This window comes from Coregonus clupeaformis, unplaced genomic scaffold (genome assembly GCF_020615455.1).
Source record: "Coregonus clupeaformis isolate EN_2021a unplaced genomic scaffold, ASM2061545v1 scaf0137, whole genome shotgun sequence".
In the NCBI taxonomy this organism is placed as follows: Eukaryota; Metazoa; Chordata; class Actinopteri; order Salmoniformes; family Salmonidae; genus Coregonus; species Coregonus clupeaformis.
Window position 1 is genome coordinate 100,124 of NW_025533592.1, and position 66,525 is coordinate 166,648.

At 45.7% G+C, this 66,525-nt stretch overlaps 2 protein-coding genes across 2 annotated transcripts; both read right to left on the reverse strand.

Moving 5' to 3' along the window:
* Positions 1–1,463: 1,463 nt before the first annotated feature.
* Positions 1,464–5,240, reverse strand: LOC121539395 (Krueppel-like factor 11). The gene is made up of 4 exons (XM_041847870.1): positions 5,073–5,240; positions 3,898–4,158; positions 2,453–3,389; positions 1,464–2,250 (listed from the first exon to the last, which is right to left on the reverse strand). Exons 1-4 carry the CDS (start codon positions 5,112–5,114, stop codon positions 1,952–1,954), a joined length of 1,539 nt encoding a protein of 512 aa, XP_041703804.1. The 5' UTR covers positions 5,115–5,240; the 3' UTR covers positions 1,464–1,951.
* A 23,014-nt stretch (positions 5,241–28,254) lies between these two features.
* Positions 28,255–57,753, reverse strand: LOC121539396 (grainyhead-like protein 1 homolog). The gene is made up of 15 exons (XM_041847871.1): positions 57,609–57,753; positions 54,865–55,051; positions 51,773–51,852; positions 51,205–51,574; positions 50,481–50,563; positions 49,700–49,898; positions 49,311–49,422; positions 47,088–47,182; positions 37,470–37,716; positions 37,117–37,244; positions 33,911–33,939; positions 33,381–33,466; positions 30,240–30,325; positions 29,411–29,475; positions 28,255–29,227 (listed from the first exon to the last, which is right to left on the reverse strand). Exons 1-15 carry the CDS (start codon positions 57,626–57,628, stop codon positions 29,113–29,115), a joined length of 1,902 nt encoding a protein of 633 aa, XP_041703805.1. The 5' UTR covers positions 57,629–57,753; the 3' UTR covers positions 28,255–29,112.
* Between the last annotated feature and the right edge of the window lie 8,772 nt (positions 57,754–66,525).

The following is a 66,525-nucleotide window of genomic DNA, read 5'->3' on the forward strand; positions in this document are numbered from 1 at the left end:
CATTCCTCATTGCACTGTGTTGTAGCCTAGGTAGAATTGTTATTGTCTAAAAACGTAGGCCTAATCAATAGTGGAGCTTTGCAGAGCGCAGCCTGGAGGCACGCACAGATCGGCAATTTTTTCTTGCCCTTTGACAGATAAATATATTTATAGCCCCAATATTTAGTTAATGAGGATCCTAATATCTAGATATTATTTAGGTTATTCGGCTACACAACTCTAGCCTCTCTCTTTCCAGCTATTCCCGTGCGCAGTAGGCTATAGGCTATGGACGCAAGCCTCTCCGCTATTCCTCTTCTCGTGAAATCACAGGAAAAGCTATAGGCTACAAAAGTTATAGGATATTTAGATCAGCATCATCTAACCATAAAAATATATTATACAATGTTGCTTTTGTCCACAAGGTGTCATTTGTGAAGTCAGAATGCTGCTTATGTCCACAAGGTGTCACTGTTAGAGAAAGTATGAGATAGTATAAACCCATTCAACCCAGAGGCAGTATTGTGTAAATCGATCCGTAAGGCAAAGGGGCGGGTATTCAGGGACCCAGTCTATTGGGCGCACCTCCCTACAGTTCAGTTTTCTCACAATCTGGAGGACGGTTGTTACCGGGTATGGAACTGCAGTGGTGGTAAGAGGGATCCACTAGTTACCACAGCCACAAAGTCCAAATTCGCTCTAAAAACTTAATGAAGACTAAAATAAGCTTTTTGTTGTTCATTTAAGGTTAGGGTTAGGCATAGGGTTATCAGTGTGGTTAAGATTAGGGTTAGAATCACATTTTAAGAAGATAAATTGTGAAAATAGGCTGGATTTAGCCATAATTATGACTGTGGCTATAGAAGCTATGTTATTGCCAGACAAAATAGTTACTTGACAGACATGTGTGTTTATGTAATACTGAATTTCCAACCTACAAGCATGACTACTGGTTACACCTTCATTAGGCTTATATAATCATCTGTATTATTAAATCAATCCAGACTGATAGTTATCAATTGATACACGAGTAATAATGTAATGCTACTTCATAATGATACTTGAGAGGTTTCTTACCAGTATTACAGGGCATAAACCAATCGGCCAGGCTCTTATAAGTACAGAGGCAAGGATATGAGTGCCTATATGTCCCACTGCCTCATAGCATAGTTTGGATTAAAGCTGCTGAATGGGACAAAAAGTCCCTTGGCCTGCACATTCCACTAAACCAACAGGATGTGGTCCAGTCCATAGCAGTGGTCAGCCAGCATATTGAACTGGAAGTGTTTCAGCTGACCGTCACAGACACAAACCCACTGACTCACATAGGATGTGGCAAGACACCATTCTATTCCTCTACCATATAACTGGGAGTGACTGGAAAGGAGTGCTGACTAACTAGAGTTCTGTTCTGATTTTAAAAGGACCATCTTTCTCTTTTCAAAGGTCAAAGGGCAATGGGAGACTTGATAAAAACACACCAGTTAATATTTTTTTCTTTATTACAAATGTGTATTAAATAATATGAAAAGTCAAAGCGGTAGTAATTATCACAGTATAATAGACTACTATCCACAAAGATTGTTTTACACAATTAAGTAATTTTCCCAAATTAACAAATGTAGTTCGGAATACGATACGACACAATACATTCACATAGATATTATGTACAAATATACATACAAAGAAGACAGTTGAAATGTATAAGACAAACTTCATTACAAAGGCTTTGGCAAAAGAGTGCATACATCTATACACACAATTGTGTAAAATATCTGAAAAGTAAACAAAACAATTCCTTTTGCAAAACAAAAATGTACAAATGAGCAGTAGAGGAAAAAGAGTCCAGTGCATGTCTTCAGACATTTTCCATGAGTAAAATGGCAGCCTTGTGTGCTTGGCTGCCCCCCCTATCCCTGTCATGGTTTGGGGGTTTGGGGTAAGAAGTCACTAGTGGGTAGTGTTGGGCAGTCTAGTTTAAGGCAGGTACCAGCATACTGAGGGAAAGTGAGGCAGGGTTTGATGGCAGCGGCTTGGGAGCGGACATTTTGTTGGGGCAGCGCACCTCGGCCTGCCAGGAGGGTGTCTTCTTGGTGGTCATGTGACGGCGGGCATGTTTGGTCAGGTGGTCGCTGCGCATAAAGCGCCGGTCGCACACGGGGCACACAAACTTCTTCTCGCCCGTGTGGGTCCGCCGGTGGCGCGAGAGCTCGTCAGAGCGCGCAAACTTCTTGTCGCAGCCCTCCCAACTGCAACTGAAGGGCTTCTCACCTGAGAGAGAGTAAGTGAGCAGGTCATTATAATTTAGTCACCAACAAACCCCAACATGTTTTGAGTCAGATAAATGACCTTATACTCTTCACTTAAAATCGTGACACACAATCAAGATCCTAATATTTAATCCCCATAAATGTCAAGTTCTTTCTCTCTTACTCCCACTCATCCATGAGAAGCACTGTGAACTCTCTCTTACCTGTGTGTGTTCGGAGGTGTGCCTTGAGGTGGGAGCTCTTGAAGTAAGTCTTCCTGCAGCCGGGGAAGTTGCACACATAGTTCCTCCGGCGGGAGAAGTCCATCTTGGTGGCGCCGCAGGGTCCGGCGGGCACGTAGACCGGGGCGGGGGCCAGAGGTAGCAGCTTGGTGTGGCCCAGGGTCATGACAGTCTGTGGGGAGCAGTGGGGGGCCTGAGAGACGTGGGACTGGGGGAGAACCAGCATCACCGTGCCCTGGGGCATAGCCTGGCCCATGAGGAAGGGCTGCTGGAGGGCCCCTCGAGGGCCAGACTGGGGCAGGATGGACGTGGGGGTCCTGGAGGCCTGCATCGGGCCCTGGATGAATGCCGAGATCATCCCCGATTGGCTGCTCACCGGGAACATCTGGCAGATGATTGGAGGGCTGGAGGTGGGGGGTGGGGAGAGGCATGTGGGCGGGCTGTTTTGTGATTGGGCGTTAGCGGGAGGAAGGGAGGGGCTCTTCTTACAGTGGATAACCTTTACCTCTTCCTTCTCAGTCATGACTGGCTGTTCCCTACAGGAAGAGAGGAGGGCGAGGTTGGGTGTGAAGGGGGCAGATGGAGGTTTGCTCTTCTGTTCAGTCTTTACTGTGTGCTGTTGATGGACCACCAGCTCTGAGACCCTCTGTTGCTCTGTGGGCGGTGCTGGAATTTGCTCGCAGGGGTGTGTGTCTGCGGTGTGGCGGATGACGCTGGTTACCATGGCTCGGCAGGGTGCCGGTGGTGGGGTCTTTCCGGTGGTTGGGGACTCGGCAATGGAGGCCATGGGCGATCGTGGGACCCCACAGACCCTTACAGAGAGGCTGGAGCTGGGCCGGCTCAGAGGAGAGGTGCTGGTGTGGATGGCAGTGCTGGTGGAGGTTTCAGCAAAGCTGGGGCTGTGAGGGGGTGTCATACACTGGAAACCAAAGAAAAAAAGACAGAATTAGTGTGTGTGCGCCATACTATGAAGTAGAACAAAGAACCACTATGGTGTTCTAATACAGAAGTCCTAGGTTGGGTGTGTTCTGTTTCAAAATGGAGGTTTAATGCAGCTGTTAGGAGAGATAAGTGGCCACAGTAGGCACGCATACACACTACACTAATGGGTACTTCGAGCTGGGTGGCTGTAAAACAGTGATTTTTACAACCAGCAGCTGAGAGAGATGAGCACTGGGTGAAGTTCAAACCGCCTATCAGGCCTATCTCCTCATCTCTTTCCTGCAACCTGTGCAGAAACCTCCCTAACCCCTCCAACACCTATAAACCATGCAAAGTTTTTAGCAAACACACCAACCTGAGATAAAGACACTGTCTCCACGCTGGTTTACACAGTAAGTCAAAGCTGGGACTCACAGATGTTTATGTGTGATGGTTGTTTTGGGATGTGTGGTGGTTATGGTTGCCCATAGAGGATGCACTCTTACCAGGGAGGAGAGCGAGACAAAGTCCTTGGGGGGCTCCGGTGGGTCCGGAGGCAAGAGGGAGTCGCAGGAGTCCGAGGCAGGTGTAAGGGGTCTGGGTTTGCAGGGGTTGGGGCGGTGTTGGCCCCAAGAGCTCATGCAGACCAGAGCCTCTGCAGCCTCTAGGTCTGTGTACTCCAGGCTGCAGCCTGGGGACGACTGCTCACTGTCGTGCCTCTGCCTCTTCAGATAGGAGCCGCAATAGTCCATCACTATCCCATTCGCCTGGAGGAAAGAAGGAAAGAAAGTTGGGTCTGATTATGATATTATATAATAGAAGACTGGTGAGTCACCATAGGGACGAATCACCACAACAACTGGGAAATGAGACCCAATCAAGACCATACAGCTAGATTTTTTTTATTTGCATACCAAGGGAAGCATCCAAATGACCTTAATGGTCAAGTGCCGGTTGCTGCAAGGTTTGAGGTTTGTCACAGTGTGGCCGTTAGCGAGAGCTGAGGGAGCAGGCTTTTGAGATTACACCCCATCTGCCCTAAGGCTACGTGCCAAGTCACCTCCCATTGCCAAATAAAGACCAACTAGTGATGTATCCCTACCTCTAGCCACGTGAGACCTAGACCCCCATGCACAGGGGATGTTACCCAGTGTGAACGCTGCATCAGGAAGTGCTTTGTCTACAATGACACTATCAGTGATCCTATGGCCACTCCCAAGATCAAATAATGTGACCAGTTTCACATAGTGAAAGCGTAGCCCACCTAGGCAAAACAATACCACTCTACTGGGCTACCTGGTTATCATAGGGTGACGTTGGGTAACATTAACACAGGTCAATAGAAAAATTGTATATTTTTTTTGTCAAATGGTCACTGTTGAATTAAAGATATTGGACCAACAGTCAATCATTGCGAAGTCATTGGATAATATAATTGGATGGTATAAATGTAAATAACTGTTTCAATTAATCAATAATTTTGAACTGACATGACTCAATTACCAACTGAATAATATTGTAACCTTAAAAGTCAAAAGTGAAACTAATAAACTGGAGTGACAAACAAATACAGTAGCCTAATTACACATTATTCGAATGCTGAACGTTATTCATATGAAATAACACGCATGTTAACTTAAAATAATAATACATTCAATAAAAACAAACGTTATCTTCTTACCCCATATGAGACTTCAATTTCTGAACATTTTCGTGACGGCATTGTTTAGGTATATTTGAATTCAGTTTAGTGTCAACCGGATATGGAACAAAAGAAGCGGTGCCACTCCGCCCGATCAGTAGAGACTGACTGTTCAATTCTTTTTCACTACGTCCTCTCTCAGCTGTGTAAAACATGAGGAGAAAAAAAGGAAAACAAAATTCACTACACACTGGCGGGTGGCAACATGCCACCAATGAAAAACAAATGTGTGTGAGACCTTAGCCAATAGCAGGCGAGACGCCGCGTGATCAGTGCATGGTCGCCGGACGATTGGAGGAAATAGGGTGCGTGGCTGTTGGTGGGCGTGCAAGGGGGTCATCGGTGTCAGAAAGAACCCGATGAACTGCAAGTCTGAAAACTAGGTGAAAGGTCTTATGCCGCGTTCAAAACAACTGGGAGCTCGGGAAAAAACTAGCTCCGACTAGGAATAATCAATTTGAACGGTCATCCTTCTCGGAATTCCAACTCGGGAACCTTTCTAGAGCTCCAACTTTCCGACCTGAAGATCACTGACGTCATGATTTCACCTCGTATTTTTCCGATTCCCAGATGTTTTGAACGCGGCATTAGTGCGGAATGAGGCGAATCCTGAGTGTCTCCAATGTGTTTTTGACCTTTATTATTATTTTTTTTTACAGAATATCTAAAGCTTTGGCCCATGAATGTTCGAGTTCTTTGTCAGTTAGAGTAGCTTGTCAGCTATTAAAATCACTAAGTCCTGCTTCTGAAATGCAGTAAAACGTCATGCTCTATTTTACCACCTTAATGATGTGCGTTCCAAGCTACACCATTGTCACATCTTATCTAACCTAACATAGCAGGCGTAAAAATAAACATTGTATCAGACCCTAGTAATATTCATATTATATCTGTTACAAAACATCTCTACTTATTGCTACTTCTAGTAGATATATTACTATGTAGCTAATACATGTTTAGCATGTGTTGGATTTATTTTGACACTTCTGTTTTCAAATACTGCATGAGACCATTGTGAACTTCAGAGGCCTCAGGTTGCCTAAAGCATAAAAATATATAACAAACATACAACTATTATCCAAAATCATATTGAAAATTCAACACGCCACAGTATTATAAACATTGTTGGGTCATATTTGAGTTAAATATTGTTTTTAGACCCACCCCTCTCAACCCCATATGGGCTAAATGGTCTTGAACTCCATGACTTCTTCCATCTGAGATTGTAAAAAACATCTTTCAAGGAATTCTAGGGTGGAGCTTGTGATCAACCTCTCTGTTTTTGTCTATAGAGCCCAACATTTTGCCCCCGCCCCATCATTATGGTAGTGAAAAACAGAGTACCGGTATGTAGGATATATCATGTCAAAATCACAGGGTGTTGTATAGGCCTAATACATAATTTAATACATCATGAATTTATAATAAAGATAATGCATCATATAGCTTCAGAGTAGGCTAAGCTCTGGACTCAACATTTCATTGCAGCAAGAGCATTACTGTGTTTTAACCATGGGCAACAATTTAATGTTATATCTAAATTGTATTAAATATCCAAATATCAGTTTGTTGTTGCAGTTATTGTACATGTCTCTACGTCACAGGCAGCCGGTGGCATCTTAATTGGGGAGGACGGGCCTAATGGCTGGAATAAATGGAATGGTATCGAAACACATCAAACACTTGGATTCCATGTGTTTGATACCATTTCATTCACTCCATTCTAACCATTAGTATGAGCCGTCCTCCCCTCAGCAGCCTCCTGTGCCTCTACATGTATGGTTTCTCAGAATTGCATGTCATGAATTCAAATGAGTGCTGACCTACATCTCCGAAATGTTGCATCATCAAAACTGTTTACATGATGGAAGAAACTACAGTGTATGTCAAAACTCTGCAACTGCAGGAGCCTATTTAATTAGATTGCAATCACAGATATCTCACACACTTAACAAATTCACAAAGACTCAGTTGAAATGTTTTCTACATTCCCCGTTCGCTGAACCTCTGAAAAGATTCAAATGAAACCGGTCATCTTCATTCTCTCTGTAGTTCAATCAACCAGTTTTCCCACCCAAACGGTCCCTTCTTCAGCTTGCCCTGTGGCCAATGGGAATGTGGCAGCTGTGCCCGCCCAGCGCCCTGGTGTGTCAGGAGCGACCGGGGAGGACGTGCCCCACTTTCAGTCACATAAGCATGACCTCAGGCAGCAGGGCTGATAGGGCTTGGTTGTACAATGCAGCCCAGTGCCAGCAGCACAGCATAAAGCAGTAATCAGTGAGAAGGGGCAGAGGGAGGAGCAGGGCTAGAGAGGCTACAGCAGCAACAGAAACTGTTTGTGATATAAGTGGGGTAGAACCGCATGAACTCGGCCAACAAGGAAACTGGAGGAAAGGTTAATGCTGGTCATATCTAGGCTCACAACTCCTCCTCTCAGGAACTTCCATGAGGGGACACAGAAAGGGAGAATTGAGGGGAGTCGCCCTGTGAGAGTTAGATATACCGCCCCAGAGGCTATCACTCACTCCCACCTCCAAGACCTGATATGCGGACACTTCGGACAGGGAAGCGGATTCAAGTGCAGGAATAATCATTCTCACAGGAGTGTACCTCTCAGATATCAGCCTGGTCTCATAGACTAGACATAACATTGTAAATGTAAATCTGGGACACTCAAATTCGTATGATATGTTATGTTTCGCATGGTTACGTAAGACAGAAGGTTACTTAAGGTAAAAACAAAAGGAGGGTGGTTGGTCGGGGTGGATGGGTCGGCGTGTATTGTGAATGTCTAGCAACCCAATGGTTGCGTGTTCGAATCTAATCACGGACAAGTTGAGCATTTTAGCTAATTAGCAACTTTTCAACTACTTACTACTTTTTCGCTACTTTGCGAATACATAGAATGTTAGCTAACCCTTCCTCTAAGCTTAACCTTAACCCTTTCAGCTAACCCTTCCTCTAACCCTAACCTCAACCCATTAACCTAACTCCTAACCTTAACCCAAACCCCTAACCCTAACGTTAGCCAGCTAGCGAATGTTAGCATTAGCCACCTAGCCACCTAGCTAACGTTAGCCACAACAAATTGGAATTTGTAACAAATACGTTTAGCAAATTCATAACATATTGTACGTTTTGCTAATTTGTAACATATCATACGAATTGTAATTTGTAACATATCATACGAAATGGATGATGGACATCCACAAATTAATACATACCATACGAAACATAACATATCATACTAAATGGAGTGTCCCGGATTTACATACAGAATAATTAGAAATGCTCTGGGACCAGGTTGCTGCCATGCGTTATTGCAAACGTGTGCTGACTATACACCAAATAGTGTATTAACCATAACAAACATGTTTGGATTTGTCAGGACACGGTTTGATATAATCAGCTGGTGTAATGGCACAATGGACAGGAATTTTGTTTTGGTAGTAACATGAGGATAATGATCAAATGCCTCAACTGAACAAACAGACAAGGGGCTTCAAAATGATTGATCGGGGTATCAACATTGTGCATGACAGCATTATAACAAACTACTATTGGGTAAAGTTGATCCCAAAGGCACAAATTAAATGGATTACATTGAGTTCTAATTTTAACCAATACCCTAAAGTTGGTTAATAATTAATAGTTTTTTGATGGTATGACCATCTGTAGATAATCTATATGGGACTTTCCAAATAAAGTGTGACCATAAATGCAAAGTCCTTATTATGACTGATTACTATGTACTATAAAAAGGAAATAATTGTTAATAGTAAATTAAATGTGTGTTCCTCTAACATTATGTCCTGTTCAGATGTTATCAACATCTAGTTAAAAGGTGAGAACTCTGAGTACGGCTCTGGGTTCCAGAACTTCAGCATGGTCTCCAGGAAACATACAGCAGCATCTACATCAGTGGAGGGGAGGATGGCTCATTATAATGGCTGGAATGGAGCATGTGGAATGGCATCTAACTATGTGTTTAATGTATTTGATATCGTTCCACCAATTCCGCTCCAGCCATTACCACGAGCCCATCCTTCCCAATGAAGGTTCCACCAACCTCCTGTGGTCTACATACACGCCTGTCTTCACCTGCACTGGTGTAGTTCTGCTCTGTCAATACAGACAGGCAGCCACGAGGAATGCTGAACCCATGCCCTAGTGTGTGTGTGTTTGTGTGTCTGAGGAACGCTGAACCCATCCCCTAGTGGAAGCTTCACTGGTCATGGGACCATGAGGTCCCGAGGAGGGCCTGCCTAAAATACCTCAGAGAGATGACATGTCGCTCTGACAGTCAGCCATGCCAGTCATCGTCGCCACAGGGGGGTTGGCATCTGGGTGAAAGGACAACTGCAAAGGGAGACCGTCTACCGTGTCACAGAGTGGCACATGTCCCCATGGTCCCCTGACCTGTCACTGTGCCTGTTGGCATGCAGCAGTCAACCTGCCCTGTGGGGCACAGCCACTGTGCCAAGCCATGCCATGCCTGGCATAGGTAGGGGATTAGTTGTACTACTTCCTTTTACGTTGTTGACAAGTTGTTAGCCTATGCTCTATTTTGATGTCAATCAGTGTGTTAGCCTATCTGTTTTGGAAAAAGGTTTTGGTTTGTGAATGTCGTTTTTCCATGGTGCTCACGGAAGGTCCTGTGTAGCTCAGTTGGTAGAGCATGGCGCTTGCAACGCCAGGGTTGTGAGTTTGTTTTCCATGGGGGGCCAGTATGAAAAATTTATGCACTCACTAACTGTAAGTCGCTCTGGATAAGAGCGTCTGCTAAATGACAAAAAAAAAGAAAAAGAAGAAAAGAACAGGTTGTCTCTTTGCATTTGTGTATCGTTGTTGTTAAGTGTTGCCCTTATCAACACTGACTGATTTGACCCCAAGCTTATTTGTCCCTCTATATTGATTATACATTGTACATTAATTGATTAATAAAATATCAAGATTAATCAAAATTCATAAAAATAAGCACAACTGACAGCAAATTGTTAAGCAAATGAATGCTAATAAGCAGTTCTCATCAGATTTAAATGTGAAATGCTGGTTAAGCAAAAATCTCAAATTTCAGGTGAATCATATTCCATACTAGGCTATCTGTTCAAGTCGGCCATTTTCCTTTTGTGGGAGTACTGTCTATCAATCACCTGACAACAGGCCACGCCCCCCACAGACATAGCAGTGCAATTCCCAACAGCACTGTCACGCCCTGGCTCTGGGGACTCTAATATGTTGAGCCAGGGTGTGTATAGTCTATGTGTGTTCTAGGTTTCACTTTCTGGTTTTGTATATCTATGTTGGCCAGGGTGGCTCCCAATCAGAGACGGCTGTAGCTCGTTGTCTCTGATTGGGAGTCATACTTAGGTAGCCGTTAGGCATTCATTTGGGGTAGTTTCTTGTTCGTATTTGGTTTGTGTATGACCATTGACTGTCACGTCATCGTTTTGTTGTTTTGATCGTGTGATCATTAATATAATAAATATGTTCTCATTCAACGCTGCGCCTTGGTCCTCCTCTCTCACCGACGATCGTGACAGAAGAAACCACCAAGATTTGACCAAGCAGCGTGTCCAGGAGCCATCGCCAGGGAGATCTCTAGCAGATCTCCTTCGCCTCCTCGACTGGGTCAAGCCGGGTGAGGAAGAGAAGGGCTTGACATTGTGGCAGAAGGGCGAAAGGCTGGCGAAGGACATGGAGACCTGGTCCACGGGTAGGAGAGACGCCCAGAAAATTTTTAGGGGGGGGCTAACGCCGTGGACGACGGGCCAGCAGGAGACCGCGGCAGAGCGGCCCAGCGGGTTGGCAGAGGAGGCCGCCAGGTTACGGGGGCCACTGGTCGAAGAGGGGGTGGAAGGTGTAGAGGCACGGCGAGAGGTACTGGGGTGTGTTACCAGTCCGGTCCGGCCCATTCCAGATCCCTGCGTGGGACCAGTGGTGTGTGTCCCCAGTACGGTCCGGCCTGTTCCTGCTCCCCGCACCAAGTCAGTGGTGCGCTCGTCAGCCCGGCTCGGCCCGTTCCTGCTCCCCGCACCAAGTCAGTGGTGCGCTCCGTCAGCCCGGCTCGGCCCGTTCCTGCTCCCCGCACCAAGTCAGTGGTGCGCCTCAGTCAGCCCGGCTCGGCCCGTTCCTGCTCCCCGCACCAAGTCAGTGGTGCGCTCGTCAGCCCGGCTCGGCCCGCTCCTGCTCCCCGCACCAAGTCAGGGGGTGCGCCCGACAGCCCGGCACGGCCCGTGCCTGTTCCACCGGTGGCTGGTCGGCACCGGTCAGATGCTTCACGCGGAGCTAGAGCAATCCGCTCCACCAGTGTGCAGTCCAGCTCCGGCCAGCGGGGCCAGACCGGACCAGGGGTACTTTGGGGGGTTGGAGAGGGAGCGGGGATCAGGCCCGGAGCCGGATCCGCCGCCTAAGCGGAGTGCCCACCCGGTCCCTACCCTGTGGTGTTTGGTGGGCGCGGTCGGAGTCTGCGCCTTTAGGGGGGGTACTGTCACGCCCTGGCTCTGGGGACTCTAATATGTTGAGCCAGGGTGTGTATAGTCTATGTGTGTTCTAGGTTTCACTTTCTGGTTTTGTATATCTATGTTGGCCAGGGTGGCTCCCAATCAGAGACGGCTGTAGCTCGTTGTCTCTGATTGGGAGTCATACTTAGGTAGCCGTTAGGCATTCATTTGGGGTGGTTTCTTGTTCGTATTTGGTTTGTGTATGACCATTGACTGTCACGTCATCGTTTTGTTGTTTTGATCGTGTGATCATTAATATAATAAATATGTTCTCATTCAACGCTGCGCCTTGGTCCTCCTCTCTCACCGACGATCGTGACAAGCACTCACTCAGGATTGGTGCGTATTGATTGTTACTATGACACATGCACACATTAGCTGCTAAATTTGTCGGCTGTTGTCTAGGTAACTGTGGGCGCGAGGCAGGTTTGAACTTGGCGGTTCCCTAGTGGAGCTCCATTGAGACGGTCTGGGCATGTGTGGTTTGTCTGATGATTACCTCTGAAATGGGAGAGAATTGGAGGTATTTGTGTTTGGACAAGGTATTGGTCTGTCAGTGCCTGTTTTATTGTTTGTGGTCTTTGAAGATAGGGGATTCTGGCACCAGGATCAATACAACAAGTTTCAAAAAAGTAACTGTCCATCAGTTGAAGGTTGAAGAGATGTTGATATCTACAGAGCATTCGGAATGTATTCAGACCCCTTGACTTTTTCCACAAATATTGTTTAACAAAGTAAAAGAGCACTCGCAAGTGCCACCGGCCACATCATGATGACGCAAAATGAATTACATGATGATGTGGCTGGTGACACTTCACTTCTTGAAAGTCCCAAATCTTCAAAACGTGACTGCTGAACTGCAAAACATGTTGGAACTGTATCAACAATGGACTAATGAAAAGTACAAAAATACAAAAATATAGTTTCTTCAGTGGAGTTTCCCTCAAGGAAACATACCAACAGTGAGTGGCAAACAGGTTTGGAATGTATCTCAAACGAGGTTCGTTGGGAGATTGTGTAAAGTGTGTTGTGTAGGTCAAATGACCAGCAACGAAATAATCATCATACATATGTGGGAAACATTTCATGGTACTCAAGGGGAGGGTGAGTTGGCCTTATAAGTGTGGTGAGGTACTCACTCATGCAATCTATCAAGACCATGCTGAATCATAAGGACTTGTTGAAATGCGGGGGTCTCATCTATATCTTGAAGTATGGGTACAATAGTCTGCAGGGGGGCTGTTGACATACAGTATTTATATGCTACACAAATATATGCTACATTATAAACTGGGTGGTTCAAGCCCTGAATGCTGATTGGCTGACAGCCGGGGTATATCAGACTGCATACCACAGGTATGACAAAACATGTATTTTTACTGCTCTAATTACGTTGCTAACCAGTTTATGATAGCAATAAGGCTCCTCAAGGGTTTGTGGTATATGGCCAATATACCACGGCTAAGGGCTGTATACAGGCACTCCGCGTTGCGTCGTGCTGAAGAACAGCCTTTAGCTGTGGTATATTGGCCATATACCACACCCCCTCGGGCCTTATTGCTTAATTGTATACTGTATACACTCGAGACGAATAAAGAGAGCACCTTGGGTCTCTAGCAATAATACCATTCTTTCCAGATTACTTTATTAGTCACCCAGAAGTATTTCAACCAGTGTTGTTAATCATGACTTGTGATCGAGAATATCCTCCTACTATAAAGCTCTTTTGAGAGCTCTGAACAAATGCCTAAGAACCCTCCAATCATTAATGAAAACCTGTCACAAATTAGGATAGACTGAACATTTTATAACTGATACAGGATGTTTACTTCAATGGACTCCATATAAATATCCCTATCAATCTTGCACAAACACGCAGACTAAAACAGAACCATCACTGATGAAAATAGAGGTGTTGACCTGCATTTGAGGTCTCACTGTCTTGACCAAACAAAGAAACATTAGACAGTCATGCTTTCATTTGGTATTCCCACAGTGGAGCAGCCCAGGGTTACAAACCCCTGGTAGCAAAACAAACAAATGTTCTCGAAAAGACATTGCTCAACTTCATTGGCCCTTTGAGATACAGTGGGGGAAAAAAGTATTTAGTCAGCCACCAATTGTGCATGTTCTCCCACTTAAAAAGATGAGAGAGGCCTGTAATTTTTATCATAGGTACACGTCAACTATGACAGACAAATTGAGAAAATAAAATCCTGAAAATCACATTGTAGGATTTTTAATGAATTTATTTGCAAATTATGGTGGAAAATAAGTATTTGGTCACCTACAAACAAGCAAGATTTCTGGCTCTCACAGACCTGTAACTTCTTCTTTAAGAGGCTCCTCTGTCCTCCACTCGTTACCTGTATTAATGGCACCTGTTTGAACTTGTTATCAGTATAAAAGACACCTGTCCACAACCTCAAACAGTCACACTCCAAACTCCACTATGGCCAAGACCAAAGAGCTGTCAAAGGACACCAGAAACAAAATTGTAGACCTGCACCAGGCTGGGAAGACTGAATCTGCAATAGGTAAGCAGCTTGGTTTGAAGAAATCAACTGTGGGAGCAATTATTAGGAAATGGAAGACCTACAAGACCACTGATAATCTCCCTCGATCTGGGGCTCCACGCAAGATCTCACCCCGTGGGGTCAAAATTATCACAAGAACGGTGAGCAAAAATTCCAGAACCACACGGGGGGACCTAGTGAATGACCTGCAGAGAGCTGGGACCAAAGTAACAAAGCCTACCATCAGTAACACACTACGCCGCCAGGGACTCAAATCCTGCAGTGCCAGACGTGTCCCCCTGCTTAAGCCAGTACATGTCCAGGCCCATCTGAAGTTTGCTAGAGTGCATTTGGATGATCCAGAAGAGGATTGGGTGAATGTCATATGGTCAGATGAAACCAAAATAGAACTTTTTGGTAAAAACTCAACTCGTCGTGTTTGGAGGACAAAGAATGCTGAGTTGCATCCAAAGAACACCATACCTACTGTGAAGCATGGGGGTTGAAACATCATGCTTTGGGGCTGTTTTTCTGCAAAGGGACCAGGACGACTGATCCTTGTAAAGGAAAGAATGAATGGGGCCATGTATCCTGAGATTTTGAGTGAAAACCTCCTTCCATCAGCAAGGGCATTGAAGATGAAACGTGGCTGGGTCTCTCAGCATGACAATGATCCCAAACACACCGCCCGGGCAACGAAGGAGTGGCTTCGTAAGAAGCATTTCAAGGTCCTGGAGTGGCCTAGCCAGTCTCCAGATCTCAACCCCATAGAAAATCTTTGGAGGGAGTTGAAAGTCCGTGTTGCCCAGCGACAGCCCCAAAACATCACTGCTCTAGAGGAGATCTGCATGGAGGAATGGGCCAAAATACCAGCAACAGTGTGTGAAAACCTTGTGAAGACTTACAGAAAACGTTTGACCTGTGTCATTGCCAACAAAGGGTATATAACAAAGTATTGAGAAACTTTTGTTATTGACCAAATACTTATTTTCCACCATAATTTGCAAATAAATTCATTAAAAATCCTACAATGTGATTTTCTGGATTTTTTTTCTCATTTTGTCTGTCATAGTTGACGTGTACCTATGATGAAAATTACAGGCCTCTCTCATCTTTTTAAGTGGGAGAACTTGCACAATTTGTGGCTGACTAAATACTTTTTCCCCCCACTGTATGTTCCAAAGAGCTGAAATTAAAACACAAACTCAAGATATTAATAAAATTGACGACAGGACTACACAGGATGGAAGCATTAATAACCCACATACTGTATACGGTATTGTTCAAACTGAACCTGAATGTGTGTTTTGAGCAAATAATGACTTGCCATGGAAACAATGGCTCAAAACAAACCTGCGAGTGGCCATAGGTGAGACAAAAGAGTCTCTGGGGTAAAACGCAAGACATTCTGAGAAAATGCAGCCTGAGTTGTTAAGCAACCATGTCACCATGTCTTCCCCACCCCCCAGTCTACAGCAGCAGGCACAGTCAGTCTCTGGCAATACTTCCCTCAAGCTATTCAAGTCTGTTTTTCCCCTCCCTAAGGGCAGTCTGTGGACCCCAGCCAAGAAGGACTCTACGTTGCCTCTCTTCTCGGGTGTTCCTCCTCCACCCAGACCTGTGCCAGACAAGAGAAAAGGAGGACGAGTTGAAGAGAGAGGGAGAGAGAAGAGAGCAGATGGCTTAGCGCTCTTGTCTAGCTCTCGCGGCTCGCCTGGGTGTTTAAAGTATAACTAAATCTGTCCGCCTCGCCTCACGCCTCTTATCTTCATACCCAGAAATCTCAGTTAGTGGCTCAGTCATGGTTGTATAGCTCCGCCCTGACCACCCACTCAGCCCCAGAATTAGATTTCGCAGTGTCCTGCTTTGGTTATAGCAGGCTAGGCCCATTCACATCCACAGCCATATAAGGCTCTCTGTCTTGTTGTCTAGGATCTAATGAGCCACTTCATAGGGCCAGGTGCAGTTTGTGATTATACCATAGGCGACATGGAAGTACAGTATCCAGTCTGCGAGGATTCTACATCGCGTTGAGCTGGAAAAAGCCCCTCTCCTTACTTCTAATACACGTATCAGTTTAGGTTAATTACAACTGTCACATTTGCAGTACTATAGATATTATTCCGTACAGGGGTTCCCCTTAAATGAGCAGGCCAATGTCAGTTGGTATTGTTGAGTGGGCGTCCTCTAATTACCAGGGAGCCATAACCCTCAAAGATAAACCCTCAAAAGAAAAAACTAAAATTAGTTTATCTTTTGAGGGTTATGGCTCCCTGTTAATTAGAGGACGCCCACTCAACAATACCAACCGACATTGGCCTGCTCATTTAAGGGGAACCCATGTAAAGTACTTAAGTAAAAATACTTTAAAGTACTACTTAAGTTGTTTTTTGGGGTATCTGTATTTTACTTTACTATTTATATTTTGGACAACTTTTACTCCACTACATTTCCAAAGGAAATAATGTACTTTTTACTCCATACATTTTCCCTGACACCCAAAAGTACTTGTTACATTTTGAAATGCTTAGCAGGACAGGGAACTGGTCCAATTCACACACTTATCAAGAGAAAATCCCTGGTCATCCCTACTGCATCTGATTTGGCAGACTCACTGCATTATGTAAATTATGTCTGAGTGTGCCCCTGGCTATCTGTAAATAAAAAACACAAGAAAATTGTGCCGTCTGTTCTGCTTAATATAAGGAATTTGAAATTATTATATATTTTTACTTTTGATACTTATGTGTATTTTAGCCATTACATTTACTTTTGATACTTAAGTATATTTAAAACCAAATACTTTTAGACTTTCACTTTTACTTGAGTCATTTTCTATTAATGCATCTTTACTTTTACTCAAGTATGAAAACTGGGTACTTTTTCCACCACTGCCCATGTACAGAATAATATCTACAGTACTGCTAATGTGACAGGGATAGTTGCCTTTGTGTGCCTATTTCTCTGCTGCACTCACCTGTTTCTCTGGCCTAACATGTCTGAAAATAGTACCCAAATATGAGCCAGTCTGGTTGGTCTGGACGCACTGTACCAAAGAATGCCTTACCGCTGTATCTTTGGTGGGGACAGGCAGAGGGAGAGGCTAGGATGGCGAGGCCATTTGAGGCCATCGGTGTGTTTTCGGAGCGATGTGGCGACTGGCGAGCGAGGCTGTGTGTTACTGTTTTCACGCCGGTTTCCTGTCAGTGGGGCTTTGGGGTTGGTGCCCAGACATATGGGCCTGTGGAAGACTGGGGCTCCAGCCGCGGCTGTGTTTGCACTGGGGATGAGGGGGAATGTTAATGAAGCCAAGTCCCAACACCGAGGCGAGGCTGCATCCCAAATAGCACCATATTCCCTGACCCTATATAGTGCAGTACTTTAGACCAGGGCCCATAGGGCTCTGGTCAAACGTAGTGCACAATGTAGGGAATAGGGTGCCATTTGGGATGTGAGACACCACCACACAGACCACCAGTACAGCTCCTGGAGGGTTATTTTTTTGGACAGTTGGACATTCCAATATTCCAAACATCTGAGGAAAGATATGATGTAATTAAAAAAACAAAGACGTGTTCAAATATTAAACCTTCCCTTTACATGTACTGTAAACACTATGTTATAACAATTTCATATAAATCAAGAAACATGATAAAACATATTAGAAATAATAGTAACATTCTGTTTGATATACACTATATGGCCAAAAGTATGTGGACAACTGCTCATCGAACATCTCATTCCAAAAGCAGGGGAGTTGGAGTTGATACCCCCTTTGCTGCTCTAAAAGACTCCACTCTTCTGGGAAGGCTTTCCACTAGATGTTGGAACATTGCTGCGGGCACTTGCTTCCATTCAGCCACAAGAGCATTAGTGAGGTCGGGCACTGATGTTGGGCGATTAGGCCTGGCTCGCAGTCGGCATTCCAATTCATCTCAAAGGTGTTTGATGGGGTTGAGGTCAGGGCTCTATGAAGGCCAGTCAAGTTCTTCCACACTGTTCTTCCACATCGATCTCGACAAACCATTTCTGTATGGACCTCACTTTGTGCACGGGAGCATAGTCATGCTGAAACAGGAAAGTGCCTTCCCCAAACTGTTGCCACAAAGTTGGAAGCACAGAATCGTCTAGAATGTCATTGTATGCTGTAGCGTTTAGATTTCCCTTCACTGGAACTAAGGGGCCTAGCCCGAACCATGAAAAACAGCCCCAAACCATTATTCCTCCTCCACCAAACTATGCATTGGGGCAGGTAGAGTTCTCCTGGCATCCGCCAAACCCAGATTTGTCCGTCGGACTGCCAGATGGTGAAGCGTGATTCATCACCCCAGAGAATGCATTTCCACTGCTCCAAAGTCCAATGGCGGCGAGCTTTACACCACTCTAGCCGACGCTTGGCATTGCGCATGGTGATCTTAGGCTTGTGTGCGGCTGCTCGGCCATGGAAACCCATTTCATGAAGCTCCGACAAACAGTTATTGTGCTGACTTTGCTTCCAGAGGCAATTTGGAACTTGGTAGTGAGTGTTGCAACCGAGGACAGACGATTTTTACGCACTACTTGCTACAGCACTCGGTGGTCCCGTTCTGTGAGCTTTTGTGGCCTACCACTTCACGGCTGAGCCGTTGTTGTTCCTAGATGTTTCCACTTCACAATAACAGCACTTACAGTAGACCAGGGCAGCTCTAGCAGGGCAGAAATGTGACAAACTGATTTGTTGGAAAGGTGGCATCCTATGACAGTGCCACGTTGAAAGTCACTGAGCTCTTCAGTAAGGCCATTCTACTGCCAATGTTTGTCTATGGCGATTGCATGTCTGTGTGTTCGATTTTATACACCTGTCAGCGACGGGTGTGGCTGAAATAGCCGAATGCACTAATTTGAAGGGGTGTCCACATACTTTTGTATATATAGTGTGTGATATACAGTTGAAGTCGGAAGTTTACATATACCTTAGCCAAATACATTTAAACTCAGTTTTTCACAATTCCTGACATTTAATCCTAGTAAAAATTATCTGTTTTAGGTCAGTTAGGATCACCACTTTATTTTAAGAACGTGAAACGTCAGAATAATAGTAGAGAGAATGATTTATTTCAGCTTTTATTTCTTTCATCACATTCCCAGTGGGTCAGAAGTTTACATACACTCAATTAGTATTTGGTAGCATTGCCTTTAAATTGTTTAACTTGGGTCAAATGTTTCGGGTAGCCTTCCACTAGCTTCCCACAATAAGTTGGGTGAATTTTGGCCCATTCCTCCTGACAGAGCTGGTGTAACTGAGTCAGGTTTGTAGGCCTCCTTGCTCGCACACACTTTTTCAGTTCTGCCCACACATTTTCTATAGGATTGAGCTCAGGGCTTTGTGATGGCCACTCCAATACCTTGACTTTGTTGTCCTTAAGCCATTTTGTCACAACTTTGGAAGTATGCTTGGGGTCATTGTCCATTTGGAAGACCCATTTGCGATGAAGCTTTAACTTCCTGACTGATGTCTTGAGATGTTGCTTCAATATATCCACATAATTTTCCATCCTCATGATGCCATCTTTTTTGTGAAGTGCACCAGTCCCTCCTGCAGCAAAGCACCCCCATAGCATGATGCTGCCACCCCGTGCTTCACGGTTGGGATGGTGTTCTTCAGCTTGCAAGCATATCCCTTTTTCCTCCAAACATAACCATGGTCATTATGGCCAAACAGTTCTATTTTTGTTTCATCAGACCAGAGGACATTTCTCCAAAAAGTACGATCTTTGTCCCCATGTGCTGATGCAAACCGTAGTCTGGCTTTTTTATGGCGGTTTTGGAGCAGTGGCTTCTTCCTTGTTGAGTGGCCTTTCAGGTTATGTCGACATAGGACTCGTTTTACTGTGGATATAGATACTTTTGTACCTGTTTCCTCCAGCATCTTCACAAGGTCCTTTGCTATTGTTCTGGGATTGATTTGCACTTTTCGCACCAAAGTAAGTTCATCTCTAGGAGACAGAACGCATCTCCATCCTGAGCGGTATGACGGCTGCGTGGTCCCATGGTGTTTATACTTGCGTACTATTGTTTGTACAGATGAACGTGGTACCTTCAGGCGTTTGGAAATTGCTCCCAAGGATGAACCAGACTTGTGGAGGTGTACAATTATTTTTCTGAGGTCTTGGCTGATTTCTTTTGATTTTCCCATGATGTCAAGCAAAGAGGCACTGAGTTTGAAGGTAGGCCTTGAAATACATCCACAGGTACACCTCCAATTAACTCAAATGATGTCAATTAGCCTATCAGAAGCTTCTAAAGCCATGACATAATTTTCTGGACATTTCCAAGCTGTTTAAATGCACAGTCAACTTAGTGTATGTAAACTTCTGACCCACTGGAATTGTGATACAGTGAATTATAAGTGAAATAATCTGTCTGTAAACAATTGTTGGAAAAATTACTTGTGTCATGCACAAGGTAGATGTCCTAACCGACTTGCCAAAACTATAGCTTGTTAACAAGAAATTTGTGGAGTGGTTGAAAAACGAGTTTGAATGACTCCAACCTAAGTGTATGTAAACTTCCGACTTCAACTGTGTATATATATATATATATATATATATACACATATATACATATATATACACACACACACTGCTCAAAGAAATAAAGGGAACACTTAAACAACACAATGTAACTCCAAGTCAATCACACTTCTGTGAAATCAAACTATCCACTTAGGAAGCAACACTGATTGACAATAAATGTCACATGCTGTTGTGCAAATGGAATAGACAACAGGTGGAAATTATAGGCAATTAGCAAGACACCCCCAATAAAGGACTGGTTTTGCAAGTGGTGACCACAGACCACTTCTCAGTTCCTATGCTTCCTGGCTGATGTTTTGGTCACTTTTGAATGCTGGCGGTGCTTTCACTTTAGTGGTAGCATGAGACGGAGTCTACAACCCACACAAGTGGCTCAGGTAGTGCAGCTCATCCAGGATGGCACATCAATGCGAGCTGTGGCAAGAAGGTTTGCTGTGTCTGTCAGCGTAGTGTCCAGAGCATGGAGGCGCTACCAGGAGACAGGCCAGTACATCAGGAGACGTGGAGGAGGCCGTAGGAGGGCAACAACCCAGCAGCAGGACTGCTACCTCCGCCTTTGTGCAAGGAGGAGCAGGAGGAGCACTGCCAGAGCCCTGCAAAATGACCTCCAGCAGGCCACAAATGTGCATGTGTCTGCTCAAACGGTCAGAAACAGACTCCATGAGGGTGGTATGAGGGCCCGACGTCCACAGGTGGGGGTTGGGCTTACAGCCCAACATTGTGCAGGACATTTGGCATTTGCCAGAGAACACAAAGATTGGCAAATTCGCCACTGGCGCCCTGTGCTCTTCACAGATGAAAGCAGGTTCACACTGAGCACGTGACAGACGTGACAGAGTCTGGAGACGCCGTGGAGAACGTTCTGCTGCCTGCAACATCCTCCAGCATGACCGGTTTGGCGGTGGGTCAGTCATGGTGTGGGGTGGCATTTCTTTGGGGGGCCGCACAGCCCTCCATGTGCTCACCAGAGGTAGCCTGACTGCCATTAGGTACCGAGATGAGATCCTCAGACCCCTTGTGAGACCATATGCTGGTGCGGTTGGCCCTGGGTTCCTCCTAATGCAAGACAATGCTAGACCTCATGTGGCTGGAGTGTGTCAGCAGTTCCTGCAAGAGGAAGGCATTGATGCTATGGACTGGCCCGCCCGTTCCCCAGACCTGAATCCAATTGAGCACATCTGGGACATCATGTCTCGCTCCATCCACCAACGCCACGTTGCACCACAGACTGTCCAGGAGTTGGCGGATGCTTTAATCCAGGTCTGGGAGGAGATCCCTCAGGAGACCATCCGACACCTCATCAGGAGCATGCCCAGGCGTTGTAGGGAGGTCATACAGGCACGTGGAGGCCACACACACTACTGAGCCTCATTTTGACTTGTTTTAAGGACATTACATCAAAGTTGGATCAGCCTGTAGTGTGGTTTTGCACTTTCATTTTGAGGGTGACTCCAAATCCAGACCTCCATGGGTTGATACATTTGATTTCCATTGATAATTCTTGTGTGATTTTGTTGTCAGCACATTCAACTATGTAAAGAAAAAAGTATTTAATAAGATTATTTCATTCATTCAGAACTAGGATGTGTTATTTTAGTGTTCCCTTTATTTTTTTGAGCAGTGTATATATATATATACAGTGGGGGAAAAAAGTATTTAGTCAGCCACCAATTGTGCAAGTTCTCCCACTTAAAAAGATGAGAGAGGCCTGTAATTTTCATCATAGGTACACGTCAACTATGACAGACAAATTGAGAAATTTTTTCCCAGAAAATCACATTGTAGGATTTTGAATGAATTTATTTGCAAATTATGGTGGAAAATAAGTATTTGGTCACCTACAAACAAGCAAGATTTCTGGCTCTCACAGACCTGTAACTTCTTCTTTAAGAGGCTCCTCTGTCCTCCACTCGTTACCTGTATTAATGGCACCTGTTTGAACTTGTTATCAGTATAAAAGACACCTGTCCACAACCTCAAACAGTCACACTCCAAACTCCACTATGGCCAAGACCAAAGAGCTGTCAAAGGACACCAGAAACAAAATTGTAGACCTGCACCAGGCTGGGAAGACTGAATCTGCAATAGGTAAGCAGCTTAGTTTGAAGAAATCAACTGTGGGAGCAATTATTAGGAAATGGAAGACATACAATACCACTGATAATCTCCCTCGATCTGGGGCTCCACGCAAGATCTCACCCCGTGGGGTCAAAATGATCACAAGAACGGTGAGCAAAAATCCCAGAACCACACGGGGGGACCTAGTGAATGACCTGCAGAGAGCTGGGACCAAAGTAACAAAGCCTACCATCAGTAACACACTACGCCGCCAGGGACTCAAATCCTGCAGTGCCAGACGTGTCCCCCTGCTTAAGCCAGTACATGTCCAGGCCCGTCTGAAGTTTGCTAGAGTGCATTTGGATGATCCAGAAGAGGATTGGGAGAATGTCATATGGTCAGATGAAACCAAAATATAACTTTTTGGTAAAAACTCAACTCGTCGTGTTTGGAGGACAAAGAATGCTGAGTTGCATCCAAAGAACACCATACCTACTGTGAAGCATGGGGTGGAAACATCATGCTTTGGGGCTGTTTTTTTCTGCAAAGGGACCAGGACGACTGATCCATGTAAAGGAAAGAATGAATGGGGCCATGTATCGTGAGATTTTGAGTGAAAACCTCCTTCCATCAGCAAGGGCATTGAAGATGAAACGTGGCTGGGTCTTTCAGCATGACAATGATCCCAAACACACCGCCCGGGCAACGAAGGAGTGGCTTTGTAAGAAGTATTTCAAGGTCCTGGAGTGGCCTAGCCAGTCTCCAGATCTCAACCCCATAGAAAATCTTTGGAGGGAGTTGAAAGTCCGTGTTGCCCAGCGACAGCCCCAAAACATCACTGCTCTAGAGGAGATCTGCATGGAGGAATGAGCCAAAATACCAGCAACAGTGTGTGAAAACCTTGTGAAGACTTACAGAAAACGTTTGACCTGTGTCATTGCCAACAAAGGGTATATAACAATGTATTGAGAAACTTATGTTATTGACCAAATACTTATTCTCCACCATAATTTGCAAATAAATTCATAAAAAATCCTACAATGTGATTTTCTGGATATTCTTTTCTAATTTTGTCTGTCATAGTTGACGTGTACCTATGATGAAAATTACAGGCCTCTCTCATCTTTTTATGTGGGAGAACTTGCACAATTGGTGGCTGACTAAATAATTTTTTCCCCCACTGTATATACATACAGTGCTGGAAAAAAGTATTTGATCCCCTGCTGATTTTGTGCGTTTGCCCACTGACAAAGACATGATCAGTCTATAATTTTAATGGTAGGTTTATTTGAACAGTGAGAGACAGAATAACAACAACAAAAATTCAGAAAAACGCATGTCAAAAATGTTATAAATTGATTTGCATTTTAATGAGGGAAATAAGTATTTGACCCCTCTGCAAAACATGACTTAATACTTGGTGGCATAACCCTTGTTGACAATCACAGAGGTCAGACGTTTCTTGTAGTTGGCCACCAGGTTTGCACACATCTCAGGAGGGATTTTGTCCCACTCCTCTTTGCAGATCTTCTCCAAGTCATTAAGGTTTCGAGCCTGATGTTTGGCAACTCAAACCTTCAGCTCCCTCCACAGATTTTCTATGGGATTAAGGTCTGGAGACTGGCTAGGCCACTCCAGGACCTTAATGTGCCTCTTCTTGAGCCACTCCTTTGTTGCCTTGGCCATGTGTTTTGAGTCATTGTCATGCTGGAATACCCATCCACAACCCATTTTCAATGCCCTGGCTGAAGGAAGGAGGTTCTCACCCAAGATTTGTTGGTACATGGCGCCGTCCATCGTCCCTTTGATGCGGTGAAGTTGTCCTGTCTCCTTAGTAGAAAAACACCCCCAAAGCATAATGTTTCCACCTCCATGTTCGACAGTGGGGATGGTGTTCTTAGGGTCATAGGCAGCATTCCTCCTCCTCCAAACACGGCGAGTTGAGTTGATGCCAAAGAGCTCCATTTTGGTCTCATCTGACCACAACACTTTCACCCAGTTCTCCTCTGAATCATTCAGATGTTCATTGGCAAACTTCAGACGGGCCTGTATATGTGCTTTCTTGAGCAGGGGGACCTTGCGTGCGCTGCAGGATTTCAGTCCTTCACGGCATAGTGTGTTACCAATTGTTTTCTTGGTGACTATGGTCCCAGCTACCTTGAGATCATTGACAAGATCCTCCCGTGTAGTTCTGGGCTGATTCCTCACCGTTCTCATGATCATTGCAACTCCACGAGGTGAGATCTTGCATGGAGCCAAAGGCCAAGGGAGATTGATAGTTATTTTGTGTTTCTTCCATTTGCGAATAATCGCACCGACTGTTGTCACCTTCTCACCAAGCTGCTTGGCGATGGTCTTGTAGCCCATTCCAGCCTTGTGTAGGTCTACAATCTTGTCCCTGACATTCTTGGAGAGCTCTTTGGTCTTGGCCATGGTGGAGAGTTTGGAATCTGATTGATTGATTGCTTCTGTGGACAGGTGTGGACAGAGTGTGCTCCTAATCTCAGCTCGTTACCTGTATAAAAAACACCTGGGAGCCAGAAATCTTTCTGATTGAGAGGGGGGTCAAATACTTATTTCCCTCATTAAAATGCAAATCAATTTATAACATTTTTGACATGCGTTTTTCTGGATTTTTGTTGTTGTTATTCTGTCTCTCACTGTTCAAATAAACCTACCATTAAAATTATAGACTGAGCATTTCTTTGTCAGTGGGCAACCGTACAGAATCAGCAGGGGATCAAATACTTTTTTCCCTCACTGTATATATATATATATATATATATATATATATATATATATACACACACACACATGCTGATTAAGTGCCATTCAAAGGCACTTACATATTTTGCCTTGCCCATTCACCCTCTGAATGGCACACACACAATCCATGTCTCAATTGTCTCAAGGCTTAAAAATCCTTCTTTAACCTGTCTCTTCCCCTTCATCTACACTGATTGAAGTGGATCATAGCTTTCACCTGGATTAACTTGGTCAGTCTGTCATGGAACTAGCAGGTGTTCATAATGTTTTGTACACTCAGTGTATACGGTATATATACTGAACAAAAATATAAACGCAACAGGCAACAATTGAAAAGATTTTACTGAGTTACAGTTCATAAGGAAATAAGTCAATTGGAAAATTCATTAGGCCCTAATCTATGGATTGCACATGACTGGGAATACAGATATGCATCTGTTGGTCACATATACCTTTAAAAAAAGGTAGGGGTGTGGATCAGAAAACCAGTCAGTATTTGGTGTAACCACCATTTTCCTCATGCAGTGCAACATCTCCTTCGCATAGAGTTGATCAGGCTGTTGATTGTGGCCTGTGGAATGTTGTCCAACTCCTCTTCAATGGCTGGGCAAAGTTGCTGGATATTGGCGGGAACTAGAACACGCTGTCGTACACGTCGATCCAGAGCATGCAGGCCTTGGAAGAACTGGGACATTTTCAGCTTCCAGGAATTGTGTACTGATCCTTTTAACATGGGCCGTGCATTATCATGCTGAAACATGAGGTGATGGCGGTGGATGAATGGCACGACAACGGGCCTCAGGATCTCGGGAACGGTATCTCTGTGCATTCAAATTGCCATTGATAAAATGCAATTGTGTTTGTTGTCCGTAGCTTATGCCTGCCCACACCATAACCCCACCATGGGGCACTCTGTTCACAATGTTGACATCAGCAAACCGCTCGCCCACACGACGCCATACACGTGGTCTGCGATTGTGAGGCCTGTTTGGCATACTGCCAAATTCTCTTAAATGATGGAGGTGGCTTATGGTAGAGAAATTAACATTACATTCTCTGGCAACAGCTCTGGTGGACATTCTTGCAGTCAGCATGCCAATTGCACGCTCCCTCAAAACTTGAGACATCTGTGGCATTGTGTTGTGTGACAAAACTGCACATTTTAGAGTGGGCTTTTATTGTGCCCAGCACAAGGTGCACCTGTGTAGTGATCATGCTGTTTAATCAGCTTCTTGCTATGCCTCACCGGTCAGGTGGATAGATTATCTTGGCAAAGGAGAAATGCTCACTAACAGTGATGTAAACCAATTTGTGCACAATATTTTTGAGAAATAAGCTTTTTGTGCATATGGAAAATATCTGGGATTTGTTATTTCAGCTCATGAAACCAACACTTTACATGTTGCGTTTATATTTTTGTTCAGTGTATATGGTAAAAAACACCCTATTTCCCATTATCTTAATAAATATATAGACATTAAAGATGCAGTCCGGGATATTAAGCACTTAACATATCATACGAAAACAAATGTCAAGCATTTTTTTGTTGTTGCAGGACGTAACATATTATATGAAATGGATGACATAGTCGACAATTTCCAGGAACCCGTTTTGGCTCGTGAGCACTACATTTAAAACTACTGGCTGAAATTATACAAAAGCTCTGGAGCATCACTTTGTTACTCTGGTACAAAGAGGAGCTGTGAAGGTACACATGGAAAATAAATTCCCACACATTTTCAAATGGACACAAATATCATGTTATCACATTATTACTGTGTCTGATAAGAAAGGGAAAATCTGTCCATCTGAATGTGTTTGAGCTTCAATCACTGACTTATTGCACTTCCTATGTACTAATAGTCTAATAGTCTGAACCACAGGAGGTTGGTGGCACCTTAATTGGGGAGAACAGGCTCGTGGTAATGACTGGAGTGGAATCAGTGGAATGGTATCAAATACATCAAACACATGGTTTCCAGGTGTTCAATGCCATTCCATTTGCTCTGTTCTGGCCATTATTATGAGCCGTTCTCCCCTCAGCAGCCTCCACATAGCTGAATGAGTGAAGGGTTGATAATTATTTTCTTATTATTATTTTTTAGACATGTAATACTTATGAAGAGGCCAAATGCTAAAGCAGTATGAGGGAAATTTTCTGCTCTCCATTCTATTCAGAAATCCATATGACACACACATACATTACATGCTCATACTCAAAACACACATACAGTAGCAACAAACACAGATTATATCATACTAACTGCCAGACTGTGGTAGTGTGTACATTACATACATACTAAATACTGCCAGGATGTTTAGTATCAATACAGTGAGTAAGCCAACCAGGCCACTCCACTCTCTCTATTTACAATACGCGTTTGCACTCACTTTGTGTGCTAAATATCCTAATAGATATCCTAATTTAATAGATTAAGTACTATGGCTTTCCGAGGGTCATCACTAGTTACCACAGCCACAGTCATAATTATGGCTAAACCCCCGCCTGTTTCTACAATTTATCTTCTTAAAAATCAGATTTAAAACCTAACCACACTGCTAACCTTATTCCTAACCCTAACCACACTGCTAACCTTATTCCTAACCTTAACCACACTGCTAACCTTATTCCTAACCCTAACCACACTGCTAACCTTATTCCTAACCCTAACCACACTGCTAACCTTATTCCTAACCCTAACCACACTGCTAACCTTATTCCTAACCCTAACCACACTGTTAACCTTATTCCTAACCCTAACCTTAAATTAAGACCAAAAAGCTACATTTTAGTTTTCTTTTTTACAATATAGCCAATTTGACTTTGTGGCAACTAGTGACAACCCTTTCCAAGGGGCAGATAAAATGCAACCTGAGGCATAAGGATAGCTAGCCTGGTCCCAGTTGTGTTTGTACTGTCTTGTCTTGTTTGACATGACAATCCCCACGTGAATTGGCAACACAGACCAAACAGATCAAGGACCAGGCTAAAGTATTGCATACATCTCCAGATCACTCTCCTATGATGCTAATGGCAAAAGCAATGCAATTAGCCTGATGCTCTCACTTATTCCATGTACAACACAAAGATACTGAGAGACATGCCACACAAATAACAAAGATTCTCAAATGGCCTTAGCATACCTATAAGACATAGCTATGAGGGCTTCTTGTCAGACTCAATTCTTAAATACAAAAGTATCATAAATGTATCAAAAGTCTACATAAAGCCATCAACACAATGGCATCATGACAATAGAGCAGTGGCTTTGTAACTTGGATTAGTGACATCACAAATAAAGAAGAACACGGTCTCTCAGACCGGTGGACAGTTTAAGCCTGGTCCCAGATCTGTCTATGCTGTCTCGAAACCGCAATGATCATTGGCATGCCTAACAACAAATCTGGGACCAGGCTAGTGGACTGTAGATATGGCTAATGTCTGAGACATTCTATCCATGTTCGGTGCCTGGGCCAATGCCATGTGTATGTGTAAACTAAGAGTCATTTACAACAACTTTACAAGCTGCCCTATGTCCACACTCTTTGTGGACTGGGCGGTGATAGTGTCAATCACTCCCCACCCCTCCTTTTGGGCCAATCAGATTTCAGTCAGGGTGAGTTTAAAAACGCCCCCTAGCTCCTCCATAGAGATCTGGAAGGTGTCTTCGTTGGAATAGTGCTTGATGATGTTGTCATCCATGTTGACTAGAATCCTAATAGAGGGACAGATAGGAATGTCAGTAGTAATATAATCTAGTCATTCAATTTCTATGGTCAGAATCTTATGTTGTGTAAAATATATGAAAGGCCTGTTTCTTCACAAATATAGCTTTTACTTGTTGTAGAATGATCTTAAATCATGGTAAATAGATTTACCATTGATGAGAACAACTTACCCTTTCTTGCATTTCTTGTAGACTTTCCCCACTTTCTCGAGCGGCACGTTGTACTTCTCTGATAACTAGAAGAAGCGGAGCAACAAAGGCTTGTTATACAGTAGTCTCTCTTTCGAAAGAAGAGAATGGAAATTAAATATACAGTAGACCACCCTAACAATTACTCAGGTCGATTGGCAGACATTAAACAGAAGCCAAATTCAACCAGGAAAGAAAAGAGACGTGTGTGCGATATCTTTGCCCCCATTTGCTCCCCAGCTGTCCAGCTGCCCACACTCCCCTCCCCGAGAAACTAAGAGGCCAGGTCCAGTCCTGTCACAACTCATTTGGCCTGTTATGGAGGCAGTCGGGGACCCATGTCGAGTTTCCCCACAGCCCCATTTCCCCTGCTGAGGGATGTCCCCTGTCCACTTTGTCTTAGTGCACTAGGCCAGACAGACAACCCCCCCCGTGACGGGAAGGCTGAATGACTACACGGAGAAGCGGAGACCCTACACATGGTCATGCCTCTGTCCTCCTGTCCTCCTTTAGCATCCCCCTTTCTCATTCTCTCTCCCAGTCTTTCCCTCTATTTCATTTTGAGGAAAGAGTTGAGGTCATAGCTCTCCCTCTCTCTCATGCTGGGTTGAATTAGGATCAAGCTGAGAGAGACAGATAGTGGACATGGGTAATTGCAGGGTAGAGGAGTCTGTGTGGCAGAGTGGGCCGTGTCACAAACAGTGCCACCCACACTAGTGTCACTGGAGTGATGCAATGTGACCAGCCTCCCATAACGGTCACCATATGTCTGGCAGTGTTCATTTCCTATTTATATTTAGTAAGAACTTACTGCTTCCACCAGGCCTTTCATTGTTGGGTTCTTCAGCATGACCGCGTCAAACACCTCCTCTGTCTCCCTACGCACGTACAGCAGAACTACACAGGAGAGAGGAGGCGTGCAGTGAGACATATTGATCACTCATACACACACAGACACACTCAAATGGTCATTGCAGGACACACACCCCGAATCACACAACACATTAACTTCGCAAGGTCAGATATATTTTCTGCTGAAGTTAATAGTGGTGAGGCCCTTGAAGTGGGTTTGGACCTCTGAGCTTCTCACTATGTCCCGGTCTCAAGTGGCCAATACCTCACACAGTGTTCTATCAGATCTGGCACAGTAACACACAAATGCTACGGAGTTACAGTTCATATAAGGAAAATCAGTCAATTGAAATAAATTCATTAGGCTCTAATCTATTGATTTCACCTGACTGGGAATACAGATATGCATCTGTTGGTCACAGATACATAAAAAAAAAGGTAGGGGCGTGGATCAGAAAACCAGTCAGTATTTGGTGTGACAACCATTTGCCTCATGCAGCCACATCTCCTTCGCATAGAGTTGATCAGGCTGTTGATTGTGGCCTGTGGAATGTTGTCCCACTCCTCTTCAATGGTTGTGCAAAGTTGCTGGTTATTGGTGGGAACTGGAACACGCTGTCGTACACGTCGATCCAGAGCCTCCCAACATGCTTAATGGGTGACATCTGGTGAGTATGGAGGCCATGGAAGAACTGGGACATTTCCAGGTTCCAGGAATTGTGTACAGATCCTTGCGACATGGAGCCGTGCATTATCATGCTGAAACATGAGGTGATGTTGGCAGATGAATGGCAAGACAATTGGCCTCAGGATCTCGTGTTTCTGTGCATTCAAATTGCCATCTATAAAATGCACAGTGTTCGTTGTCCGTAGCTTATGCCTGCCCATACCATAACCCCACCGCCACCATGGGGCACTCTGTTCACAACGTTGACATCAGCAAACCGCTCGCCCACACAACGTCATACACGCGGTCTGCCATCTGCCCGGTACAGTTGAAACCGGGATTAATCCGTGAAAAGCACATTTCTCCAGCGTGCCAGTAGCCATCGAAGGTGAGCATTTGTCCACTGAAGTCGGTTACGACGCCGAACTTTAGTCAGGTCAAGACCCTTGTGAGGATGACGAGAACGGAGATGAGCTTCCCTGAGACAGTTTCTGATAATATGTGCAGACATTCTTCAGTTGTGCAAATCCAGATTTTCATCAGCTGTCCGGATGGCTTGTCTCAGACCATCCCGCAGGTGAAGAAGCCGGATGTGGAGGTCCTGGGCTGGCGTGGTTACAAGTGGTCTGCAGTTGTGAGGCCGGTTGGACGTACAGCCAAATTCTCTTGAGGCGGCTTGTGGTAGAGAAATAAACATTACATTCTCTGGCAACTGCTCTGGTGGACATTCTTGCAGTCAGCATGCCAATTGCACACTCCCTCAAAACTTGAGACATCTGTGGTATTGATTTGTGTGACAAAACTGCACATTTTAGAATGGCCTTTTATTGTCCACAGTACAAGGTGCACCTGTGTAATGATCATGTTGTTTAATCAGCTTTTTGTGCATATGGAACATTTCTGGGATCTTTTATTTCAGTTCATGAAACATGGAACCAACACTTTACATGTTGCGTTTATATTTTTCTTCAGTATACATGTACATACTACCTCAACTATCTCGTGCCCACATTTACTTGGTACCGGTACTCCTTGTATATAGTCTCGTTATTTTATTACTATTTAATTTTTTTTTTTCATGGTAAAGTCTACACCTGTTGTATTCGGCGCATGTGACAAATATAATTTGATTTGGTTCCTTGGAAGTTGTGGGATAGTATGTTGTTGGTTTGACATTGATTGTGGGAACGAAGCCATACGTTTTTTAAACATTCTGAAAACAGAAGTGAAAATGTTGCCTGTTCTGGGAACATTTATTTTTAGGTTGCAGGGAGGTTCTGAGAGGTTCCTTGAAAGTTTTCCTGAGAGGTTTCATTAATGCTTTGAGAATGGAAATTGTAGGTTATTTATTACAAAATAATCTGAAACACAACCAAAACAAACAGCAAATGCATCCAACAATGTTTGTAGAGTCACAAGCTTGATGTAAGCATTGCGTGCTATGAATATGGGGCCAAATACTAGACTTTTGACAACTTTAATACACATAAGTGAATTTGTCCCAATACTTTTGGTCCTAAAAAAATGGGGGTTATGTACAAAAAGTGCTGTAATTTCTAAACTGTTCACCCGATATGGATGGAAATGCCCTCAAATTAAAGATGACAGTTTGCACTAACTTCAAAATCATTGTATCATTTCAAATCCATAGTGCTGGAGTACAGAGCCAAAACAAAAAAAAATGGTTCACTCTCCCAATACTTTTGGAGCTCACTGTATGTGCAATTTTCGGGGAACATTTTTGGCACGTAGACGCTACTTTCAGAACTACTGGCTAAAAAGTATACAAAAGTACCAGAGAGTCTCTTTAAAATACATGTATTTTGTATTTAAAAATACAAAACTACATTAGCAATTAGCCCTGATGACACTATAGTGTCATCAGACTTCTGATAACAATGCAGACTAAAAAGGGGCTACAAAATTGTGAACCACTATAAAAAAAAGTATAGGAATGTTTTTTGTATTTTGAAAATTGGATTGTAGTAGGCAAATGAAATACAAATTACAAAATAGTCAAAGGTAGTTGAAATACACATTTCAAATACATTTAACAGAAATACTGCCCAGCTCTCTGAGTGTGTGTGTGTGTGTGTTTGCATGTGTGTTCATGTGTGTTCATATGCTGATGAAGGATGAAGAGCGTGTCCTTGTGTGTGAATTGTGTGAGAGAGGTGAGAATGAACAATGATATTGTGTTATTCACTGGGGGAGGGGGGATGCGGCACGTGTTTTCAGGGGCTGGGTAAATATGGAATCACGTGCCTCACATCTATGGGCAAGGTGTGTGTGTGTGTGTGTGTGTGTTGGGGTATTGGTGGCCTTCAAGGCAAGCCATAACACACACACACACTCCTCCCTCTCTGGTTTCGTGATAAACAGTGACCTTATCAGTAGTGTATACACAGTGCATTGGTGGGCAGGCACACACACCTTTCTTGGGCTTGTCCATTCTAGCCAGCTTATTGGAAGGTGAACCAAACTCATCCTGGGCGTAGAGCGATCTCTTCATGCCCGAACTGCAACGGACACACATGACAGGTTGGTTTAGAGCGCTTATGCACACATACACACTCACGCATGCGCACGCATACACTCCTGTTACGCCTGTGAGGCCCTCTCCCAGAGAAATAGCAGGAAGGCCTTAACAACCCTAACAACAACCCTAACAACCACCCTAACAACTACATAATAGAGCATGACACAATCAACTCTCAGCGTCTTTCCTAGAAGTTTAGAAGCTTCACGTGAAACGGGGCTTTCACTGGTGGAGCTAAAGGTTGAAACTGGAAGAGCTAAAAGGTTGAAACTGGAAGAGCTAAAGGTTGAAACTGGAAGAGCTAAAGGTTGTCTCGGTCCAACAGCAACCATATAAGTGGCCATACTTTATTTACTCCAGCCATTTTCCATCTACTTGTCCAAGAAAACGAATTAGCGTGAAATCAATGTTTCCAGGAACTCACCTTTCCTCTCCATCTTCTTGTGAGAAGGGCTGCATGGAGAAAGAGAGAGAATAGAGAAAGAGGGAAGGGAATAAAATGGGTCAAGGGTGAAAAGACACAGTCATACATCTGAAAGAGGTCATTTAATCTAATATGGAATAGGTCTATTGGACTTCGTGGGCCGTGTCAACAATCCTAAGGGACCTCTTGAATCAAAACTGATGACAGTGTTTTGGATATGATTTAAATATTTTCCCTGAACATGAGAGCATGCTTTAATTTATTACTGTAATATGCAGTTCAGATTATTTTGAGTAAAACTTTCGGTTCATAAATCCTAAAGAAGGCCATTCATGCAGCACAAGATGAGTGCAACCTGGTTAGAAGGATACATTTAATTGGCCCACTAGCCTTCTGACCTGATTTCCATACGTTAATAGTCTCATCAATGCTAAACACATTCACAGGTAACAGAGTGCAGTCGTGTGTAACTAAGCAGTATCCATATTTTAGGAGGAATTGTGGTATGTATAATCATGTTGTTAGTGTATACTACTCCACTATGTAGTTGAGGAGCGCGCACTAACCACCTGGACCAGACCAAATCAATAGTCTATTCTCAGAGGAAACCAAGTCCCCATGCTAATCACTAACTGATTCACTGGGTTGCCATTTTCTGCCAATTGTGTGTCAAAATAAATGTTTTCCTTCCAGGCTGGATCAGAATGGTAAACAGCAAAGGTTTATTTTCAGCTCAGTCCACCCTGCAGGTCAGCAACACCATGTGGCCCAGAAACCAGAGAACTCAGTGGGCTCAGCTGGGTCATGTTCATTAGGCACCAAACGGACTGAAACAGGGAGGGACTACCTGGACACTCATTTTAGTTTTCTGTTGCAATAATATTTTCAAACATGTAAACCTAATGAACAGACCCTGGTGCCACTGTGGCCAACAGGGGGCAGTCAAAGTTCACTTTCTACAGAGCCACAGGGATTAATCAAAACAACACTGTCTGCCCATCTTCCAAGTCTAGGGAAAATGGTTCACTCTAGGCTTCCTGCAACCACCCATAGGGCCATGTGATGTCACACTGCTAGGCCAAGGAGGGTTCAGAGTCCAGGGGTGGCTAGGAACACTGCTAGTGCCACTATGAGCTGTGTTGTTGGGTAATGAAGAGAGAGACCTGACATACCACACGTAGACAGACAGCGCTACACTACCCTTACAAGTGCAACAGGTGCAGTCTACTCTAGACATACTGCATTAGGTTCCTTATTAAGAAACCACTGGGCTTCCATAATCAATTATATAGAAATGATGAGATATGCATGCATACGAGAGTGATTCCAAACATGTTTTGAAGCACCATGTAAGATCATTTGGCTCGCACACCTATAAACCTTGGGATCTCTCCCAAGGCCATCTCCACCTATCAGATGGCACTGGAACCTCCCCGGTTATATAACCTCCCCGGTTATATAACCTCCCGAGTTGCGCAGCGGTCTAAGGCACTGCATCTCAGTGCTTGAGGCGTCACTACAGACCCCCTGGTTCGATTCCAGGCTGTATCACAACTGGCCGTGATTGGGAGTCCCATAGGGCCGCGCACAATTGGCCCAGCGTTGTCCGGGTTTGGCCGGTGTAGGCTGTCAATGTAAATAAGAATTTGTTCTTAACTGACTTGCCTAGTTAATTAAATAAAAAATAACCAACCAATGAAATTACAGGACTACAGTGTCCTGGCCAACAGGTAGGTCTACACTGTGTGTTTTAGTCACCTTGACCTGCACCTTGTCCTGAGTAGGAGTTGAAACTGTTTACCAGCCGGGAACCACATGAGATGTGACCCACATCTTACCGTATTAGTCAACCAAAACAAACTCTATGGCTGCGTCCCAAATGGCACCCTATTCCCTATATAGTGCACAACTTTTTAGTCCTGGTCAAAAGTAGTGCACTATATATGAAATAGATGCACTACTTTTGACTAAGGCCCATACGGCAATGGTCAACAGTAGTGTACTACACTACATAGTAAATAGTGTGCCATTTGGGACAAACCCTCTGACAAAGTGACAATGACATTGGCCAGGCACTAGGTGACTACTCTGTTCTTTCTAATAGGCTCTTAAAAACAGAAATAGCTGCTTGTCCATGGTGATCATATATACATCCCAGAGAATACCACTCTCCGAGCGGCGACCGCCAGAGTGTGGTGCCTGGAACCCGTCTTCAGACTGCCACCTTGGCCCAACCAGCTGGAGGAATGACTGTTATGAGGAGTGCTGGGCTGGCTATACAGGGCCATAACATGGCATAGACATAACACATCCCCCTATGTAGGGTTCCAAAATAAACTTCTGTAATTTCAACCAGGATTTCTGGAAAACCTGGGAATTTTTGGGAACATTTAGGACATTTCTTAACTCTGATCGCACATAATGCACTGCGGATCCTCTCAAAATCATTGGACATCAATGGTGTTTAGGGCTTAGACTTCAAACACTAGGGTTTGGTCACTAACTCATCTATTAACAATAGGCAAAAGCCCCTACACCCTAAAGTAAAATAGCCTTAGGGGATATCCACCCACTAAATAACTCCTGGTATTTAGTGAAGGACTGTCAGAATGAGTGGCTCTTTAGAAGTCTGAAAGAGACATGGAGGGGGTGGACTGGACACTTTGGTAGTCAGAGGCTGGTTGGAGTTGCATTCAAATGCCCTTTGATAAGGTTTGCATGATTGAATCTGCACCAAGTACTGTATATTATCTTAGTAGGTATAACTACTATGTTATCTAAATGCATGGCTGTTGTGGTCCACTTGTGCAACTATACGTAGATAAAAACAATGGACAATTCTCTTTTTAATTTTTTTTTGCGGAATCCACTCAAAAAAGGGTTGGGGTTTATCATTTTGTTCCAATGAATCTGATAACAGCCTTATCACCACACCTACACTATACCAGGAAAACCAAACAGATTTTTTTTATATCAGTTTGAATGTCACCGGTACCGTTGATTAATATGATTTATGTGGTAGCTATACGCTAAATAACCCTGTCTTCCGTGACCTGGCCCAGAATGCTGACCCTGTCAAGGCCGGATAGAAGTTGCCCTTAGGCACAGATCTAGGATCAGCTTACCCTCCCCCAATCCTAACCTTAACCTTTAGAGGGTAAATGCTAAACTGACCACAGATCAGTGTTTAGGGGCTTGGTACTCACATGGCGCTGGACGATGGAGAAGTGGATGTCAGGGATAAAGAGAACCGGCTGGGTCTCAAAGTCAATCATCATCTTAAAGGTTGTGACATCATTATGCTTCTGAAGGAGAGGGACTTTAACGTCCACATCTATGGAGGGGCAAAAATGACAAATAATTAGACTTGTTGGTGTGTATCATTGCAAGAATAGATCATATTATTGTGTGTGATCACAAAAAATATAATTGTGTCATGAGCATAATATGTGCACGTATACGCATGTTTTGACTGTGTGTGTGTGTGTGTGTGTACGTGCGTCCTTGCCCCTCTGTGAGTATGTCCATGTCTGTGTGTCTGTGCTCAGTGGACACTCACATGAACCCAGACTGGTGTTGAGGTCGGTGCACTTGCCCTTCCTACGGGACTGTTTCTTCTCCTCGTCTCTGATTTTCCTCTCAGCTCCCTTGTCACAAAACACCTTGATCTGGCAGAAGGCCCGGTGGATGGGCTTGTTGCTGCGGTTGTTGTAGCTGTAGGTGTCTATCTGCAGGTTCAGGGGCAGGCCCTTTACACCCTTCTGGGAGGAGAAGTCTGTGCTCAGACAGTTGACCGAGATGAAGATCTGAGGAGGAGGAAAATGAGGAAGAGGATGATGAAGGCGGAAGAGGAGGAGCAAGATTTATGATGTTGTTTTTTGAATTTTGTTTGTGGAGTAATTCAGGTACATTAAAACCGTGCATAGCAACACATACCATGCAAATTGCAATTACACTGAATTACATATGAGGTGGTTCCTGACTGGCTCATAGGAGGATGGGGGTGGACAGAAGGGAGGATATATAGACAAAAAGATGGGTTCCATTGCCTCTATGTTAAACACTATAGTGATTGTGCACAATGTAAGGTATCTTACACTTAAGGCATACACCCTGTTTATATATTCTGGAGACAGATTAGATAGATAGATTAGATAGATTACATATACACAGTATATATACAGTGGGGAAAAAAAGTATTTAGTCAGCCACCAATTGTGCAAGTTCTCCCACTTAAAAAGATGAGAGAGGCCTGTAATTTTCATCATAGGTACACGTCAACTATGACAGACAAATTGAGAAAAAAAATCCAGAAAATCACATTGTAGGATATTTAATGAATTTATTTGCAAATTATGGTGGAAAATAAGTATTTGGTCACCGACAAACAAGCAAGATTTCTGGCTCTCACAGACCTGTAACTTCTTCTTTAAGAGGCTCCTCTGTCCTCCACTCGTTACCTGTATTAATGGCACCTGTTTGAACTTGTTATCAGTATAAAAGACACCTGTCCACAACCTCAAACAGTCACACTCCAAACTCCACTATGGCCATGACCAAAGAGCTGTCAAAGGACACCAGAAACAAAATTGTAGACCTGCACCAGGCTGGGAAGACTGAATCAGCAATAGGTAAGCAGCTTGGTTTGAAGAAATCCACTGTGGGAGCAATTATTAGGAAATGGAAGACATACAAGACCACTGATAATCTCCCTCGATCTGGGGCTCCACGCAAGATCTCACCCCGTGGGGTCAAAATGATCACAAGAACGGTGAGCAAAAATCCCAGAACCACACGGGGGGACCAGTGAATGACCTGCAGAGAGCTGGGACCAAAGTAACAAAGCCTACCATCAGTAACACACTACGCCGCCAGGGACTCAAATCCTGCAGTGCCAGACGTGTCCCCCTGCTTAAGCCAGTACATGTCCAGGCCCGTCTGAAGTTTGCTAGAGTGCATTTGGATGATCCAGAAAAGGATTGGGAGAATGTCAAATGGTCAGATGAAACCAAAATAGAACTTTTTGGTAAAAACTCAACTCGTCGTGTTTGGAGGTGTTATGATTTAACTGGATAAGAACCCAAATGCAGACCAGTACACCAAGCCAGAGAAGTTTTAACAGGTTTATTTACAATGTTCAAAGTCCAGGTTTCCCAATATAGGGGAAGAGCAAGTCCAGGTTACCGGGAGGGTAACAGATCCAGATCAGGGCAGGTGTGGTACCGTAATGTCCTAGTGTCCGTGGTGAGTCCAAAAGAGAGGTCCGGTAATGGAGAGCAGGATGGTGGTGGCAGGAGTGAAGCGGAGGCAGGAGTCAGGTTCCAAATATCTGTGGCACAGGAGAAAAAGTAAATAGAACAAGCCAAAACACAAAGAGCAAAAATAAACAGGTTGAGTCGGCAGCGAGACTAACATGGTCGTCTTGACTATGATCTGACGATGAGTGGTAAGTTTGACCGGGTCTTAAAGGCTGAGGTGATTATGGTGAATGAGCTGCAGCTGGAACCCTGACTCCCGCACACCAGACTTCACTCCTGCAATCAAGGACAGACAGAGGGGAGGGAGAGAGCAGAGAGAGAGCTACCTAGCAGCAGTAGGCCTAACAGTACCCCCTCTCTACGGACGCCACCTGGCGGCCGACGGGGTTTATCGGGATGTAACCTATGAAACTCTCGGACCAGAGCAGGATCCACAATGAAGCTCCTGGGCACCCAGGAACGTTCCTCAGGACCATAACCCTCCCAATCCACCAGGTATTGGAAACCACGACCGGGCGGCGAACATCCAGAAGTCGCCGGACAGTGTAGACCGGACCCCCACCCACGATCCTGGGCGGAGGAGGGGGACGAGAGGGCGGGCACAGAGGGCTAACCGACACAGGCTTAATCTGGGAAACATGAAAGGTGGAATGAACCCGTAGGGAGGCAGGAAGCTGTAGCTTAACCGCGCAGGGGTTAACAATAGACAGTATCTTGAACGGTCCTATAAAACGAGGCGCCATCTTCTTAGACTCCACCTTCAATGGAAGGTCCCGTGACTTCAGCCATACCTCTTGACCAGGAGAGTAACCGGGAGCCTGGGACCGGTGACGGTTGGCTTGCCTCTGCATGTACGCCGAAGCTCGGGACAGAGCTACCCTGGCCTTCCTCCAGACCTTGAAGCAGCGACGCATGTGGGACTGCACCGAGGGTACCGCCAGTTCCCTCTCTTGAGAAGGGAACAGGGGAGGTTGATAACCCAGAGCACACAGAAAAGGAGACAAACCAGAGGAAGCGTTAGTCAAGGTGTTATGAGCATATTCCACCCAGGGGAGCATGGAGCTCCATGACCCAGGGTTAGACCCTGTGACACAGCGAAGAGCGGTCTCCATCTCCTGGTTCGCTCTCTCGGCTTGCCCGTTGGTCTGGGGGTGATATCCAGAGGACATGCTGGATGTAATGCCCAAAGCTTTACAGAAAGCTTTCCACACCTGGGAGACAAACTGGGGACCCCTGTCAGAGACAATATCCGTGGGTAGACCATGAGAGCGGAACACATGTTCAACCAAAATATCAGCCGTCTCTCTGGCAGTGGGCAGTTTAGGTAGGGCCAAAAAATGAGCGAACTTAGAAAAACGATCAATCACCGTAAGAATTACAGTCTTTCCAGACGAGGGGGGAAGTCCAGTGACAAAATCCATAGCGATATGCGACCAGGGCCGGCTGGGTATAGGTAGAGGTCGTAGATGACCAGCGCTGGCCTGGGTGGAGTTCTTACTTCGCACATACCGTACAAGCAGCAATGAAGGCTCGAGTGTCCGCCTCCATCGTGGCCCACCAGAACTTCCGTCGCACAAAGTCAAGGGTCCGCGAAACTCCAGGGTGACAGGTAAGGGGAGACGAGTGAGCCCACTGAAGTACCTGGGAGCGAGCAGACTCAGGGACAAACATCCGGTTAGGAGGACCCCTCCCAGGGTCAGCTTGATGATGTTGAGCCTGTCTAACAATCCCCTCGATGTCACATGTGACGACCGCAATACTGCAGGTAGGAGGCAAAATGGGTTCAGGGTTACTACCAGTATCAACAGCCGAATGAACACGAGACAGGGCGTCAGGCTTGACGTTGCGTGACCCAGGACGGTAAGACAGAGAGAAATTGAATCTCCCAAAAAATAGTGCCCACCTGGCTTGACGGGGGTTGAGCTGCTTCGCTGACTGGAGGTAAGCCAGATTCTTATGATCCGTCCAAACGATGAAGGGTTGTTCCGCCCCCTCCAACCAATGTCGCCACTCCTCGAGAGCCAGCTTAACGGCGAGCAGTTCGCGATTGCCAACATCATAATTCCTCTCTGCCTGAGAAAGTTTCCTTGAGAGAAAAGCACAGGGATGCAGTTTGTTATCTTCAGAAGAACGCTGTGACAACACCGCACCTACCCCAGTGTCGGATGCATCCACCTCCACGACAAACTGGCGGTCGGGGTCCGGCTGCATCAGAATGGGAGCCGAGGCGAAGCGATGTTTCAGTTCTTCGAACGCTGATTCGGCCCCTTCATTCCAAGCGAACGGTCGTGAGATGGAGGTGAGAGCGGTGAGTGGCGCCGCAATGCGGCTGTAGTCCTTGATGAACCTCCTATAGAAGTTCGCAAACCCCAGAAATCGTTGAAGTTGTTTGCGGGTAGAGGGGGCTGGCCAGTCCGTGACAGCAGAGATCTTAGCTGGGTCCATCCGCAACTCCCCCTGAGCGATGATGTAACCCCAAAAAGAGGTCTCAGACACATGAAATTCACATTTCTCCATCTTCACAAACAGTTTGTTCTCCAACAACCTTTGCAACACCTGGCGCACATGCAGTTCATGTTCCTGGGAGGACTCTGAGAAAATCAAGATATCATCCAGATAGACAAAAACAAACCGATTCAACATGTCCCGAAGGACATCATTGACTAGTGCCTGAAAAACAGCAGGGGCATTAGACAACCCAAAAGGCATAACCAGATACTCAAAATGTCCCAAGGGTGTGTTGAAGACAGTCTTCCATTCATCACCTTTACGAATGCGCACCAGGTGATACGCATTTCGTAGATCCAGTTTCGTAAAGATGGTAGCACCATGAAGGAGGGGAAAAGCAGAATTAATCAAAGGCAGAGAATACTTGTTCTTAATGGTGATGTTGTTAAGTCCACGGTAATCAATACAGGGTCTGAGGGTCTTATCCTTCTTAGCAACAAAAAGAATCCCGCTCCTACAGGTGACGAGGAAGGACGCATAATACCTGCCGCCAAGGAGTCCCGAATGTAGTTCTCCATAGCCTCCGTCTCCGGCCGGGAGAGATTGTACAGGCGACTGCTGGGGAGCGGGGCTCCTGGCTGGAGGTCAATGGCGCAGTCGTAAGGCCGGTGAGGAGGAAGAGAAGTAGCTCTGTGTTTGCAGAAAACGGATGCCAGGTCATGATACACGTCAGGAACATTAGAAAGATCCATGGACTCCAGTGGAGGTCGAGGCACAGTACTGGCAGGAGTCAGAGCAGAACACAAACAATTCACATGACAAAATGTGCTCCATGAAACAATTCTACCTGTCACCCAATCAATGTGTGGATTGTGTCTTATGAGCCAGGGGATACCAAGGACCAGAGGGGTCTGTGGGCAGTCGATAATATGGAATTGAATGTTCTCCTGATGATTTCCCGACACTCTAAGACAAACAGGAACAGTCTGATGGGTAATATGGGTCAACAATTGTCCATTCAGACCCTTAGCCTGCAGCGGACAGTCCATAGGAACAGTCTCCAAATCCATTTGTTGAGCCCACTCTCTATCCAAAAAGCTTTCGTCTGCACCAGAGTCAATCAGCGCACTAACAGAGAGATTCTGGAACTGCCACTGGAGGGATGCCTGGAGCAGAATGCGGGGAGAAGAGGAAGAATCCGCTGCTCGGCTCACCAAAACTTCTCCCATTAATGATGAGCCGGCCCCTTTTCCGGACGAACTGGGCAGGAAGGAACGAAATGACCAGCTTCTCCACAATACAGGCAGACCCGAGCCTGAATGCGACGTGCACGCTCCTCTGAGGACAACCGTGCACCGACCCACCTCCATGGCTCGGGTTCAGTGCTCCTCGTATCGACTCGGGAAGACACGGCTTTCTCCGTAGGGAAGATGCGGGGAGGAGTTTGTTGATGACAGACAGGTTGCTTGGAACTAACACTCCTCTCCCGGCGGCGCTCCCGAATCCGATTATCCAACCTGATGGTGAGTGAAATAAGATTATCCAGCGTAGGCGATTCATCATATGACACCAATTCATCTTTTAAAGTCTCAGACAAAGCATTGATGAACACTCCTTGTAATGCCTCGTCATTCCAACCACTCACTGCTGCTAAAGTCCGAAACTCCACTGCCATCTCCGCCACACTGCGAGCCCCCTGCCGAAGAGAAAACAACCGTTTCGCAGCCTCCTTGCCTCGTACGGGGTGGTCAAAAACCTTCCTCATCTCAGTGGTGAAGGCAACGTAAGCGTTGCAAATGTCCGACTGACTCTCCCAGACCGCGGATCCCCAGGCACGAGCGGAACCGCTAGTAGAGTTGATAAGGTAGGCAATACGGGCTCTTTCTGAGGCGTAGGTGAGGGGCTGTTGTTCAAACACTAACGAGCATTGAGTCAAAAAATCGCCACAGGTTCCCATGTTCCCGTCATAGCGCTCTGGAGCAGGAACAAAAGGCTCTCTGATCTGGGCTGAAGGGGTAGTAAGGGCAGACACTTGATTGGTGAGTAATTGAACCTGATTAATCAGCACCTGACTGTCCTCAGCAATCGTCTTAAACAGGGTATCATGTTGGCCAAGTAAAATGCCCTGATTGGCTATGGCAGTCCAAATTTGAGTGCACTCTGGGGTGGTATCCGAGCTACTGTCTGCTGGGTTCATGATGGTCAGATCATACTGTTATGATTTAACTGGATAAGAACCCAAATGCAGACCAGTACACCAAGCCAGAGAAGTTTTAACAGGTTTATTTACAATGTTCAAAGTCCAGGTTTCCCAATATAGGGGAAGAGCAAGTCCAGGTTACCGGGAGGGTAACAGATCCAGATCAGGGCAGGTGTGGTACCGTAATGTCCTAGTGTCCGTGGTGAGTCCAAAAGAGAGGTCCGGTAATGGAGAGCAGGATGGTGGTGGCAGGAGTGAAGCGGAGGCAGGAGTCAGGTTCCAAATATCTGTGGCACAGGAGAAAAAGTAAATAGAACAAGCCAAAACACAAAGAGCAAAAATAAACAGGTTGAGTCGGCAGCGAGACTAACATGGTCGTCTTGACTATGATCTGACGATGAGTGGTAAGTTTGACCGGGTCTTAAAGGCTGAGGTGATTATGGTGAATGAGCTGCAGCTGGAACCCTGACTCCCGCACACCAGACTTCACTCCTGCAATCAAGGACAGACAGAGGGGAGGGAGAGAGCAGAGAGAGAGCTACCTAGCAGCAGTAGGCCTAACAGGAGGACAAAGAATGCTGAGTTGCATCCAAAGAACACCATACCTACTGTGAAGCATGGGGGTGGAAACATCATGCTTTGGGGCTGTTTTTCTGCAAAGGGACCAGCCGACTGATCCGTGTAAAGGAAAGAATGAATGGGGCCATGTATCGTGAGATTTTGAGTGAAAACCTCCTTCCATCAGCAAGGGCATTGAAGATGAAACGTAGCTGGGTCTTTCAGCATGACAATGATCCCAAACACACCGCCCGGGCAACGAAGGAGTGGCTTCGTAAGAAGCATTTCAAGGTCCTGGAGTGGCCTAGCCAGTCTCCAGATCTCAACCCCATAGAAAATCTTTGGAGGGAGTTGAAAGTCTGTGTTGCCCAGCGACAGCCCCAAAACATCACTGCTCTAGAGGAGATCTGCATGGAGGAATGGGCCAAAATACCAGCAACAGTGTGTGAAAACCTTGTGAAGACTTACAGAAAACGTTTGACCTGTGTCATTGCCAACAAAGGGTATATAACAAAGTATTGAGAAACTTTTGTTATTGACCAAATACTTATTTTCCACCATAATTTGCAAATAAATTCATTACAAATCCTCCAATGTGATTTTCTGGAAAAAAAATCTCATTTTGTCTGTCATAGTTGACGTGTACCTATGATGAAAATTACAGGCGTCTCATCTTTTTAAGTGGGAGAACTTGCACAATTGGTGGCTGACTAAATACTTTTTTTCCCCACTGTATATATATATGCAACATTGGGAAAATGTTGATTCTATTCTTTGTCATTGACTGATGTTCCATGCACAATAAATTAGATAATATTTATTCAAGCGCATTCCCACTTGTTCCACTCCCACTGAATTCTCAGGAGCAAAAAGATCTCTTTGTCTGGTTCCTTGTTTATGTACATGCTGTCTTCACTGAACTGGTGTGTGTCTCCCTCTTTTGGCAGACAGTGGTAATTACATGTTGACTCTTGGTTCTACTGCCAACCACTAAAACAAGGTTCCAGAAAGCTATTTCAATACATCGCTTTCTAGAGAAAAAACTATTTCAATATGCTTACTTAATATTATAACCACCTAAAAAAAAAAAAAAATACTGAAAAACCTTTACTGCAAGTTGCACAGATTTCATGTAGTTAGACTGAACTGTTAATTTATTGGTATAGTCACATAGTAACTATTCAGTAACTAGTTTTTGCAGTTCATTTTAAGCAGAATCTAACTAGTTTTCTAAATTAGATCCTTGGTTTAATCAAATAGTTACTTACCACTTTGGGTAACCAGCAGGCTATGTGGCTAACTTCATGTAAAGTCATGTATGGCGCAACATAGTCTCATGAGCTATACAGTTATGTTCCATTTCAACGTTTTTGCAATTGCTCATCTTCAGTAAAGATGATCTCATCGTGTAATGCTCCATTCTCATGATCATAGCAGAGTGTTCTGTCAAGAAGCCCAAATCGTGTCAACATTTGCGAAAGGCTGCTCCTACTCTGACTTGTTTCATTTCTGCCTTCCGACTAAACTGTGTGTGCCTAAGTTATTAAATCATCAGGGGGTACAGCAAGAGGAGGTAAAGCATATTTCACACACACACACACAAACATCCTTAGCGTGACACCTTACACCTGACTCATCTGTGATTCTAACAAACAGACGGTGCATACACACAGGTGATTATACACAGTACAAACACAAGGATGGACGTCCTTTATCCTATGGACACAGGCCTCAGGTCATGAGATGAGAAGATCCACACCCTGGTTATATGTGTGTGTGTCTCCCTCAGTGAAGACAACCAAAGAGCAAGGAGATTGAAGGGATAGATTAACTGTGGCACCGTCCTGTCTGCCTGTCTATCTGTTAGTCTGTTTGTGTTAGCATCCCAGGCTAACAGTAGAACAGTCAACAGTAGCAGTGTCATAGCACCACATGAACACAAAGCGCTAGCTAAAGCGTCTGTGAGATTGTCTGTTGACGCCATCCCTCACAACCCAACAAACTGGTCAGGGACGGTGGATTTTGTCTGTCACCTCGTACCCGGTCGGACAGGATTCCATCGCTAGCTGTCAAATCCAGTTCTGCCCCCCTACCGCGTTTCCTCATTCCAATTGTTAGGCAGTAGGCAAGTCTTAGCTCCTTAGGCCTCCCTTGTACGTGCATCACTGTAGCTCAACAATTGGGGTGACGTAGAATGAATTAAGAATGTGGCCTCGACGGCAGACAAACACCTACGTATGTACCTGTTCACTGCCGCCGACCTGTCTCTATGGTCTCTACGCAACCAAAGCACCCAAAACACTGGGACAATAAATGCCTTTATTCTTCGATCAAAACTCGAAGGACCACTTTCCATAATGGGCATTTAGAAGAAAACAAAGGACAAAGCGTGTGACGATCGCTTGCTGACAAATTGGTTTGCATCACCTGACACCTTTGCTGTGATGGCCAAAACACATCCTAACCTTCAGAGCAAGGGAAGGCAGTCTATTTTTGGAAGAGTCTTCAGTCGCATTCACACAGAATGTTTATGGTTCATTTTAAGATGAGGAAGTTGTGATCAGATACACCTAATCCTTCAGAAACACTTGGCATCATCGTCCCAATCATGTGTTGTAAGGGAAAAACAATTAGGTTTACAACTATCTTTCCATCTCCCTTCACCTTTTTTCTCTGATTCCTCATACCAAAAGGTATGTTTCCTATACCTCACCTTAGCCTCCTCATTGATGTCCCAGGTGAATGAGACGGCGTTGTAGGAGATCTCCTCAATGTTGCTGATTGTGTTGAAGCTCTCCTTGTAGTCAGCTGGGAACCATGGAACACATAATGGACTGTTAGTACAGTTAGCACTGACATAAGAAGCTCAATGAAGAGGCTGCTAAGATAAGCGCGGCGGTGGCTAAGTTATGAAACTAAGTTGAAGTATGGAGAGGTGGAAGGTTATTTTCATCTTCTTCTTCTACTTATTATTATTATTATTATGACTGGGCTGAATCAAAGGTCTTAGGAGCCTTGCATAAGAATTAAGTGAAGATCAATAGCTTGTATTAGATACAACCATTGAGAATGTGCTCCCACCCTGGTGAGGTCCCATCCCACATCTTAGTTGTTTGATAAACAAACAAGCTTTTTGTCCTCAAAGGTGTGGCTAAAAAAGCATGCTCTGTGGTATTGGTCTCGTAGTCTTGCGTTATTGTACTACCAAGTCTAATCCTTCAGAAACATTTTCACTCTGCCATTTTTTCGGAAATTGAGGTGCTTGTCTCCAAACTTCTGACCAATCCCATCAAATTCCCTTATTAGGCCTATAGCCCTATGCCAGAAACCACACTGTTTTAGTAGGGCACCTCTACGTTGCTGACTGACTACTTTAATCGAAAGCAAGCAGGTTGTCTCAACGCTCACCTTTCTCCCACAGTCCTTCCATCAAAGTCAGACTGCAAGTGAGACAATACACTTTCCTCCGTCAAGCAGAACTGAGTTCACCTTTCACAGTGTGTGCGTGCAGAGTAAGATTGATCAGTCTACCTCCAGAGAATTAAGCTGCTGTATTGTCCCGATAGGGAGCCACCATGGAGCTCAGTTGACACAGGTATCATTAACAAATAGGCAGTGGTGGAAAAAGTACCCAATTGTCATACTTGAGTAAAAGTAAAGATACCTTAATAGAAAATGACTCAAGTAAAAGTGAAAGTCACCCAGTGAAATACTACTTGAGTAAAAGTCTAAAAGTATTTGGTTTTAAATCTACTTAAGTATCAAAAGTAAAGTAATTGCTAAAATATTCTTTATACTAAACAAACCAGACAGCACATTTACGGATAGTCAGGGGCACACTCCAACACTCACACATCATTTACGGATAGTCAGGGGCACACTCCAACACTCACACATCATTTACGGATAGTCAGGGGCACACTCCAACATCATTTACGGATAGTCAGGGGCACACTCCAACACTCACACATCATTTACGGATAGTCAGGGGCACACTCCAACACTCACACATCATTTACGGATAGTCAGGGGCACACTCCAACACTCACACATCATTTACGGATAGTCAGGGGCACACTCCAACACTCACACATCATTTACGGATAGTCAGGGGCACACTCCAAAACTCACACATCATTTACAAACTAAGCATTTGTGTTTAGAGTCTGCCAGATCAGAGGCAGTAGAGATGACTACTGGCCTTGTCCCATATCCACCCACATTCTCACCCTCCTTCATCCAATCAGGTGTATTGTTATAAAGAGGTTTGTTAAGATTCAACCAATCAGAACCAGGATCAGTTTTTCCTTTTATATCATGAATAGGAGTATATGGACAAGGGGGACCTGATCATCGTAGATCTCCTACTAAGTTATTTATTTAAGGTGGCATAGAGATTTTGGCTCATTGGGTGGGTCTGTCTGCCTGCCTGGCTCCTTGGCTAGCTGGCTGCTTCTCCTTCTAGGTCATGAGACTTGCGCTGAGACAGAGACAGCATGTGACAGGGGGGAGGAAATGGAGGGTGATTGTTGCACAAAAACTCAGGGAACAACAGTGACTCGTGACAGTGCAGGATGGTATGGTAAGAAGAGTGTCAGGTAAATATGATGAACTGCATTCGTCACCATTCTGGCAGGACTTCTGGTGACTTTATGTGACATAAAAACTATGGCCTGATTTAATAAGCGTTTGTAATGTGAAGTTTGCACCCGTTATTTCCTAGAGGTAATAAAACATTTAAAGGTTCATGATCAATCTTAAAGGGTAAAGTAATTAATGTTTAGCCAGTTTTTTTTGTCTTCCCTCACTTTAGATAATAACAGTTGAAAACGTGTACTAAATTGTGCATCGCACAGTAAATTAGGCCTTTAATGTCTCCTTCAAGAGTTTGTGAGGACTAGTGTTCCATGTAGGCTTCAGTAGCATGGGCTCTTACCGATATCAAGACACCTCTGTTTGGCTGTATGCTGTCTGGAGTGCCAGTACTTCCAGTGCTTCAGCTGGTCGTCTCTGCACTTCTCCTCTCCGAACACCACCATCACCACACTCTGAAATGGTGCACACAATCCCAGGGACATCAATCGTGCTAGCTTAACTGACACATTCTACTTAACAAGCTCCTACTTGTTAGTACATTAGCTCCTATTAGCATAATAGCTACCAACTAGCCTAAGATTTCTCTGTTTATTCTGTCAAAATATTTACCTGATATATATTTTACATGAGAGACCTAGCCAAATGATCTGCACACAGACAAGGACCAATCTAAGTTCTGTTATTGACCATGAACTACTGTAGAACAACTAGCTAGCTTGGTGGTCTTACCCTGACTTTGCTGATGGGGTGGTGCAGCTTGCTGTTGTCCATCTCCCTGAGGCTGATGGGGTGGTGCAGCTGCTTGCTGTTGTCCATCTCCCTGAGGCTGATGGGGTAGAACTGGCCCTTGTTCAGGTACGTCATGGTACCGTCACCTGTCTTCTGGCGCAGCGACTTGGACGCCTCCAGGGTGTACTGAAAATTATTCCTAATCGGGAAATAAATAGTGACAAAACTATAGTAGGCTACATTTGTATTTTCCTTTAGGGAAAGCCTGAAATCCAGACCTGCTTTGTGCTGACATTCCACTCCTTGTACTCCGTGTCATATGTTTGGCACAAAACAGGTCTGGATTTCAGGCTAGGGAAAGAGTAGGCCTAGACATTAATACAGTTATGTATCTAGTATTCAGCTGGTGTTTATCTGGTATCTATCTTTATTCTAAACAATCTATCTATACATGTTTTCAGTATCTATGAATATACTGTATGTAAATATTGATATTCCTGTCGATATATATTTTCCACCTCTAAAATACATTGCAAATGTCACCCCTTGAATAGGACCACCCTCATCAGCCCCTTCCCATTGGTTTGATTATGACCCAAAATCCTCATAGTGTCACTGAGTCCCTGATAACATTATGTTTGGCATTGTAGCTTTTAAACTGAGGGAATCTGCTGACCCCCAGGTGACTGTAGTGAATAAGGTTATTCTCTGGAATCTCCTATCAGGGGCTGAATGGCGGTGTGCAAGCGACAGCGGGCGGCCGCCAGGCTGGAGGGCTTACCCCGGCACGGTGTCAAACACGCTGTATTCCTCTGCCGAGATGGAGGCCATGCGTAACTGGAGATCCCCTGGGAAGGAGAACACCTGTGGCACACAAAGAGGACAGAGAAAGAGGACAGAGAAAGAGGAAAGATAAAGAGGAGAGAGGGGCTGGATTTAGACAAGCATCCATGATGAGGGTTGTAGCTAGCGCTCTCAGGGGTTACAGGGAGTAAAGGGAGCCCTCTCTCTCTCGCTCTTAGTGTTTCTCTCTTTCTTACACTCTCTCGCTGCATCTTTACCATTCTTTTTCTCTGTTACACTCTCTCGCTCCCTCTCTGAAGTGGAAACAAACCACTTCTCATCCTTCCCTCCTTCTCTCCTTCCCTCGCTCCTTCCTCTGCTCCCTGTGTGAAGGGGGTTGTGTTGGGTTATCCCTTTCCAAGGTAATCCCCCTCCAGGTTAAATGGAGAGAGAGAGAGAAAGGCCTGGGCTATTGTAGGTGGGAAATAGTACAGCACTTTATTGTGTGAGCTAGACAATGGCATAATAACACGCTGGTCTGCTATTTTGGAATGTTCAAATAAAAGGGAGGGCTGAGACCCACTGTTATAAGCTCCAGAGGCTCAGGTGAAAGGGGTATTGTCTGACGGGAGAGAGAGATCTGAGAGTGGGGGTGTGGAGGAGGGTGGTGGGGGTTTTAGACTAGAGAAGAGGCTATTGGATCCCTGTTGTTGTGTCCACACCTCTTGGGAACCATCCTTGTAGGTCTCTGGGAAGGTGGAGTCGGGGGTACGAGGCTGGGTGCTAGGGCTGAACTGGCTGTGTGTGAGCTGTCTGGCGAAATCCGCCGTGTGGCTGTCGCTCTCGGCTCGGTGGTAGGGCACCATGACAGAGAAGCTATGGGAGGGCACCTCCATCTTGACGTTGGGGTAGTTGGGGACGGCGGCGATAGAGACGGTGACAGTGGTGTCCGGGGAGGGGATAAGGACCCCTCTCTTGTTGTCCTGGCCAGGCAGCTGGTTGGGCAGCAGGATGTTGATGGGGCCCTTCATGAACTGGATCCTGCTCTCTGCTGATGCCATGGAAGCTTCCTGCAGGGGGGCCATCAAGTGCCTGAAAAAAATAAAAATAAACACGGTGGGTAAAATGTCAGTTTATGATGAAATATCACAAGGACCAAACATAGACGGTGTGGTGAGGTGTAGTGAGGTGTGGTGTAGTGAGGCAAGGTGAGGTGTGGTGTGGTGAGGTGAGGTGTGGTGTGGTGTAATCTGCCCTCCCCAGTGGTTTGTAAAGGGATGTTATACCTACATGGACCTTTTGTTGGGATCCACATCAGAGCCCATTGACTCTGTCTTGGTCTGGGATATTGTTCTCGTCTCTCTGGGCACCTGCATGGGAAGGTAAACACAGCCGCTGTGATTCTGACCACATCCAATAGAACCATGTCTACACTACCGGTCAAAAGTTTTAGAACACCTACTCATTCAAGGGTTTTTCTTTATTTTTACTATTTTCTACATTGTAGAATAATAGTGAAGACATCAAAACAATGAAATAACACATATGGAATCATGTAGTGACCAAAAAATTGTTAAACAAATCAAAACATATTTTATATTTGAGATTCTTCAAATAGCCACCCTTTGCCTTGATGACAGCTTTGCACACTCTTGGCATTCTCTAAACCAGCTTCACCTGGAATGCTTGAGCACTTGTTGGCTGCTTTTCCTTCACTCTGCCGTCCGACTCATCCCAAACCATCTCAATTTGGTTGAGGTTGGGGGATTGTGGAGGCCAGGTCATCTGATGCAGCACTCAATCACTCTCCTTCTTGGTAAAATAGCCCTTACACAGCCTGGAGGTGTGTTTGGTCATTGTGCTATTGAAAAACAAATTATAGTCCCACTAAGCGCAAACCAGATGGGATGGGGTATCGCTGCAGAATGCTGTGGTAGCCATGCTGGTTAAGTGTGCCTTGAATTCTAAATAAATCACAGAGAGTGTCACCAGCAAAGCACCCCCACACCATAACACCTCCTCCTCCATGCTTTACGATGGGAACTACACATGCGGAGGTCATCCGTTCACCCACACAACATCTCCCAAAGATACGGCGGTTGGAACCAAAAATCTTCAATTTGGACTCCAGACCAAAGGACACATTTCCACCGGTCAAATTTCCATTGCTCGTGTTTCTTGGCCCAAGCAAGTCTCTCTTCTTCTTATTGGTGTCCTTAATTAGTGGTTTCTTTGCAGCAATTCGACCATGAAGGCCTGATTCATACACTCCCCTCTGAACAGTTGATGTTGAGATGTGTCTGTTACTTGAACTCTGTGAAGCATTTATTTGGGATGCAATTTCTGAGGCTGGTAACTCCAATGAACTTATCCTCTGCAGCAGAGGTAACTCTGGGTCTTCCATTCCTGTGGCGGTCCTCATGAGAGCCAGTTTCATCATAGCGCTTGATGGTTTTTGCGACTGCACTTTAAGAAACTTAAAAAGTTATTGTAATTTTCCGTATTGACTGACCTTCATGTATTAAAGTAATGATGGACTGTCGTTTCTCTTTGCTTATTTGAGCTGTTCTTGCCATAATATGGACTTGGTATTTTACCAAATAGGGCCATCTTCTATATACCCTCCCCTACCTTGTCACAACACAACTGATTGGCTCAAATGCATTAAGAAGGAAAGAAATTTCCACAAATTAACTTTTAAGAAGGCACACCTGTTAATTGAAATGCATTCCAGGTGACTACCTCATGAAGCTGGTTGAGAGAATGCCAAGAGTGTGCAAAGCTGTCATCAAGGCAAATGGTGGCTATTTGAAGCACTTTTTTGGTTACTACATGATTCCATATGTGTTATTTCGTAGTTCTGATGTCTTCACTATTATTCTACAATGTCGAAAATAGTAAAAATAAAGCAAAACCCTTGAATGAGTAGGTGTTCTAAAACTTTTGACCGGTAGTGTACATAGACAACTCTATTAGTTGTTGCTGCTTCACAGATGCAGGTAGTAAAGCTAATTCAGTCATGACTAAGAGGCAATAGTACTAAGACCTCACAGCTATTACTTCAATGAGTTTCTCCAACGTGGTTTATCTCTATGGCTCGGATTGTTGTGGTATGGTGTCGTAATAACTGTGGGAATAACATGGCTCCTGTATCAGTAATAGCATGGCTCCTGTATCAGTAATAACTGTGGGAATAACATGGCTCCTGTATCAGTAATAACTGTGGGAATAACATGGCTCCTGTATCAGTAATAACTGTGGGAATAACATGGCTCCTGTATCAGTAATAACTGTGGAAATAACATGGCTCCTGTATCAGTAATAACTGTGGGAATAACATGGCTCCTGTATCAGTAATAACTGTGGGAATAACATGGCTCCTGTATCAGTAATAACTGTGGGTGAACATGGCTCCTGTATCAGTAATAACTGTGGGAATAACATGGCTCCTGTATCAGTAATAACTGTGGGTGAACATGGCTCCTGTATCAGTAATAACTGTGGGTGAACATGGCTCCTGTATCAGTAATAACTGTGGGAATAACATGGCTCCTGTATCAGTAATAACTGTGGGAATAACATGGCTCCTGTATCAGTAATAACTGTGGGTGAACATGGCTCCTGTATCAGTAATAACTGTGGGTGAACATGGCTCCTGTATCAGTAATAACTGTGGGAATAACATGGCTCCTGTATCAGTAATAACTGTGGGAATAACATGGCTCCTGTATCAGTAATAACTGTGGGTGAACATGGCTCCTGTATCAGTAATAACTGTGGGAATAACATGGCTCCTGTATCAGTAATAACTGTGGGAATAACATGGCTCCTGTATCAGTAATAACTGTGGGAATAACATGGCTCCTGTATCAGTAATAACTGCAGAGGTTGTGTTGCTACTAGAGTAGCAGGCCTAGTCTATAAGGCTTGGCATGTTGTGGTACCTCAACAGTGTCATGACACCTATGGGTGAGCACAGCTCCTGTACCAGTAATGACTCAACTGATTCCTGTTTTTTTAGGCCACCTTGTAGTAGTCGTACCAGCCTGTAGTCAACCAGCCTGGGTCCTGTACTCATACCAGCCTGTATTCGACCAGCCTGGGTCCTGTACTCATACCAGCCTGTATTCGACCAGCCTGGGTCCTGTGTTACCTTATAGTAGTCGTACCAGCCTGTAGTCAACCAGCCTGGGTCCTGTACTCATACCAGCCTGTATTCGACCAGCCTGGGTCCTGTGTTACCTTATAGTAGTCGTACCAGCCTGTAGTCAACCAGCCTGGGTCCTGTACTCATACCAGCCTGTATTCGACCAGCCTGGGTCCTGTGTTACCTTGTAGCAGTCGTAACAGCCTGTATTCGACCAGCCTGGGTCCTGTGTTACCTTGTAGTAGTCGTAGAGCAGGCCCAGGGCGGCGGCGCTGTCCTCGTCCCCGTTGATGCTCATCATTGCCTTGGTGGCGGCCGTCAGGGGGTTCTCCAGGAACGACTTCCACGCCTCGTCTTCGTTGGTGTAGGGCCGACGCTGACCATAGCTGGGCTCATTCTGCAACACCAGGACCGGCCTCTTACTGGGGAGGGGAAGACAGAGAAGGGAGAAGAGACGGAGAAAAAGAGAGAGAGAGAGAGAGAGAGCGACGTTAGCAGGAGTGCAGTGACAAATGTCATGAAGGAAAGTAACGTGATAGCTGGATACAGTATATGTCAAAACCAGGATCTGCATAATTATAAGCTACACACAAAAGACAGACTGAGTTATAAATATTTAGTTAATATGGCCCTGATTCTCTAACTGGTTCACTTCAGATTTAGACAGGGAGTCACTCACATCAGATGGATAGGCCAGACTGACAGCACGTAAATCAACAGACGGTCAGAGCAACAATCACTGCATTGTTCACAACCGACTAACAGGTTGGCGAGATCAACAATGTCATTCTTTATCTTTCAGACGTGTAGTTTTATTTTTAAAGAACCTGTTTGGAACAATCATCGTCATCATCATAATCATAGGCCCTTAACTGACTTTGGCCTCTCTGTACTTTATCAGACAGTCAGGGCCGATTAGATACTTGGAACAAAACTGTATCTACCTTGAGAACATAGGCGTGAGCATACAGGATGAGTGATTCTATTAGAGAAAGGGACCATTATTACAATATATACATTTTTGGTACTTACAGTAAGCCTATGAGTAATTTTTACCAAGTTTTATTTCATAGAATGTGAGAGGGTGTTACAAAGAACACAAGCCCTACATTATTGAACAATGAGATTGTAGTATTTCAGTGAATTGAATATAGACTAACATGTATGGTGTAATTATATGTTATATACATGTGTATGATGATCACACAATTATTGTTTTAATAAATTGCCTTTATTTTTAACTGAATTATTTTACAGTCACAAACAGAGCCTTTGAGATTTTATTTTAGAACAATATTTAAAGTGCAAACAATGACGACATTTTAGACATAAAGGCTAGACTAGGCTTATTTCTTTCATTCCTTAAATATATTGTCTTAAATGAACAAACAAAACGCTATAGAGGCTAGTGTGAGATAAGAGACATATAGCTTTTCTATCCTCAATTCAGACAAAAGCATCTCCAGAGTGGCACAAACAGAATGTATGGATTTATATCCTCTGGTTTCCAAGCTATAGTTGCTACAGCAAATGATTTTATTCGATATGGTCAAGGCAAACTTATTATTAGTAATCCAATATCCAATTGTTTCACTCACAAAATGTTTCCCGGGTCGAATTGGGGCGTAAGGGATTTGCAACCCGATAGATCCGTTATTCACTGGCAAAAAAAACAAACGTAGAGGATATGCAATCCACTGTAAAACAAAAGAGGATAGCTAAAAGTTTTCCATGTGGAAAAAAAGCATTAAATTGGATACTGAAAAAAATATCTTAACCTAAATTGTTTTTCCTGAAAGGTTGAAGAGAGAGAAACCCATTTGATCTCACGGGAAATAGGCTGGCCTATGCAGTAGGGCCTAAATTACACATTACAAAATTGGGAATTATGAGATTAAGAAAAGAAAAAGCTCGTATTTATCCATGTAGGACTATTTTTCTTTAACAAGGGCCTATTTGTGAATATCGAAATATTCACAAATATTTTCTTAATAATAAAATTTAATATTGACTATCTCAATCAATTAAATAATTCTGTCAACATTAATTATTCGTCCAGTGACTATATGTCTACAATACAACGGAGAAAATCTTGCTTACATTGTTCCTCTGACTAAAGGGGCCAACGCCTAAAAGGTGTACGATTTCACTGGAGTCAACAGTCTCCTTGTCATTCCCTCAGAAACGGACAAAATACATTCACACATTACCACTCTGGAGCAAAGATAAAAAACCATACTAAAAATAATTATGAATATTTTTTCGATTAAAATTACATGTTCGATTAGAAATGCCATTACAACCATGGATTAGGGCAGTGGTTCCCAACTCCGGTCCTCGAGTACCCCCACAGCACACATTTTTGTTGTAGCCCCAGCACCTGATTCAACTCATTAAGGGCCTGATGATTAGTTGACAAGTTGAATCAGGTGTGCTTGTCCTGGGCTACAATAAAAATTGTACTGTTAGGTGTAGTTGGGGGGGTTAAGACGAATATCTTCGACAAACAAAATAAAGTCTAACCACATAACTGTGAGCCAAATCAAATAATGAACCGCCCATCAATAACACACTGGTTGGCAGAACGTTACTCGGAACAGGCGCCTGAACTAGCACGACAGGTGGAGAGATAGCCAACACACCTGTGCCGTGCAGGCTGGAACCCGACCAGAGAAACAGCGCTTGTAGCTGCTATAAGCCCCAAACGGCGCTTTCACTGATCCTAAGCACGATAAATAGAGATTGAATCACTAAGTACAATAAATAAGGAGATTGAATCATAGTCGTTTTGCCAGGCAGGCAAAAAGTCAACTTTCCCACAGTCCAGGAAACTCCGTTAGAATCCACCTGCGCAGGTAACCCCCCAAAAAAAGTCAAATATCGACGGGTCATTTTGCACCAAAGTTCAGTAAACTGTTAGAACTCTCAACACATTGATTTGGTTCTGCTGGACTTGCAGTGCTGACTGAAAACACTTACTTGTCATGATCCTGTGACATCTCGGTTGGTGGAACTGGACTTTCTAGTTGGTACTGTAAATCCGATCTGTCTACTTTCCCCAGAAAAACTCAAGCAAGATGAGGGCCACAGCAAAGGTGTCTCTGAACGAACGGGTTTTGTCGGATTTTGGAGTATAGCGTGAGAATATGTGGCCGGTTTTACCTGTGACAGGGCATCGGATTGGATTAGGCTACAACGCGGTAAGGGGCGGAGCCCAATAAGTCAATAACATGTGTTGGTACTTTGTATTGGTCTACCTGTGGGCTTGGTTAGGAGCCAGAGCATGAGCCAATGAGGATGACAGTGACATGGGACTGTGACAGAATTAAGGTTAACCTAATGTAGCAGGCGTAAAAACCGTGTCCCACGCTGCAATGCAGTGATTTTTGTGTTCTACTATCACAAATTGTACTATTGTTAAGGGTAAGAAAATGTAAATAATTATTAGGCTAATCATTTTGAATCCACCTGTTGCACTTTGTGTGGTCATAAGTCTGTGTGCGACTGGGCACAGTAAAATCATTTGGTTGCAAAAATTACTGTCTTTCCCTTAGAAGGCCCTTCACCATAGAAATATATATAACAACTATTGTGATGCATAATTGCCATGGTAATTTGGAATGTCCAGTCAATTAGCATTTTGGTTATGGTAGTAGTCATTCTACAGATTCAAAATGGGCCTAGCAACGTTTGCATTATGACAGCTGAATCTGCCACAGTAAATCTGTCATTCCAAACACAAAAACCGGGGGGGGAAATCCAAATCAAAACACAGCAGAATATAAAGTGTCCAGTGGCATGTAAGAGGACGACGCGCTTCTTTTGATCCTAAAATGTAACAATTTTAGTACTCATCACTGCATTCTCTACCAGAAAGTTGGTTGGCCCTCTTTCATGTCACGTAGGTTGATAATTGCTATGTTTTCATTTATAAAGCCCTTTTACAAAAAGTCCCACTGTACATAATAGACATACGAGTTACCACACCCGGTCTCAGGGATGGTTAATTCTGTAAATTCCTTTGGTCTTTACGGAGTTAGGTAAATCAGCTTTTAGTTTTGTTGCACCTTGTTTGTGGAACAATCTTCAACATGTTCTTACATTTGATGTTTTGGTGCCTCTAGGGCAATTCAGAAAGCTGATTGAGGACCTTATTACTGATGAATGTGTTTATTTTTTATGACCACGTTTTTCTTTCTACTTGCATTTTGTATTTATATTGATGTGTGTATTTTCTGTCATTTATGTAATTTAGTGCTCATCTGTAAAAGCAGCTGATATGCTTACTGTATTATAATATAGATGATTTATCGTTTATAATGGTTGGATCGTGAAATTATCCTATAAACGTTATAAACTAATAGCCTATTGAATTTATATTCCCGTGGCTATGCTCTTCCTTAGTTGTCTGTCAATGTTGTGCAATGTTATATCTATAGTTATTTGCCTATAATGGTTGGAATCCAACCGTTGGATCAAGAAATGATAGGCCTATGCTGCAAATGAGCTCAAACTAAACCATAATGGTGCAATCCATCTGACTTGACTTTTGATGATTGAATGTGTCAATGTTTTAAATATTGTTTGAATGTATTTATTTGTTAGGGACTGATAGGCCTACAATTATTCAATGTTTTAATTGTATATATCCCTAACATATTAGGCTGTTATCTACTTATTCATTATTAACTCTACTGCCTAAAACTCTTATAAAACATCTAATAATAAAAAGTCATAACAGTTTTAGTTGAAAGCCCATCTTTTATTTAAGCAGACTTTAACATCTCTACACTACCAGGGGTCGGTCGGGAGAACCAGAACGGGGCAGTTAGGTCAGGTAGGTTACCCCGCCTGTCTAACGCCTCCTGCGGCCTCCTCTCCTGCGACGCCGGGCCCTGGGGCGGCGGCGCCTGCGGACAGGGCGGCTGGATCGTCTGCGTCTTCTGGCCATTGTGATTGATAGATAAGACTATGAATGATTTTTAGACGGGTGGCGTCCCTTTTAATATGGCTGGAGGGTGCGGGAGTGACGTCATCATGGGATAAATGATGATGCAATAATGACAGTTAGAATTTTTAAAACGATTGTCTTCAGTGAGGTCATAGTAGCATTGCCAGGATGACGCAACAGTGATATTTTTGATTTAGCAAATTTAACCAGCATTCCGTTTCTTTGGCCTACTCAATGAAACCTGGTACAAGTAATCACTCAGGGCTTTATTTAATAATACTTTGGAATGTCAAGGCAATGAGCATTATGGGTACAAATCACAGCGGAATATAAAGTGGCCAGCCTGGTGTAAGAGGATGACGCACTTCTTTTCAGCATAAAATTAAGAAAATCAGCACACAATTGTAAAAGGTGATCCTCCCACAGCTTAGAATGCTTAGCATATTATAATAGGCTATAGATAAATGCCACATGAGCTTAGTTCAATTGTTGTACCCAATCAGAACCCAAAATATAAGCTTGTTTTAGTCCAATGTTTGTAAACAATGTAAATGTCAACATACACTGTATAGCGTCAAAACATGGGGTTCTATTCAATCCGTATTGCGGAAGTTCAGCGTTATAGCGTATTTCAAATGCAAAGGCAATGTTCCTGAGACTGTAAACGCTGCATGCCTGCTCAATCGAAAATAACCTTTAAATGTATATCACACAATCTGTAATGCTTTAGCAATACAGATTGAATAGAGCCCATGCTTAAAACTATAATTTTGATATCATGAATGGCCAGTCCTTGCATCCATAGCTCTGTCTATGAATTTGAGAGTGGTTACATTTCTCCAGGCCCATCCCTCAGCTTTTTACCAAAACAGAGGCGGGTTATCAATTTTGTTATTGTTAAAACTAAGGACTGTATAAGATAACCATCAACCTATAGAACAACTGGATGATGCTACCAATATAACCACTTAATTAGACTCCATGTTTATGTTTATATTGTGATTGATTGCTTTAACAATTGCAGGCAAGTTAAAGGCAAATCAGATTGTCTGGGGTCAAGCTCTCCAATGGCATGGATGGTGATGGGATATTTAGCAATTACCCAAAAATCTAATGGGAATTTGGGAGGGAGAGTTTGAGAGAAAACCCAGAAGTCTTGTGATTTATAAACAATAAACCAATACTTCCATTTATACCACTGTTGTAACAATGAATGCCTGTTATTTGGGTTTTTATTACTTTTATAATGGCCCATTATATTCCTGGTCCAACACAAAGTAATGAAATGTAAAGTGTTACTTAACCGTTTGCATGTCTTGATAACATGACAACTATCCACCATGTTGGCTCCATGCAGTATGGAATTTACATGGACTTCCACAGAGAGAACATATTTGTCCCCTAATCTTTAATACCCAGCTTTTACTCAGATCAAAGTTAAAAAGAAACACACAGAGGGAAAATAAACAGCAGTTCTTCTTAGACTGAGGAGCTTTGGAGATGCTATCAGCAAGATGCAAAGTTTATCCCAACGTGCTGATAGAGCCCCCCCATACACACACCTACATGCACACACACGTCCTGTTTTATTGTTGATCTATCCCGTTGGAAGGGTACCTGTCCTGCTTTTCCTGGGAGCTGTGTTTTTGTTTGCAATAGGGACATGTAGAGCCAGAGGGTAGGGATACAGGCAGGGAGGGGGTAGGGATACAGGCAGGGAGGGGGTAGGGATACAGGCAGGGAGGGGGTAGGGATACAGGCAGGGAGGGAGTTGGGATACAGGCAGGAGGGAGTTGGGATACAGGCAGGAGGGGGGTAGGGATACAGGCAGGGAGGGGTAGGGATACAGGCAGGGAGGGGTAGGGATACAGGCAGGAGGGGTAGGGATACAGGCAGGGAGGGGGTAGGGATACAGGCAGGGAGGGAGTTGGGATACAGGCAGGGAGGGGGTAGGGATACAGGCAGGGAGGGGGTAGGGATACAGGCAGGGAGGGGGTAGGGATACAGGCAGGGAGGGAGTGGGATACAGGCAGGGAGGGAGTTGGGATACAGGCAGGGGGGTAGGGATACAGGCAGGGAGGGAGTAGGGATACAGGCAGGGAGGGGTAGGGATACAGGCAGGGAGGGGGTAGGGATACAAGCAGGGAGGAGTTGGGATACAGGCAGGGAGGGGTAGGGATACAGGCAGGGAGGGGGTAGGGATACAGGCAGGGAGGAGTAGGGATACAGGCAGGGAGGGAGTTGGGATACAGGCAGGGAGGGGGTAGGGATACAGGCAGGGAGGGAGTAGGGATACAGGCAGGGAGGGGGTAGGGATACAGGCAGGGAGGGGGTAGGGATACAGGCAGGGAGGGAGTAGGGATACAGGCAGGGAGGGGGTAGGGATACAGGCAGGGAGGAGGGTAGGGGATACAGGCAGGGGAGGGCGAGGGATACAGGCAGGGAGGGGTAGGGATACAGGCAGGAGGGGGTAGGGATACAGGCAGGGAGGGTAGGGATACAGGCAGGGAGGGGTAGGGATACAGGCAGGAGGGAGTTGGGATACAGGCAGGGAGGGAGTTGGGATACAGGCAGGGAGGGGGTAGGGATACAGGCAGGGAGGGGGTAGGGATACAGGCGGGGGGGGTAGGGATACAGGCAGGGGGGGGTATGGATACAGGCAGGGAGGGGGTAGGGATACAAGCAGGGAAGGAGTTGGGATACAGGCAGGGAGGGGGTAGGGATACAGGCAGGGGAGGGGGTAGGGATACAGGCAGGAGGGGGTAGGGATACAGGCAGGGAGGGAGTTGGGATACAGGCAGGGAGGGAGTTGGGATACAGGCAGGGAGGGGGTAGGGATACAGGCAGGGAGGGAGTAGGGATACAGGCAGGGAGGGGGTAGGGATACAGGCAGGGAGGGGTAGGGATACAGCAGGCAGGAGGGGTAGGGATACAGGCAGGGAGGGGGTAGGGATACAGGCAGGGAGGGGGTAGGGATACAGGCAGGAGGGAGTTGGGATACAGGCAGGGAGGGAGTTGGGATACAGGCAGGAGGGGGTGGGTAGGGATACAGGCAGGGAGGGGGTAGGGATACAGGCAGGGAGGGGTAGGGATACAGGCAGGGAAGGAGTTGGGATACAGGCAGGGAGGGGGTAGGGATACAGGCAGGGAGGGGGTAGGGATACAGGCAGGGAGGGAGTTGGGATACAGGCAGGGAGGGAGTTGGGATACAGGCAGGGAGGGGGTAGGGATACAGGCAGGGAGGGAGTAGGGATACAGGCAGGGAGGGGGTAGGGATACAGGCAGGGAGGGGGTAGGGATACAGGCAGGGAGGGGTAGGGATACAGGCAGGAGGGGGTAGGGATACAGGCAGGGAGGGGTAGGGATACAGGCAGGGAGGGAGTTGGGATACAGGCAGGAGGGGGTAGGGATACAGGCAGGGAGGGTAGGGATACAGGCAGGGGGTGGGGATACAGGCAGGGAGGGGTAGGGATACAGGCAGGAGGGGTAGGGATACAGGCAGGGAGGGGTAGGGATACAGGCAGGAGGGGGTAGGGATACAGGCAGGGAGGGAGTTGGGATACAGGCAGGGAGGGAGTTGGGATACAGGCAGGGGAGGGGTAGGGATACAGGCAGGGAGGGGGTAGGGATACAGGCAGGGAGGGGGTAGGGATACAGGCAGGGAGGGGTATGGATACAGGCAGGGAGGGTAGGGATACAGGCAGGGAGGGAGTTGGGATACAGGCAGGGAGGGGTAGGGATACAGGCAGGGAGGGGGTAGGGATACAGGCAGGGAGGGGGTAGGGATACAGGCAGGGAGGGAGTTGGGATACAGGCAGGGAGGGAGTTGGGATACAGGCAGGGAGGGGGTAGGGATACAGGCAGGGAGGAGTAGGGATACAGGCAGGGAGGGGTAGGGATACAGGCAGGGAGGGGTAGGGATACAGGCAGGGAGGAGTTGGGATACAGGCAGGGAGGGGTAGGGATACAGGCAGGGAGGGGGTAGGGATACAGGCAGGGAGGAGTTGGGATACAGGCAGGGAGGGAGTAGGGATACAGGCAGGGAGGGGGTAGGGATACAGGCAGGGAGGGGGTAGGGATACAGGCAGGGAGGGGGTAGGGATACAGGCAGGGAGGGGGTAGGGATACAGGCAGGGAGGGGGTAGGGATACAGGCAGGGGAGGAGTTGGGATACAGGCAGGGAGGGGTAGGGATACAGGCAGGGAGGGGGTAGGGATACAGGCAGGGGGGTAGGGATACAGGCAGGGAGGGGTAGGGATACAGGCAGGGAGGGGGTAGGGATACAGGCAGGAGGGGGTAGGGATACAGGCAGGGAGGGAGTTGGGATACAGGCAGGGAGGGGGTAGGGATACAGGCAGGGGGGTAGGGATACAGGCAGGAGGGGGTAGGGATACAGGCAGGGGGGGGGTAGGGATACAGGCAGGGAGGGGGTAGGGATACAGGAGGGAGGGGTAGGGATACAGGCAGGGAGGGAGTTGGGATACAGGCAGGGAGGGAGTTGGGATACTGGCAGGGAGGAGTTGGGATACAGGCAGGGAGGGAGTTGGGATACAGGCAGGGAGGGAGTTGGGATACAGGCAGGGAGGGGTAGGGATACAGGCAGGGGGGAGTTGGGATACAGGCAGGGAGGGAGTTGGGATACAGGCAGGGAGGGGTAGGGATACAGGCAGGGAGGGAGTTGGGATACAGGCAGGGAGGGAGTTGGGATACAGGCAGGAAGGGGGTAGGGATACAGGCAGGGATGGAGTTGGGATACAGGCAGGGAGGGGGTAGGGATACAGGCAGGGAGGGAGTTGGGATACAGGCAGGGAGGGGGTAGGGATACAGGCAGGGAGGGGTAGGGATACAGGCAGGGAGGGGGTAGGGATACAGGCAGGGAGGGGGTAGGGATACAGGCAGGGAGGGAGTTGGGATACAGGCAGGGAGGGAGTTGGGATACAGGCAGGGAGGGGTAGGGATACAGGCAGGGAGGGAGTAGGGATACAGGCAGGGAGGGGGTAGGGATACAGGCAGGGAGGGGGTAGGGATACAAGCAGGGAAGGAGTTGGGATACAGGCAGGGAGGGGGTAGGGATACAGGCAGGGAGGGGTAGGGATACAGGCAGGGAGGGAGTTGGGATACAGGCAGGGAGGAGTTGGGATACAGTCAGGGAGGGGGTAGGGATACAGGCAGGGAGGGAGTAGGGATACAGGCAGGAGGGGGGTAGGGATACAGGCAGGGAGGGGGTAGGGATACAGGCAGGGAGGGGGTAGGGATACAGGCAGGGAGGGGTAGGGATACAGGCAGGGAGGGGGTAGGGATACAGGCAGGGAGGGAGTTGGGATACAGGCAGGGAGGGGGTAGGGATACAGGCAGGGAGGGGTAGGGATACAGGCAGGGGGGGGTAGGGATACAGGCAGGGAGGGGGTAGGGATACAGGCAGGAGGGGGGTAGGGATACAGGCAGGAGGGGGTAGGGGATACAGGCAGGGAGGGAGTTGGGATACAGGCAGGAGGGGGTAGGGATACAGGCAGGGAGGGGGTAGGGATACAGGCAGGGGGGGTAGGGATACAGGCAGGGAGGGGTAGGGATACAGGCAGGGAGGGGGTAGGGATACAGGCAGGGAGGGGGTAGGGATACAGGAAGGGAGGGGGTAGGGATACAGGCAGGGAGGGAGTTGGGATACAGTTAGGGAGGGAGTTGGGATACTGGCAGGGAGGGAGTTGGGATACAGGCAGGGAGGGAGTTGGGATACAGGCATGGAGGGAGTTGGGATACAGGCAGGGAGGGAGTTGGGATACAGGCAGGGAGGGGGTAGGGATACAGGCAGGGGGGAGTTGGGATACAGGCAGGGAGGGAGTTGGGATACAGGCAGGGAGGGGGTAGGGATACAGGCAGGGAGGGAGTTGGGATACAGGCAGGGAGGGAGTTGGGATACAGGCAGGAAGGGGGTAGGGATACAGGCAGGGAGGGAGTTGGGATACAGGCAGGGAGGGGGTAGGGATACAGGCAGGGAGGGAGTTGGGATACAGGCAGGGAGGGGGTAGGGATACAGGCAGGGAGGGGGTAGGGATACAGGCAGGGGGGTAGGGATACAGGCAGGGAGGGGGTAGGGATACAGGCAGGGAGGGGGTAGGGATACAGGCAGGGAGGGGGTAGGGATACAGGAAGGGAGGGGGTAGGGATACAGGCAGGGAGGGAGTTGGGATACAGGCAGGGAGGGAGTTGGGATACTGGCAGGGAGGGAGTTGGGATACAGGCAGGGAGGGAGTTGGGATACAGGCAGGGAGGGAGTTGGGATACAGGCAGGGAGGGAGTTGGGATACAGGCAGGGAGGGGGTAGGGATACAGGCAGGGGGGGAGTTGGGATACAGGCAGGGAGGGAGTTGGGATACAGACAGGGAGGGGGTAGGGATACAGGCAGGGAGGGAGTTGGGATACAGGCAGGGAGGGAGTTGGGATACAGGCAGGAAGGGGATAGGGATACAGGCAGGGAGGGAGTTGGGATACAGGCAGGGAGGGAGTTGGGATACAGGCAGGGAGGGAGTCGGGATACAGGCAGGGAGGGAGTTGGGATACAGGCAGGGAGGGGGTAGGGATACAGGCAGGGAGGAGGTCGGGATACAGGCAGGGAGGGAGTTGGGATACAGGCATGGAGGGGGTAGGGATACAGGCAGGGAGGGGGTAGGGATACAGGCAGGGAGGGAGTTGGGATACAGGCAGGGAGGGGGTAGGGATACAGGCAGGGAGGGAGTTGGGATACAGGCAGGGAGGAGTTGGGATACAGGCAGGGAGGGGGTAGGGATACAGGCAGGGAGGGAGTTGGGATACAGGCAGGGAGGGGGTAGGGATACAGGCAGGGAGGGGGTATGGATACAGGCAGGGAGGGAGTTGGGATACAGGCAGGGAGGGAGTTGGGATACAGGCAGGGAGGGAGTTGGGATACAGGCAGGGAGGGGGTAGGGA

Coding starts and splice junctions, on each gene's coding strand:
- LOC121539396 (XM_041847871.1), bottom strand. CDS start 57,628: ATGTCACAGGATCATGACAA. Junction 47,183..49,310: donor ACAGAGGTGTCTTGATATCG/GTAAGAGCCCAT, acceptor CATGGTTCCCAG/CTGACTACAAGGAGAGCTTC. Junction 30,326..33,380: donor AATGGACAAGCCCAAGAAAG/GTGTGTGTGCCT, acceptor TCTCCTGTGTAG/TTCTGCTGTACGTGCGTAGG.
- LOC121539395 (XM_041847870.1), bottom strand. CDS start 5,114: ATGCCGTCACGAAAATGTTCAGAAATTGAAGTCTCATATGGG. Junction 4,159..5,072: donor AAATTGAAGTCTCATATGGG/GTAAGAAGATAA, acceptor TCTTTCCTCCAG/GCGAATGGGATAGTGATGGA. Junction 3,390..3,897: donor TTGTCTCGCTCTCCTCCCTG/GTAAGAGTGCAT, acceptor TTTGGTTTCCAG/TGTATGACACCCCCTCACAG.